Genomic DNA, 71835 nt, shown 5'->3' with positions numbered 1-71835 from the left:
TAAAGATGAACTGTTACATCTATTTATTTCAGCAAATACAGAGGCTTCTACTGCAAGTCATGGTGAGTTCAAAAGAAAATAATTAAGGGCAGACACACAGAACATAACAGAACCCTGACCCTTGCCATCTGCAAACTGCAGTGAAATGTATGCTGCTAAAAATAAAAATAAATAAATAAATAGCCATTTTCTGAAGCACTGGGAGAAACTTAACTTCTTTCATAGAAGCAGAAGCGACAAAGATTTGCTTCCTCTAGACTTGTGCCTTCTCCCAAACTCCACTCACCTGCCCTCACAATAGCGCTGTCAGCAAGAGGGAGGATACACTTGGGCTTGCCTGCACCTCCCTGCACTCTAATTAGCCATGCAGGATATCTGCATGGGGTGGCCAGGTAGTTACCAACCAGAATATGTAGCAGCTGAGTTCCCATCTTTTCCAGGTTTCTTTCATGAAATTTGTCAGAGCTTTTGAGACTTCTGCTGCTCTTCCAGGTCTAGAAGCAGCTGTACAGAGACCCTAAAAGTTTCTGTGAAGGGACAGGCAGACATGTGCTTTGGATATGACACACATGTTTTGTTGTGCATTGAAGAAATGCGTTGACATCTATTTTATGGCCTGATCACAGTCAAATAAAATGCTAAAGAAAAGAGATGTTACACATTGGACTTCAAATCAGAAGCTATGTTTGAACCTTCCCAGAAAGCTGAGTCTCATCACCTTCATGCTCTTCAGCTGTATGTATCCACAGAAAGTGACCTAAGATTCATCTCTTCTTGGTTTCCTTTGTACCAAAGGAAGAATTTGGTCTAATGAGGGGCCAGGGCAGCAATACATCCGCTTCTTCTGCCCTACAGCTCAGAATACTCTGAGCTACAGGGGCAGCTACCACCCTCTCAGTATTGAGAAATGAAAAAAAAAAAAAAAAGCCCAAATAGTATATCAAGGATTAGCACATGGTCAATGGACCACCCCTATGGGTGCATGAAATTTTGCTAGCTAGCCAGCTTTAGAGCCGACCCATTTCTTTCTGTATAGGGTATCTGGAGCCCTTTCTGGTTTTAAAGTAGTCATCTTAGGGCAGCTGGAGATAGTACTAATGCCTCAAGTAAGTGATAGTTTGAGTAAGCTTCCTCTTAGAAGTTCCTGGCCCTGTGTCCTACTCCTTTACAACTGTCTATATAGGATAGAATCAAATTCACTGTTCATTACAAGGTCTCTCTTCAAACCTTTCATGAGTGACAGAGAGAAATTAACGTCCACTGTACAGGCCACCACCTCTCTCGGCTGCAATGAAGTGAGTCATTTATCCTATTCTCCTAATCAACAACTAACTAAGGTACAAGCACATGTGACAGAGCTTTCTATGTGCAGTGCTGACCAGATTAAATATACAACCACACCTTTAATACTCAGGTGTTTTTCTCTTCTCCTCAATCCCTAACTGACCACAGCCTAAAATGCAAGTAAAATTTCATTAAGTTTGCAAATGGTCTAATTCAGTGTATGAAACTACCTGCACTTTTGATTCCTACCTTATTTCTCCCCTCTCCCTTTTTAGTATTGGCCATACATTGCAAAACTAAAGTGTGGTATCCTCCTAAGAATTACTGGACAAAAATCTCCTTTGCAAAAAAGCTGCCAGACCACGGGATAGGGTTAAAATCGCATCCCTCCAGGTTTGTTGCAACTGAGTCTGTGAGCTTACAGCAAACAGCCAGGACGCTGCTGGGCATCCCTTGAATGAAGCACACGCTTTGCATTCATCTTGGCTCGGGAGCTCCACTTTAGGCATCCAGCATCGGTGGCAGGGTATGTCCCCAGTGCCTGCGCACATGGCAGCCAGTGCAGGAGGGTGGCTGACCTGCCAGCACCCCGCCCAGGGTTTATTTACCAGATAATTTACTCACATAGTATCATTTAAGCATTTCAGGTGGAAAGGAAGATGGAGAAAGCGCTGCTATTTTAAATGACCTGGTGTTTGTGAAAGGCATTGGGTGAAATGACCCACAGAGAGAAAATTCCCATTTATTCACCTACAGACCAGGCAGCTTTTTGTTCACCAGCATCCCAAAAGCACCTCAACCCTGACCTCAAAGGCACTAGGAGGAAAGACTGCTGCAGTATCTCCTTCCCAAAGGCAGACCTGGCCAGCCCTGTGCAGCAGTTACAGCAACATATCCTCACCGCGATCCCTGACTTACCAGGCCCACGTATCAGCCGCATAGGACACAGCATGGCTGTGGCTTCATTCCCCTGCTGGGACCTGTGGTGGGTTGACCTTGACTGATTACCAGGCACCCACCCAGCCGCTCCCTCACTCGGCCTCCTCAACAGAAGGGGTGGAAATAATAAGATGGAAAAGCTTCTGAGTCAAGGAGCTCACGTAAGGGCAAAAGGAGACTTGATTTGGGGAAAATTAATGTAATTTATTACCAATTAAAATAGAGTTGGATGGTGAGGTAAAAATTAAAAAGCCACCTTCCTCCCATGCCCTCCTTTTTCTCAGGCTCACCTTCACTCCTTCAGTCCCGACTCCTCCAACCCCAAACCGTGAGGGGTGCTGGGGGATGGGGAATGGAGGACTTCGGTCAATCCCTTATGGTTCCTCTCAGCCGTCCCTGCCCTCTCAGGCTGTTCCACTGCTGCGGCGGGGGCTCTCCACAGGCCGCAGCTCCCTCAGCAGATACCCACCTGCTGCAGCTGGGGGGTCTCCGGGAAACCTCTGCGTGGCTGGACCGCCTCCTGCCCCTGCTCCCGCTCTCCCCTTGGGGCTGTTCCTCACACTTTTCTCCTCACCCCTCACCGCCGGGCAGCGTTCTGCCCTCGCTGAGCGGCGCTTTCCCCGAGGCACCCGACCGTGGCTGAGGGACTCAGCCCTGCCCGGCGCTGGGGCCTCTGGAGCTGCTGTGTCCGGCTTGGGGCGGCCCGGCCTCCCCTCGCCTCACAGATGCCCCTGCGGCCCCCGACAGCTCCTGGGCCCAACCCAGGGCCAGGCTGAAGAGCAACACGATGGCTACCACTTCTTCAGGGATCGTGGTATCACCGGGCCATTAGCAACAAATCCTGGGGAGCGGAGGGTTCCCCGGTGGCCTGGGGCCAGGGCAGGCCACCCCTGCCAGCGGCAGCCAGTGGCTTGCCAGCGCCCGGGCTGTTTTTGGGAAGATGTGGTTGGCGTGCTGACAGAAAGCAGCGCAGAGACAGAAATTATGTTTCTTAGAATCAGTGTATGTTTCCCTCCTTTCCTACCCAAAAAGGAAGTACAAACAGAGCTTTCCTTACCATACAAACAAATTCTGTTTTTCTTTTTTTCTTTGGGGGGTTGGGAGGGAGAACCATGCGGCAGCTTTCCCCAGTGTGATTCAACTCATTGGGGAAATTTCTGGGAAAGCAGCCTTGCGACAATTTTGGCCTTGAGAATTGAAGTAACAGGCAGTAATCAGAAATGAATTAAAATGACTACCAAGCTAAAAGGAGATGCTCCAAACCATGACAACACCAGCAGCCCTCTCTGCTGGGACTGCATGGCTGCCCCGGTACGGGCACCAAAATCAGCTCGTCTCCATCACCGTGACTGCCACATTGCCTCCCTTCCAAGCAAAGGCAACCCGCCGAATTCCTGCCGTGCAAACGGGAGATGTGCACAAGGACTGCTTAAAAGCGAAGTCAGGTCTGGAAGTCTCTCCTCCAGCCCCAAGAGCAGCCGCTTGAGCGCAAGCGAGGCCACATGGAAGGTGGAAATAGTCTTTTCTAGGTGCTTTTTCCTGGGCTCCAGGGGAAATCAAGTTCTGCTGTTAGGGGAGAAAGAGAAACAAGCTGCTAGCAGAGGTCATTGCTGTGGGACCAGCTGGCACAGATGTCATACACAGCTCTGCCCTGTACCAGCCACCTCCTCAGATGCCAGCAGTCAGCATGGAGCTCAGCTGCGAACTGCAGCATCTGCTGGAGGTGTCACCCTGCCTTCCCACCCCACCTTTGTTAACAACTTGCAAGCCAGGTGCCAAAGCAAAGGCAACTCCCCCAGGGAAATCTCCCTCTAAAGAAGGCACAGGAGGTCTCAGGTGTGCAAGGGGCACAGCCCTCTCTGCAGGCTGTTCTGCAGCTTTGCGCAGCCCCCACCCCCCTCCAGCTCCACAGCTTGTCTTTGAAACAGGCTGATGACTGATTATGGGAATCTTCCCCATGCAGTACCCCCACACCATGACATCTCAATCATACTTCCATTTCTTTTTTTTAAATAAAAAATGGTTTTCTTGGCCCAGTATGTTTATCAGGTGGAGTCTGAGCCAGTTATCAGCATTGGTTTACAGTATGCAGCCTAGAACCGTTAGATTTTTATCACATCTTATGAAAATCATACACAGCTTACTCTTGTAGCTATATATTACAAGGGAAATGTGTATAGAGAGACTGGTTCTCCTTAGATTACTATCTCTGAATTGATGCTGTATGAGGCACAACTGCTTAAAAGGTTATAACTGATGTAATTTTTGCCATTACAGGTAATTTATGGCTCCTGTGTGTCTGACTTGTCAAATCGTCTTAGAGAGATCAAACAGGGTCTGTTTGTCATACACATTTATCTAACACTTGTTCCTCTGCAAGCTTCAAAATGCAATAGTTATTCTTTTCTTAGGTGTCAATTTTCTCTTGTGCGTCTTGCCTCTTAGTCCTTGTAAATGTCCTCCTCATGCAAAATGCAGGGGTGCTTCAGCAGCAACTATGAGCAACGGCTACCTCTCTACGGGCATTTTTAAAACAGGGAATTTTTTTCCTAAGCGGGGCACCAGTCCTTCAGAGAGGTCTGAAGTTGTACACACAGATGTTTTAAAGCTCCAGCTGTGCCTCAAACCTTGCTGCATTATTTTCCCCTCCACTTTGCATAACTCTGAGCTGATCTCTGCCGCTGGGAAAGAAATCCTTCACGAAAAGTCCTGGAGAACAAAATACCCTTTCATTGGGTAAGGCAGGGGGATTCACCCATATCTGTGTACAACCTCGGCCCCTGCCTGCACATCAGCTGCCACTTCACCACAAGGCTGAGGAGTTATGCCCAGCCCTCACATCCTGCCAGGTCTCCATTCTGTTTCCTCATCTCACCTTGCTGGAAGTCATATTCTGCTTTACATGCTCACGGTTAAACCCCGATCACTCACAAGATGACAACAGTTGTGATCATTTATTGTTTACTCTGCACAGGATTCACAGCAAACGTAAAGGCAGGTGGGGAAGCACAGGAGGGCTGGATGGCAATACCCACAGGACAGCCGAGAGGAACACAAAGTTCTTGTCTTCTGCCCACACCCTGCTTTCTGCTGTGCAGACTCTTTCGGGTCACAATAGCTCAGAGGGCATGGGCAACAGAGGCAAAATGTTAGCCAGATAAGGGGAGGGAGCAATGAGAGGCACACTTTCTGAGAGGTCTGGGGATTTTGACAAGTGATAGTCTGTATGAACGTCTCCAGCAGAGCTCTGTAAAGGACTCGCTTCATCCTGTTTCCTCAAGCATGAGTCACCTGGAAATTAAAGGATGTGCCTCTGCATCAGGCACAGGAATCTCCGGGCTTAAAGAGGAAGGGGCCCAGGAGAGTTCAGCTGTAATGTGGACTCAGTGCCATGCTGCCCCACTACATGGGTACACAGGGAGCTGGTGGGGAAATAAGCCACCAAGGGGCTGAGTAAAAGGAGGGTCCCCACTCCCCGCTTCCCTTGCAGCACTGCAACACACCCTACCCATGGGGGACAGTTCATGCTCTGCATAGGGAAGAGTGTGGCCAGTAGGTCGAAGGAGGTCATTCTCCCCCTCTACTTTGCACTGGTGAGGCCACAACTGGAATACTGTGTCCAGTTTTGGGCTCCCCACTTCAAGAGGGGCAGGGAACTGCTGGAACGAGTCCAGCGAAGGGCAACTAAGATGATTAAGGGATTGGAGCACCTCCCTTATGAGGAAAGGCTGAAAGAGCTGGGACTCTTTAGCCTGGAGAAGAGAAGGCTGACGGGAGACCTTATTAATGCTTACAAGTATCTAAAGGGTGGGTTGAAGGAGGATGTAGCCAGGCTCTTTTCAATGGTTCCCAGTGACAGGACGAGGGGCAATGGGCACAAGTCAGAACATAGGAAGTTCCATTCAAATACACGGAAACACTTCTTTACGGTGAGGGTGACAGAGCACTGGCACAGGCTGCCCAGGGAGGTTGTGGAGCCCCCTTCTCTGGAGGTTTTCAAGACCTGCCTGGATGCAGTCCTGAGTAATGTGCTCTGGGCAATCCTGCTTTAGCGGGAAAGTTGGACTAGATGATCTCTAGAGGTCCCTTCCAACTCTGAAACTCCATGATTCCGTGATTTGTGGACCCTGCTGCCCTGCTGTGCAGTCGTGTCCATATGCAATACACCACATGTGAGTAATGTAAAAAGGTAAGGAGCCCAGCAGCATTCAGACACACTCATGTTTCACATTTATGGACCTTTTACCCATTCGGCTGTCAAAAAGCTGCATTTCTCAATGGCTATGAAGTGTTAAGCGTCTGGAAACACACAGCACGCTCAGTGTCGAGGAAAGAACTTACAGAGGAGCTTTGCCAGTTTAACTCTACATGAGGTTTTACCTTCCCGTCAGGTATGAAATGGCAGGACATGCTTTAACAGGCAGTATGAAAGGAATCCTAGACAGAAAGAAATTAAACAAATACAATAAAACAGAAAATAGATAGATATTATTTATTTATTCAATAATAAATAAACAGAAAATAATAAATTATTATTTAAATAATAAATCAAATCAAAATAAATAGGATTGGAAGTACTATACTCTGCTGAAGGACAAGTCCTTTGAGTAAATTGATTGAATTGGGTATTTTCACTGACAGATCATTTTTAACAGGGTTTACGTTACAGAAGTTTTGTGCAGCAAATGGAAAATATTCTGAAAAAGTACAAGTAATCCTTCAAACCATATATGCAGAACAGAATTTCAGCTGCAAACACACCAAAAATCTAGGGTTCTTAAGAACCAAGGATTTGGCCCAATAACACAATATGAATTTGAGAAACACCAGTCTTTGCTAATGCCTACAAAAACTGTTCCTCATATCAGGGAAAACTTTGGTGTTTCCAATTGCTTGAAATGGCTTTAATGTAAGGTAGAAAGACAGACTGACAATCAAACATAGAAATAAACTGTAAATTTCATCCACTTGCTGTAAATTATTTACATATCTGACTACAGGAACCACAGAAGTATGTTGCAACATATCCCTAACAGCCTCAATTAATATAAGTGATACCTTGTTGGAAATAGTGCCCAGCTCTGTGAATATTTTGCATCCACAGTTTTGAATCTTTCTAGACTATTTGAAAAAAATTCAAGTATATTTATTCAAAACTCATTAAAAGCCTAATAAGTGTTATAATAAATAATTTGCTTCTTCACAGATTAATTTTAACACTCACTTATTTTACCACACTGATAAAATCTATCTCCAGCTCAAATATTATTCAAGCTGCCTCAGGATCTTCCACTTTTTTTTTTCCCTAAGTTTGTTTTTTCTTTCTTTCTTTCATTCTTTTCCTCCCAGTCTCTTAGATGAGGATCTCTCTTTATCTCTGCCCCAAGCTTTATGAGACGTCTTGAATGGCATATCAGAGTCTATTTCTGACTACTGGAACAATGTCTCTGACAATATGTATTAGCATTCTTACACTTTCCTCTAGATGAAATGTCTATGTGCTTCAAACAATAGACAATGTTAGGAGAGTTGGACAGACACTAAAGAAGAGCAGTGTTCACCTGGTCTTCTCAGAAACCATTTCAGTACTGCAAGCAGTACAGAAGGCAGAAATACCTGAAGTGTCAGCTACAAACTAGAAAGGAGCTGTAAGTTTGAGGATTTTATGAAACAGGAAGAACATCATACTTTCTCTGGACAGACTGATGCATTCAGCTAAACAAAAGGCAGAGGTAACAGAAAAGAACAGGCCCCAAAATCATGCGTTTGGTTTTGAGCCATATTAGTCAAGACATCAAAACGTGAAAAAAGTGTAAAATAATTTCACTGCCTACATCTGCATGATGCTAGCCTCTACAGTAAAACACCAAAAAAAATGAAAAAAAAATACACAACAAAACCAAGAGTGACTTGTTCATGTAGGAGCAAAACTACAGCCTTACTGATACTATCAGCACTTGCAGGAAGCAATCTCCCAAAGGGAAAATGAAAATATGTGGTTTATAAAAACATACTGAGGAAGGAGCTAGTGCTCTCATTCAAATAGAATTGATTAAAGAAAATCCACGTGTTCTGTCAGATGGACCTGACTACTGTGATAGTTGAGCACAACAGTCCTGGATAATGGACTTCACGCATATGATAGAAATGCCAAGTAGACACAATGCAGTTGATAACGCTGACTTCAACTGACAGCATTAAGTTTCAGAAAAATTTTACTGACCCATTTTCACTTCAGAGAACTAAAGATTGTGCAATCTTATGTCTGTGTGCTGCGCTGGTTTGTGTTCAGGATATAACCACTAGAAAGCCTCTCTTAGATGTTTTACAGCCATTAACCATACAAAATATTGATATAGGGCCTTAGTAGCATGTGGCATCCATACTGTATGTTGGTTTTGATAGCAACAACTTCAGAAGCAGAAAACATTCCCCCTTATTACAAATATTTTTTTTTGTTCACCACTGATACATGTAAAACTTCTTCACAGACTGGCAGGCCCAAACAATTTAGTCTCTAAGCCTCCTACAATTTTCAGAAATGCTTTGCACACTATTACTGCCATAACCCTTTGAGAAGCTGAATGTTAATTTAGGTCATGAGTACAGAGGAATTTCAGCTGCCTTATTCATTAGTAGTGGCAAGGGCTCATTTTCTCTAAAAACATCTTGACAATTAAATCTACTGGAAAAAATATACTTACCTTCCTGTAAAATAGTACCTTTTTAAAAAAAAATATTTCCATGAATTAATGCACTCTGCAAGGGTTAGAGGCCTTACTCTGAAGGCACTTTTGTTTTAAATCAGGGGCTTTCAGTCTGTGCTTCATGGACTTAAACTCTACAAGGTCTGAGACAGGTGACTAAAAGAAGTTATTTCATATGTGCTACTCAGTAATCTATGTATGCAAAAGTTGATAATAGGAAACGTGTGAATCTGATAAGCAAGAGTAAAACCTACTGATTGAGGCCATCAACTGGAAGTGTTAGTACAACTTACAAATCAATGCAATCACATCAGTCCCTGCGACATCAGCAATATTGGTAAAACAGACAGTGCAGCCTCCATCAAGTCATTCCAGAATCACTATCTTGTGTGTTAATACTATATGAGAACAGGATAAAAGGCAATGGGGAAGACAGACAAAACGGCAATGAAAGGCAGTGTCCCAGAGAGGATGTCCGCTCTGACCAGATCACAGCTGCTGTCAGAACTGGGGAGGAAGGTGGCAAGCGAAAAAAAGCAGTAGGAACTACAGCACATGTGCTTCCAGGAAGACGCATTCCCATTTCATTCATTAAGTAAATTGTGATCTGTCAAGTTTGTTATCTTACTAAACTGCAGCTATTTCGTTACCTTGATCTCCTGCTCCGTTCCCTAACCCCAGGCTTTTGCTGGCTTTGCCCCACATGTCACAGCGATTACACCAGGAGTGCTCCTGGCACAGTGACTCTCCTTTTTACCCGCTGAGCATCTACACTGTAGAGCACCACAGACCTGCCTGTCTCAAGGGGGATCTACAGGAACAACCCTGAGTTGCAATAAATAATACCTTCCTTACTAAAAAGACTTTTTTTCAAATATATCCAAATAACTGTCTGAAGTATTAGCACAACCTTGGAGAGTTTCTACTAAGAGGAAGAGAAAGAACACCTCTTGTTAGCAGTCTTGCTTGTTATTCAGAGTCACACCAGAGGGATAAAGTGCAGGCCCCTGCACAAGGTGGTCTGCACTCACAGCTTCTTCCAAAAGTGCACGGCCACATTAACCCAAGAGCTGACACGGACTCTTACACTTATCTGAACTCAGTAATTATGGTAGGTCTTCCTGCGCCCTCCTGGTACTGCAGTACATTATACAGTGCAAGTACACCTACGGCATCCCCCACCTCACAGGGCAAATTCTGCTCCTGGACCTGGACGGGTACAGCTCAGCATGCTCGGAAGAACTTTGTTATACCTATTTTTTCCAAATCTTAGTTTGAGAACAATTCCCTGTTTTCACTTCAGAGTTTTACATGTTCCACACAAAACCTGTTGCCTCCTTGCATCTATGAAAGCTGGAAGAAGCATTATTTACACCAAACAGACAAGCCTTGGGCATTTTACATCCCCTCCATTTCAGTGTGAAGTTCCTGGTAAATGGTGCAGTTCCCATTCGGGGCTGGACAAGTTTCTCCCCGCAACTAGCTACTAAACAATGACACTTCTCCCGCTGCAACTCAAAAATCAAAGCTGGTGCAAGGATCACCCAGAAACACACCTGAATTTCACAAAGTCTTTCCCTGACACCTACCAGATACAGGACCCAGAGGCTCACAAAGTAAATATCAACTACCCCGTCCCAGATTTTTATGCATGTATTTGCATCTCGTTTTAACAATATCCAAAAGAAATTCCTAATCATTCTGAGGATTGTATTTCTTAAACAAAAAATGGAGAAAAATATAGAATATAAAATGTGAAGCAATTTTTACCCTACAGATAAGTACCCCAGGGAGAGCGGTTATCCCACCAACAGAATTTAAAATTTAAAATACCAGTGTTTCTATGCATTTGTTGTCTGGATGCTTGGAGCGGAAAGCTTAATAGAAAACTGACTGAAGTTTGCCCCTTTTGCCTCTCAGTGAACAAAAAATATCACTGCCTGTCATCTTCCCTGTCTGGCTAATCACAGGCATCCAAGCATCAGGAAATAAATTACAATAAATCATGAAATTAGCTTAAAATCCACCTGATTTCCTGAATTCCAAGCACAATAAAGGTAAGCGGGATTGTCTGGATATTTCTATTTTCAGTTCTTGTTCTTTTGACCTCTAGAGTTCTTCACTTTTCAAGTTGTTCTCTGCAAGGCTGAGGACTAGCCGTTTATTTAGTAGATCAGGAGATCTAAAAGGCTGGCTTCCTATGGGTTCAAGAGCTGTATTAGTGCTCAGTTAAGGTGCATACAACTATTTCTATTTCCAGGGTTGCACATTTTTGCATTACAGAGACCTGTGATCCTGCAAAGATTTATTATAACTCCCCTATTCACTTCAGGCACTCTGAATGGTTTGACTGAATTTCTCGTGGGGGATTCCTCGCAGAGCATAAATTCAGTCTCTGTGGAAGCAGTGTCAGGGAGCAGCGTGAGCAGTGTCAGGGAGTGCCATGAGCGGAGACCAGCCAGGAGCCACAGGTGACCCAGCACAGGCTGTGCCGTCACTGACAGGGTGCAGTCCTGCAGAATCTGAACATGGGGCAGAGCAATGAATCTCATCAACAGCCTCAGACAAGGCAAAGTAATCAGCAGGTTCCAAGGTCCATCCAGCAGACAAGAGTGAGAGGTAGGACTGGAGACGGGACTACAACATGTGTCCATCCAGAAGGCAAGGTCAGAGATAGATAGACATGCCCACAGTATAGCTCAGGCAAGGACTGAGTGCAAAGGCCTGAGCTGAAACAGGGCTCCAGGGCACAGGGTAGAGGCTGGTCAGGGCCAGTAAGGCTCACTAGTGCCCAAGGGACCCTGACAGCCACAGGCTTCAGGGGGAAAGCTCAGGCAGAGTCTGACCCCATGAAAATTAAAGAAAATGCTGCCGTTGACTCTCATGAGACCAGAATCCACCTAATGTCTTTCTTTTCCAGGTCCTGTGACAAGCACCTCAGATGCCCTTGGGTCACAGACCAAATAGATAAGAGTGATAAAAGTTAACTGAAGCCATGCAACGCTCAAAGCACCACATGCTCACAGCTGTTAAGAATATAAGCACCGTATCAACCACTAGCAAAGTAACAATTCCTATTGTGTTTCTGGCCAGCACTGGCAGGTTTTGAAGCTTTTTTCTAAGGCTAGCTGCCAACAGTGCCATGGGAGCGCTAACACACTGCCATTTCATTTCAAGGCTAATATTGAAATATAGTAAAAATCTGCATTTATACAGAGCTATAAAGGCCAAAGAAAAGATTGCTCTTGCTTTCGGCAAGTTTTGGGTCAAGGATCGTATGCATCATTTTCATGCGCGAGAGTGATGTTGCCCTCTGGTGGGTAACCCACAACCAGAGCAAAGCCCTCGCAAAGTCTCAGCAGATTCAAGCAGAAGCAGCCCACGTTTTTTGATACTAAAAATCTTTGCAAATACCAGGTGATTTGCCACACCCTGAGGAGGCAGGAGCACACTGTTAGCCTCTTTTTACAAGCAAAGAGACAGGATGTACAAGAAGGATGCCGTTTCAGTCCTCACCTCTTTGTAGAATATGACCCATCGACTTCCAGAACAGAATCAGCCCCATCCAACTTTTCCAAGGTCACATAGAAAATCTGTAGGAATTTTAAATAAAAATTAAAAAAAAAAAAGCAAGACTCCGTGTTTCATGACACTCTAGTTTTAACCACAAGACTGAAAGAAAAAACAATCCCTCAAATACTTACATTTAGTCCTTAAAACCTCTAGACACCAATTACATTCTGCAGGCTGTGTCTACATTAATTCTCACCTATGTTCATTTATTTGTTTTTCCTCCTTTCATGGAATCAGATTTAATTTTTCTTAAGTAACAGATAAATTACTAGTGTCTATATTATCAGCACCCTATTAAGAGCAGGAATTCAGCTCGATGCCACTGGGACATTGTAACATTCCTATCTCATCAGCGATCAGACTAAGGTCTAGGGAGTGAAATTTATCAAATCCCATTGTACAGTGTATCTGGAAGGATGATAAACATGATTAAAATTCATTTCACCACACAGTTGCTCATATGTATTTGATGTCCTTTTCCTTGGAATGGTTAGACAAATTACACAGTTCCCTAAAATGAAATTCAGTCTCGAATTTTATACAACGTGCCCTGATAATACAAATCAATATTTTGACAAAACACATTTTTCCCTGAAGATGAAGTATAATATGTAATGAAATACATTTAAGTACTTTATAATTTGTCCTGAGAGCACAATGCATTTGACCAAATGTCATACATCATTCCATAGAAGACTAGATGGAATATATAATCTATACTCCTTCAAGAAGAAACTACATTAAGAGAGTGCACAATTAAACACTTAATATTCAGAAAACATTTCAAATTAAGGATCTGTGTGCAACCTCTTAACGACAGGCATTGTTCTACTCAATTTAACTGCAAGATCACAGTTTTTTCTCAAATGCAACACCTTGTTCTCTAATTACTTTCACTTTTAAGATAGAGTACATTATCTTCTGTGTATCAACTTGCTTTTGCCTTGGACCTCACACAGCTTGTTTACACATATAGCAGAAGGGGAGCCAAAAAACCCCCAAAAGTTTCTGTGGACATTTCACACACTGTGTGACTCTTGCCCAACGTCTGTAACGAATGAGATGGCTTCCTCTGGAATTTCCATGTCCTAGACCCATTTGCCCGTTCACCCTCCAAGAGCTCTCTCCCTATGGAGCACATGGCAAAAATTTCACAGACAGCAGCGGCACAGACATAATTTTAAAAGTTGATAACTTAACATGCACCAGTTCCTAAAGCCGAGGCTGCCCAAAGGCACTAAGAACATTTAGGAGCCTGATTCTCCTTCATTTCGGAGGGAGATATGACAACCTACGTATCTTAATGGGTCTTGGCACCAGGTACTATCTGCACGGTCGGGTAAATATATGAGCAGGGATTTAGCCTTTGATTGAATTATCACAGAATCACAGAATCACAGAATTATCAGAGTTGGAAGGGACCTCTAGAGATCATCTAGTCCAACTCTCCTGCTAAAGCAGGATTGCCTAGAGCACATTACTCAGGACTGCATCCAGGCGGGTCTTGAAAATCTCCAGGGAAGGGGACTCCACAACCTCCCTGGGCAGCCTGTGCCAGTGCTCTGTCACCCTCACCGTAAAGAACTGTTTCCGTGTATTTGAACGGAACTTCCTGTGTTCTAACTTGTGCCCATTGCCCCTCGTCCTGTCACTTGGAACCAATGAAAAGAGCCTGGCTCCATCCTTCTTCAACCCACCCTTTAGATACTTATATGCCATAATAAGGTCTCCCCTCAGCCTTCTCTTCTCCAGGCTAAAGAGTCCCAGCTCTCTCAGCCTTTCCTCATAAGGGAGGTGCTCCAAGCCCTCAACCATCTTAGTTGCCCTTATATGCCTAATTATGAGCCAGATGAGGTGGTGTTTAACAGGAAGACTCAGTAACTCGCCAGAAAAGACCCACCATGAAATAAAACAATCCATGTATTTTGCTTATTAAGGTTTGCTCCATGTAATAACATGTCTTATTGCAGTCTCATTTACTGCTCTCTTGGCCAAAACAGCCTGGCCTTTAGTCTTTATGAGGAGTTTATCAGAATTCATGACCTAAGTGCCCAGACCGTGACCATTACACACGAATTCTTTTCACTGAGGCCAAGACACGAGCATGTTCAGGCAGTACGCGAAGATCTGTTGCTAAAACATTTCCCACTTGAAATGTAATTGTTCTCCAGTTAGGAAGTAATCACTGAAAAGCAAAATCCTACAGATGACACACTGAGTTTTACATTCACAGAAGTTTAATATATTTTCCATCCACAGCGGAACTGTTTGCAATTTACAGGCAAAAATTCAGCCCTGGTGTAAGCAAGTGCAATTCTTATTGATCTCAATAGGAGATGCACTCCTTTATAGCGGGGCTGGTTTTGGCGTCATGTCTGTTTAGCACTAGAATGAATAATATTACAAGACAGGGCATAGGTTCAGTACATGCTGAAAGCTTTTGCATGTGAATATTAAAATAGCCTGGCTCCACAATAGCAACTATTTTGGGCTGGAGAACACAACACGTGCCAATCTGAGTTGCATAATGCTTTGCATATCTCGGGGTTCGCTACTCTGAATAGTTCCATACTGAATGGCTGCTTAATCTCTCCGGTACAGTTACTGTATAGATCCGCTATCAGCGCTTCGCTCAATAGATGAGTCCTGTATTCACTCTCAAAAGCACAAGGCAGCCTGTAGGAGAGACTGAGGCAGAGCTCCGCTCGAAGAGCCTTGTGGCTTATGCTATTTTGGTATGAGTTTAAAGAAAAACACTCACATTTTTTACACATTTGGTTTTCATTTGTTTGAAACAGTTTTGTAGCCTAATAAAAAGACCTACAGTTTCATAAAAGGAAGTTAACTGGTTGTCTTTGGGCAGTAGGAGACTTTTTCATTTATTACTGGGTTATTTTAAGGGCATTAACTGCAGTCAGCCCATGAGCTGTTATAGAACTGATTTGATTTAGGATCTTTTTTAATTACACTGTGTTTTATTAAAAAAAAAAAAAAAACAAACAACAAAACAAATGTCAGTGTGAAAATACTGTATCTGTAGCCTTTCTTATTACACTGTGGTGGTCTGGAAGGCAGAGCACTGCTTGTGGACTGGCTTGTAACTCATCACATTGTCCACTGTCCATCTGCCTCCTGGCTGGCAGCAAGCGTACCCAACAGGAACAGGGTGCTGGTGTTCCCATTCAAGCTCTCTTTCCAGCAGCCAGAAGGTATCTAATTTACCAATACACTTTCACCTTCCAACAGAAAGAAATCTGACAGCCTTATCTCACCTTCCAGTGCTCAGACCCAAGGGGAAGGCAATTTGCCAGTCCAACCTTGTGTTTTGGCAGGGGGACAAGAAGGGAAGTAACTTGTCCACTACTGCCTTCCCACTGATAACATGCGGACCTCGGGATGGCCACAACTCACCCAATTAGCTGCAGTGCCTGCCATCCTCAAAATATACTCTGAAGACTTTTCTGAAACGGATGATCACACACAGCTCAGGAGTAAAACACATGCATTTTTCTAAAGCTCAAGGAAACGAACATACACTGTGCTCTAAATATGTTTACATTAATGTCTTCTTCAACACAGCATGAACAAGCCACTGTGTCTAAGCATAAAACACTGGAAGCTACCATTCACCTCATAGGTGTAATAGAGAATAACAAATATATTGAAAGCTTAATTTCTAAGAATCCAGCCTATTCCTTCCTTTTTTAATTAGACTTTTCCATGTAATGTATACTATCTCAATAAATTCACTTTAGAGGTATGACTAGAGTGGCTATTCAAAGTTGAGGTGTATTAATTCAAACATACATCAAGGGACAAATTAAGATGAGGACATAGTCCAGATAACTAGAGTAACAGCCCTAGGAAGGTATATGAAAAGCTGAATGCTTTGCTCAAACCCATAAAGAAGAGAAAGAAACGAGAGAAAAAGGAAAGAAAAGAAGAAAAGGAGAAGAGAGAAAAGAAAAGGGGGTGGTGGGGGGAAAAAGGGCAAAGCCGCCCAGGGTCTATTTAACAGGGAGTTTAGACACTGAATCCACAGTCATGGATGGTTTTGCTCCTGCCTAATACAATGCAACTTCTGGTGCTGCTTTCTCAAATCCTGTCACTGGCAGTGTCACTGTCACATCTTCTCTCAGTAGCATTCAAGGAAAGTAAAGGGATTTAGTTCCTAAGCAAAACTCATGCCTTTGAGTCACACTGGAGTTGAGTCTGGAGGAGCACTGTAGTAATGTGGGAGAATTACACAAACCCTGGAGCTATTCTCAGCTATACCTAGATGTTTACAAAATAAAGGGATTTTGAAGCTAGACTTTATCCTGGACTATGGGAGGTAGTGGAGAGGGTCGGAAAGGACAGAAGACAGACATTTTATATGAGAATTTAAAGACCTGTTTGCCCTAGTTTTGACTGACTTTTTAAATGAGTAGTTACTTGAGCTAAGTAAAGGGGCAGAAGGCATATGAAACTCATACCTAAAATTTGACAGTCCCATTGAGTGAACAAGCAACAATAAGGCAGATTATCCTTGACATTTGGGGGGGAGGGGAGGGGGAGGAGGAAGTAAAAACATGTGAAAGAGGACTCTTAGTTGATTACCAAAGGGATGGACCCCAAACCTACCTTAACTTGTCCAGTACACCCAGGGTGATAGGACAAGCAGTAAACTCTAGAGATCTGCAAACGAATATCAGCCGAGCACCTAAATCTCAGCTGCTAGAAACTGATGCAACTAGGGCAATCAGCACTTCTGGACATTTGGGGCTGTTATGGGTAGGTTAAAAAGTGAGCACAGCAGACATTACAAATAGCAAGCACAGTATCAGAAAAGGTCATTTGGCTTCAATATATTACAGATTGGTGTTGCTCAGAGCTAATTACTCATCACGTGGATCTGAGGGAGATTCCTGTATAAACATAGGCTGTTTATACTAAAGGGCCTGCTCCTCGTCCCATCAAAGACAACAGCAAACTTCACTGACTTCAGCCGAGCAAGAACAAGGTTGACAGCTGCAGGCTTCCTCAAAGCATAGGAAGGCTTTGCTGCAAGTGAAAATCAGGACATGCTGTATGGTATGAGCATGAGACAAAAAGATGTTTTGCTTTGCAGGGTAATGGAAGCCCTTCTTTTATAGGGAGCGAGTTCTATATCTGATAAGTCCAGCCAGTTTTAAAAAAATCTCACACATGCATGTCAGCTATTGAATGATATTGTTTAAAGCTAGAAACTGTGAGCTGTTAGTCTTTAAAGAATAGGCAGACAGGCAAGAAATTCCACCAAGTGATTTATAAGCAGGTGGAAGAGAAAGTGGAAACTTCTGTGAATCTTGGTCAGGGTCCAGTTCAGAGCCTTATTTTAATGGAGGGCTCCCTCTTCTGGATTTTGATTGAAGCGTATTTCCCAAAATCCAAAACGGTTTATTTTTTCCAATGCAATTGAAAGGTGTTTTCAACTAGAAAACCAATCGGGGAGAGAGTCTCTATGTGCTCTCACAGTCCGACAGTCCCTCTGCCACATACGCTGTGGGGACCTGGGCTTTGGGCAGCACGTCCGACTGCATCTGCCCCACAGACCTGCTAGAGATAACAACAGCTGCCACTGAGTTTTTAGGTTTTAATTTGCATATTTAAGTTAATAGATGTCCCAGGCACAAGGGTGAGAGCTCTCTCAAGCTCTTTGTTTTTCTTGCTTTCTAAATACAAGGTTTGGAGAATTACATCATTAAGAAATAGCCTTAGTTGTGACAATTCCTGGGAACTCTACTTCTGGACAAGAACACCTTCAAGTTAAGCAGCTCAAAAGAAAAATATCTATTTGGCTGGAAGTTCTCCAGTGACATGAAAAATAGCCTTTTAGTCCCTTATACAAATCAAAATAGTCTTACATGAAAAATCCTCCCTAATCTGCGGGGAATTTCCTCCCCCGTAGGAATTCCTTCTGAAAACAGACACTTCCTGAATAGCAGGTGGGACTGCTAGAAACTGAAACTGCATCTTTGAGTAATTTACATTTTTTAAGAAGAACAACGTTTTCAGGCGGAAACCTGCTTCAATGAACATTTTCCTTTAATACAGCCAGAGTTTACTACCCCAGTGCAAACACATCTATAAGACTATAGCTACGGATTGTTATTGTGGCCAGAAGGGAATTCATTATTTCAGAATAGGAGGGGAATGCAAGCAAAATTCTGAGTTTTGCTGAAAATGAAAGAAAAGTAATAATAATCCATGTTGCTCTGTGGCCTGAAAAGGAGTCACATCTCTCTGATTTCAGAGAATGAACATAAATCCATTGTGTTTAAATGGAACAACAATCCAATTTGAAGTAAATAGTTTAAATTTAGCTACTACGGACACTGTAATGAAGGATATGAGAAAAGCTACACATCCCTTAAAAGAGAATCATACACGCTTCTTCCAGATACATTATGGCAAGCCTTTGGCTTCTAATGTTGTTACTGCCCACAAGACAGCATTCACCTAAACCAACTATTCCCAGGGTTTTTTTTCCTGCAGATTAGCAAATAGCCATCAGCCCTTTGGGCTCATGAGATCTGCAGGCCATTTACAGTGCGCTCCCAGACCCACTTGCAGGCCCTCAGACCTCAGTTTGGGAACCACTGACCTGAAAAGCCCCAGATGCCTCCCTGCCCTAGGTGCTCTGCAGCCACATCAAAAGAAAGAGTGCCAGTCCCAACAGGTTTGACATTCAAAGGGATGGGATGCATAAAGGATATGAGGAAAACCAGAAGGAAAGGGAGCTGCTTAATGCCAAGCAGAGGACTGGATGGAAAGCCAGGAACAGAGCATGGGCTTCTTGGGAACAAGCTCAGTGCCCTCTGCTCAGAGCCACAGCCCTTAAATTGAGGCCCCAGTCACAGAAGGGGTCATAAAAAGGCATCCACTGGAACACAGCTACTTCTAGCTTACGCAGAAATTAATGTTTGGGTTAAGAGGTCGCCACAATTTCTAGCACTACAAAAAAATACAGCCGAGGTGGCTCATTTTTTCCCCTTCTGCTGAACTGGACAGCTCTAGTTCTGGAAGGAATTGCCCTGTAGGGTGGGAATAGGGGTGGGGGGTGGGGAGGGGGTGGGCAGAGGGAGGAGGATGTTTGCGTTTTTATTGCTATTGTCATAGTAATGTGTAAGAAGGAGAAAAGTCATGCTGTATAAATTCCTCTTACTCAGTTTTGACATAAGAAAGATCACAGCAAATTTGACCAGTGTTATAAGCATGTGGCTCTGGATTCTAAGAGAATAATTAAACAGACAAATAAAAAGCCCTTATCTTTTCTTACTACAGTGCTGCAAACTTTGTAATATATCAAAGAAATAAGTTCATTTTCAGACTCATACACCTTGATGGTGTTATGATCGACTATTTTTGAGAAACAAAAAAAAAAAGAGCTTTTAGTCCCTTTCAGTGCACCTGAATTTATCCTTAGTAAGGCTTTGTGTTCATCTTTCCTTGGAGCAGAGTTGCACAACACTACAAACCTTCGCTAGGGCTTTGGGTTGCAATCCTCCCATGCTTAAGAGCATCTGCCTGGGATACGCGGACCCTGCAGTAGCTCCCTCCAGAGCAATGACAACTTTAACCATTTGACAAGCTCTGTGACACTATTTAAAAAAAAAAATCCCATTAAAAACAATATAACTAACTAAACGGGCATCAGTCATGTGTTTAACTCTCCCACAGAAAAAATTTGAGAGGAGTACCTGCATTTGCTTTCTCTCAGGACATCTGCATCCATCTGTATTTCAGGTCACCCTGTTTGCTGGCATTGCCTGGTAATTCACACCTCACAACAGGAATCAAGGCAATTCCTAATATTCAGTAGTCCTCTCTTCTGGTAACTCCTACTTCTGACCAAACTGAATTTGTGACAAGAAACAAGGTTTTCAAACCTCTCTGGGAAGTTACTGTGCTGCTTTCCTCCTGCCCTTCCCCACAAATGGCCAAGGCACTGACATGGGAAAATCCCATCCCATATTCATTAAATTGTTACCACTCCAGGTTTTTATCATCATGATTCCTGAGAGAAACACAGGAGTTCCATTCTGTCACACCCATAAAAAAACCATTCAAGAATATATTGTGGGGGTTTGGCTGGCAAAAAGCTTCAGGCTGGCAAAAAGGCCCTTATTAGCTGCAAGAAGAGCTGTTGAGATGTCCCTTATTCCTTGCAAGTTTCCCATTAGTTGTGAGAACACATGCGAGGAGATAGGTTGATATTCCTTCCTAATCTCTTCACATAGCCTCTTACTTCCTTACAGCTATTAGTGGTGATGTTCATTCCCACACCTGCTCCAAGGTGAACTATCACTTATTCCCCTACTGTCCTTGTAACACTTTATTTATTTCTTCTGTTGTACCCTCCTACGACAACCCTTAACAACAGTTTTTAACTTCCCATGCCTCTCTCCTTCATTCCCACCATCACCCCCACCTCCTGGTCCCCGCTGGTCTGTGGATACGTCCTCTGTGTTGCTCTTTCCTTATTTACTTCAGCAAGGTAGAGCATGGCACTGGGACAACAGAAAGCCAGAGATCTGGGAAGACTTTGCTGTCTTTTATGCTCTATATATCCATCATCATCAAAAGACATAGGTGAAGCCATCAAGTAGCTTCTACCATCGTTGGCGTCCACAGCACAAGGGCTGTCATGGCCCTAGAGCATCATAGCAATATCATTGCTTCAACTTTGTAACAAAGGCGGTGACTTGGAAATTTTTTTCTAATCTATTTTATGAAATGTGACAAAATGATGTCAACTTGTAGGGTTTTTTCCTTACTCAAAATGGATGCCCATGCCACAGGAGCTGAACAGTTGCTTCAAATTAGTCACAAGAGGAAAAAAAACTTGGTCTCACTTACTGCAATACTACAGCCAGCAACATGACTGCCATTTTATAGTCCAGGAGCAAACTTAGGATATAGACGGGACACAGGAACTGATGGGAACAACCCTGACCCTGCAAAATGGTAGAGTGCAGGGGTATCAAGGGGTATCCTCCAGGGAACAGGAGACCAATTTAATGAGGATATGGGAATCAAATGGGGTGGGAGGTGGAAAAAGTAAGCAGCCAGCACAACAGCTGCATGTTAGAAAGTGTATATGAGGCTTGAGTGTAACCCTGAGAACATCCACCCCTTAAAAAAACCCAAAATTAAAAACAAGGCAAAACATGTGTTTTACTACATCTTGGGATTTTTGAAGGTCTGAGTTACGATCTCTGGACACAAAAAATTATCAGTCCTACAGTCAGGTACTACACATACCATCCTCACTATATCAGGTATCCATATGTTACAAGGTATCAGGAAAATAGGATTGGTTTTAGTTAACAGATTCCTTTGTGATTGAAGTCAGCATCAACCTGACTTTCCCCACCATCTTTCGTTGGGCCTCAGCCAACACAGAACTCACTTAGCAATTTGCCTTCAACACAGCAAAGAAAACTGAAAGACAAAAAGCCACGGACTCTTGCGTGATCTCCATGGTGGGGGGGAGGTGGATAAAGGCACACAGAAACACAATGAGATTTGTTAAGATTCCTAAGAGAGATTCTTCAGCTCATGGTTTTAGAAACTTAAAACAAAGAATACTTGTTCAGTCCATGGACAAAACCCAGGCACAGGAGAAATATCCAGAATGACGAAACATAACATTTTGGAGACAAACGCATTTTCAATTTCAGACATCAGCATTAGAAAATACTGGGCAGAAATCTCAATAGCAAGGTGAAACATAGAAATGTGCTTTCATTTCCCTCAGATGAGTACCTCCAGTTCTGGAGATAAGGGCTAGCTGTTTCATCCCTGCTGTGATCTTGGCTTTGCAAAACCTCTCTGTTCCTTGCAGCAACTGAACTAGTTTCCCCAAAAAACGCATGCTCTCTCTTTCTTACAGTTGATGTATTGGTACAGTTGACTAATGGATGAATCCAGCATTCAACACCAAACCTGATCCCAGAAGAGGTACCTAGGCTGTCTCATTGGGTAAGAAAAGTTTCCCCCACTGAACTGCCCTTTGCTCATATTTGTATAAAACAATAACAAGTTCAGCCAGGGGCCTCAGCGTGCTCTGTAGTAGCTAGTAAGACTGGATTTACTGTTTTCAACCCTTGTCTGGTGGCAAGGCTGGTGGTTCTACACTTTAATCCCCATTATAACAGAGAGAAAGCAAAATTTCCTAGGCAAGGTGTGAAATGGAGAATGTTCACCAGAACATTAATCGCCTGGAGACACCCTTAATTCCCTTAAGGTGGCCTGCATCAATTTCACTAACCACGCAAAATCTTGAGACTCAGTCCCTGAAACTGTTTGTAGCCACCCTGCTGCTTTCTGCCACCCTGCTGAAAGCCCTTTGGGACACCCAGGCCACTGGTCACCTCATGGAGCCAGGCTTTGAGGTGGGAGTATGACTTAGCACTTAGAACAGAGATATTGACTCTTTACCATCTCTTTTATGTCCCTGGTAGGCAGTTATCTACTCATTTCGATAGAAAGCTTTTTTCTTAATGGGTGAAATGAGGAAGTACTATACAGTACATGGTATAGTAAATAATGAAGCAGAAAACCTCTCCAACTTCCATTTTTTTTTCCATCATCTCTGTGTTTTACGCCTTTTAGCTTTAAAACCAGCTTGCAGGAATGCTTGTGGATATCTGTCGTACATCTGGACATCTATCATTACGTCTATCATACATACAAAATTACATTCAAATATTACTGTGGACATGCATAGTCAACTACTCCGCCTTTAGGAACTGGCAGATCCATGATTTCCCCGTGTGGTGCTTATACAGGTCCTCTGAGCCACACAACTATATAACACAAGTCTGCATTATCCAGAGCCCATGACGGACTGCTGAACTACAGAATGGTTGTTTGGTTTTACCATTATTATCCAGTTTGTGGTACTAAACGTAAACCTTTTCCCCTGCTGATTTAAGCACAGAATTGTGAATCCTACAGTACTCATCACTCCTTTGTGGGAGTCCTCTAGCACATCATGAACTTACCTAAAATACTTGCAACATGCCTGTTCATCTCTCAGTTCCACATCTGAGAAATAGGGAGGTGTTGAAAACGTACAAGTGATCACAAAGATCCAGAGTTGTGAGTACTGGATACAAAGCACAGACCCTTTTCAATTCAAGCGCTTCTTTAAATGCACTTTCTGTGCATTCGCAGGCTTTCTGCGGATCAGCCCTCAAAGGTACCTTTGGCAGAGGCAAGGAAAGAACCTTAGTTTTTGAGACATTCAGCTGCGTAGCCGTGACACCAAATCTTTGTCTTCCTCACATTTCTGCCAACTGCAGCAACAAATTAAACAAATTTCATGCAGGCTGCAAACAACAAAATTATTATTCACCCCCCTACCCTTCACATCATGCAACAAATGAGGTCAATATCCCACAGTAAAAATAACATGTATCATGTATTTAAATGATAGCAAAGTAAAATTCTGACATCTAATAACTTTTGGCTTTGCAAACATATTAATGTTCTGTGAACATAGTTTTCTGTTTATAAGTTTCCTACAAAATTAACAAGTCAAAAATGCCAAAGCTTCCCTATGCAGCATCATAGCAGATGCCCCACAAGCCACTCTCACTTGAGCTACCCAAGGGACAGAGCAGCGGTAAGGAATCACATCCCGCTAGTGCTGCAGGAGGAGAATGTCAATTGCTCAGCCATTTCCAAAAGTCAAAGGTAGGATTTCTGGCTTCTGCCCTGGGTGCTAATCCAAGAGTTCACAGACCTCCTACCTGAGGTCTCCCATCACACAGTTCGGCTTTTCCACAGGGTTACCTCCAACTTGTCCCTGCCTCAGTTCTTTCTGAGATGGGGACACAGATTATTTTTCTGGGGGTGGAGGTCTTTTCTTTGCCAATCCATATCCTTTTCTTTGACATTTTTCCCAATTCAAATTCAAATTTCTCCTACAAACCCTCAGCCAATTGCTCTCAGTTCGCTTCCCTGGACCTCCAGCAGGTGAAATCAAAAGATGGATACAAAAGACATATCATGATTCTCCCACTTGAGAACTGAGTAAAGTTCAACTGATTCACATTGTTTAGTTCTGCCCACATAATCATGAGATAGTCTTTCAAAAGGAGAGCGACAGCACAGGTAAAGCCTGGGATTTGGACACTTTCTAGTCATCCAAAGAGCTCCAAATTGGAGCCCAAAAAACCACAGTCAAAACAGTTTCTAATAAACCTGAAATGGGAAGGACATGAAGTCTCCACTGCTTTAGAAAAATCAGATACTTACAAATCAGATAAGAACTACAAGTGCCCCAGGATATCACCCAAACATCTATCTTTGTTTAGGCATTAGTTACAGAGCTTGTCTCCAGAAAGCCCCTAAAAACTGTGTTTCACATGTATAAGGCCTCTAATCCACATGGGTCTAGCACAGCTGTTTGTAAAGGGCAACTCTATACAAGCAGCATGTCTACAGTGTTGAATACAAATCAACAACAGTAAGAAAACAGTCTAATCCTTAAACCTACCACCCTTGCTCACATTTGCTTGATGGCGTGTGCAATTTGACAGTGCAGCTACAGCAACTTCATGGCTGGCTGCTGCCCCTTTTGGTGGATACAGTCTCTATGTCCTACCTGCATGCTCCCACCATCTCATTGGCACTGGCAGTCTTCTGTCTGTTTAGTTCCCTGAACGGTTTCAGCAGAGGATCAGACAGTCTTGCACTACAGCAAGGGTAGAAACATGCCTGTGATGATGGGAAACGGGGGAAGCAAGACTGTCCCTTTAGGGAGCACCTCCTTGTTGTATCTGCTTACAAACATGCTATCAGACCAAACCCTAAGTTCCATTACAATGCCTGAGTGCTTGGGACATATTTTGGGAAACCAATAATGCAGCAGTATTTCAAACTATATTTTATGGAGATTTAAAACGGGGCTTTCAGAGCTCTACTAGAATACAAACTGTTTAAACTGACTAACCCCCCCCAAGAAGTCCTACATGCCAACCTTCAGTTCCGCTTCCTAAATGGTTACCAAGCTTAGCCTTTCTAGAGGTCAGCACAGTATCAGAAACAAGAAAAAAAAAACCACCCTTGTTTGACTGTTCTGTGTATATGGTGGACTTCACTGAAAAATGCTGGAAAAACCTTGCTGTTGGTAAATTTCCACAGAAAAAAAATACATAGCTTTCTTTATGTAATATGAAAAAGATTGGAGGTGTGGTGTCATAATTCCCACTATATGATATTGTAGAGGAAGTGACATTTGTAAAGCATTTGTTCATAAGACACAAATTGATAGTGCCTATACTGTCCTGTTCGCCCAACTTAAGTGTCCTTTTCTGTTAAAATACTGGTGCCATCAGGACCTGTCAAGAAGTCAGATCCTGAAGCCCTTATTCCCCTTTGTTTTGTTTACATACATGGATATTTCCCAATGACTTTTTCAAATTCCAGGAATTTTGTTTGAGCATAATTGCAGCAAATTTGTAACAAATCCCCCTCTAGCCATGTTAGGAAAAGATTCAGTAAAACTAGAACAGTATCCATGTTTTGGCCCTAAAAGAACAGGTCCAAGTATAGACAAAAACGTCTTCCTGTAGAGCTGCAAGGAAAAAAAAATAATAAAAAAATAAGTCTAGGAGTTTAGCCAATTAAAAATTTGCGTGACATACCTGACTTCATGGGGGACTCCAGATCTCCCACCGATGACAGTGAAGAGGGCAAAGCTGCTAAGCTGGGACCCTCCAGAAGCCAGTGCAGTGCACAAGTTTTGCTTCAGCATTCATTTGTTCTGCAACTTTCTTGAAAATGTCTAGTGTTTTACATTTTCTCTGGTACTTCTGAGGAAGAAAAAAAGGAATTCATCATTTTCCAGCACAGACAGGATTCACGGGATTTTAAGCATATTAAGTAATTGATGCTCTCCAAACAATGGTAGAAGTCAGGGAAATACACAAACTACACTCCACCTCCAAGTGTGAGGTACAGCTAGCTATGGTACTTAGTCCTAATCAGGAGGTTGCTAACAAATCATAACAGATGTAGCCAGGACTGCCAAGTTTGAACCTCAGTGTCAGGGCTGAGCCATGACACATTGACTCATCGTGTTACCTAAAGCATCATCCTTATAAACAGCTTTAGACTGTCTTTTATGTACATGTGACCAAGTGTAACAGAGTGTCAGTAGAGCAAATGCAAACAGCACGGTCTTCCATTAAAGCAATCACATACCCAGATGCAAAATCCAGAACTCTAAGACCTCATGCGAATCTGAGGGTCCCTGGGGAATTTGGGTTTGATGAGAAATACGTATAAATATTATAACCTGTGACAGATATAATCTTGCTCCAATATTTTCCACTTTATTTAAAAGGAAAGCTACCTATTTTGTTCAGCCCCACAGTCTGGAAGTTACAAAGATAAAAGGGCCTCTCAGCATGAGCAAACTGCAAAATGTATTTGAAAATAAATTCGTAATGACAATTGGCATTAAAGAATTTATTTTCAAATACATTTTGCAGCCTGTTCATGCTGAGGGGTCCTTTTATCTTTTGAGCTGGATGCTGCTAGGCTGAGCAGAGATGAAGAGTTTCCTCTTAACCCTTTCAGTACCACACAAACAGCAGAATCCAGCAGGATTTTCTTATAAAGTACTTATACCTGCATTAGACATAGTTTCTAGTCCCAAGAAAAGCATCAGATAAACACAGCTCTCCCAGGTGGTCATCTGACACCTACTTTTAAGACAATGAATATTTCTTCCTTCATATAGTGCCTTAATCCTTTTCCTCAACAGAAATCCCAGTTGCTGTGCCAACAGTGCCTTTCAGGTTAGCCACAAATCACAACATCTTTACATACTAAGTCACAGGCACACTGCATAGGGACAGAATTTCCCATCTTCCTTGTGGAAGTCAGCATCTTGCATTACAAACAGCTCCTTTGTTGACAAAGGAAATGCAAGGTCTGCTTCCATTTCTGGCATCCCTTCTGCTTTGCATCCCTCGATCTTCATTGCAACTCAGGTGCTTTTAACTTCACAGGATAAAACCAGATTGCTGTTGAACCGTATAGTCCATTGTCCACACTTCTGCCTTCCTACAGTCACTACTATCCCTTCCCTTTGGGAATTCACACAGCTGCACAATGAGCCCAGATGGGAAACAAATCAAGCAGAAACAAACCTTTCTGTTTTGAGTCCCTTTTCAGCAAGATAGTTCCCTGACTTGTCCGACTGCATAGCCAGACAAACGTCACAGAGGCAAAAGTTAGAGGGTGGGAAGAAGTAGTCAGGCATCAGGACGTGCTGGAGAGCTATTTGCAGCGCAGTGAATTTATGTTGGATTTAAAAAGTAATTGCATAACTGCCGACTAAAACACAGGTATAATAGAAGCTTCAATATCAAATTCTAGGAGCTTAAAGAAAGTTAGGATGTGGAAGAATATACATTACCTAGGAGTATTAACCACCTAGAGGTTGTGCTGTGGTGCAAATCTGCCCATTATTTCCGTTCCTGGTCTCATACTGTTAAATAGGGAATCGGGACACAACCAAAGAAGGACAAGAAAGGCCTAGAGAGACACAGGCACTTCTCAGTGTCACTGGAGTTTGGATAAGGCTGTAAAATGTAATCTTGACTGTGAAAACTCCTCTGTGGGCAGAATGAGGAGAAAGGGAAATCACCTGAAGACAGGACTTAGGTAGCTAAAAGTACAGGAGGAAAAAATTCTGAAATATTTGGTCTGTGTCAGGGAGGGGTTGTGGGGGTGAGAAAGCCAGAAGAGGTATTTTGGATCACTGCATCCAGCCCCCAGTTATGCCCATCAAATCACATAATCCCTCTTATACACCTATCATGTGTCATCTTAAAAAACATTTGTTCTTTGGGTTCACTATTCCCCTCTGAAAGCTCTTGCAAAATTGTCTTCCTTTTCCCTTTTCCAGTCTAAATGTACATAAAGCTTTTTGTCCCTGTGCCAACACCTAAAACAGCTCTTCTTCCACTGCGGCATTTAACCTTCTGACATGTTCGTGAGTGGCAAAACAGGTCACCTCCTGCCCTGTATTGGGCCAACCTCTCCTGGTCCTTTCTCACAAGATGGACTCTTCAGCCCCATGGACCAGGACAACCAGGAACTGAGGGAGCTGGTTTAGGGAGGTTGTAAGCCAGCAGCAGGTTATCCAAGTGCTTAGGCAGAAAGGCTCTTCCAGAGAGCCAAGAGGGTGCAGGCTGGCAGGAAACTACATGGGCTGCCCAGCCTCTCTCCCTGGCTTCTATCAAACATTTTGACACAGTAACACAGCAACGTTGAATGTTTCAGTGCTGGCAAATTAATGTTTTCCAGCAGGAAAGTATTCCACCCAAAAAACTCAACTGGCTCCACAAAAATTTAATAACATCTTTATGCCAAAGGCAAATCGGATAAGAGGGGGTGAAATTCGTGATCTCTACAACCCACTTCTCTACTGATGGTAGGCAAATAGTAACAGAAGCATTTAAAGAACCAGGACTGACACAACCAATACCTACATTTAAGGCAGGAACAAGCAACAGCAATCCCACTGAAAACCTTATGAAAACTCTGAAACCTCCAGACCAAAGCCAGAGTGAAACAGATAGACCTCAATACTGTACAGAACCTATTATTGCCTAAGCATGGCCTTTTCGGTAAACATCCCAAAAGAGACAATCATTGACGTCTTTATTGAAACATCCCTCTTCTCCCCAAATAAAAAATTCTTCCTTGAAAGAATCAAATCAGTACAGTAGTACAAATCAGTACAAAAAAGTACAAATCAGGGCAGTGATTTGAAGATGGATAACCTGCATCTTACAAGGACACCCTGATGAGAAGGTCTTTTACTCATGTGCCGACAGTGGCAAAGGTTCAAAGTAACCCTTTTCTTCCAACTGGCTCACTATGGATTAACAAGTTTTCACAAAACACATCCCTTTGACTGGTTAAACATCCTTCATACCCATCCAACCCTACATTCACAAAGTTAAACAGCACATGCCATAACTGCAAACTGAGCAGGATCCATGGATATCCAACCCCACATCTAAGAGAATAATAAATAATAAAGACGTGTACCAAAAAGGTGTTCACAGAGAACCAAAAATGTTGGATGAACCCAACTTACTGGTGTGATATTTACCCCAAGACGAGCGTTCTAGAAGGGGAAGAAGATGACTTCTTTGCTCACATAAGATTAAAAAAGGCAGGAAACATGAGCTCTGGCACTCCTTACAGCTGCTTTTATTAAAGTTGACAATGCAGTTTCCACTAGCTTTAGTAATACTGATCCCCCCAAAAAAAGGGAAAACAATTCATAATAGAGCATGCTCCCCTGGTACAAGAAAGATTCTCCTGTACATGAAATCTATGGCTATTATGCTACTGACAAACCATTTTAAAAGCATACAGTGTATTTCTAAGCAACATTTCTGTTTGTTCCTGTCATGAGCAGAAGTGATATTCTTGCAGACAACATCGCTGTGCTGTATTAATATTGCCAGCACTAGGTTTGTCATACAAAAGCTTAAAATCACTAAGACAGCTACAGAAACTTGAAGCATTTTATAAAAGTGACAGAAGAAAATCATTTTGCATTTCTTATTCCACATTCGACTGAGATGGGTTCTCCATGGCTCCTGCAGAAGGGCTGAGGTACCTCTGCTAAGAACTCTCCCATTTTCTCAGAATCTGCTGAAATTAGGATACTACAGTGAACACCCCTTACAGAGCAGGCAAGCTCTGGTGTCTGTGCCACTATGGCATTTGTTTTTCCATAGATACCATCCCTACACTAAGCACTCCATTTCAGAAATGCTCCCAAAGGCAGCGGGAAGCCATGATGTTATGGGGTCAAATATGCTGCTTGGTAAGCCAAAGAACTCAGTGGTTGAGTAGGGTCACATTATCTAAGAGTAAGCATTTTTGCCCTTTGGCAGAAAGCTGAGGGGCTGAAGTTTTACAGATAAGAAAATACTTCTGTCCACTCCATCCTGGCAAAGTTCAGGTGAGCTCCTTCCCTCCTGACCTCTTTCAGATGCCTCTCCATGGAAGGGAGACCAAAGCTGTCTTACAAAACAGTGGCAAACATGCATTTAGAAAACAGTGACAGGAGAAACAGACGCAGAAAGGAAAGGCAGAAAGGACATGATGCCGTTGGGACATAAAAGGATGTGGAACAAGAATACAAAGTAAAGCATGGAAATTATCGCATTGAAAAATACCCAAGCCCGCATCTCCTACCAAACACGCTACCAAATCAACGCACCAGCTAATCCCATTTGTCTGTCTTTCCCCAGCAGAATACCACTGCAAACTGCACATCTGGCTCATACTTTCCTACCTGCTCTCAAATGTCAGTCCTTGGCACTGGTGGTAACTACGGACAAGGCGGGGGTGCCATGAGAGCTTCCACTAAACAATGAGGCTTATGGGGAAGCCCTGACTGCACTTCTGAGCTGTAACCCTGCTGTCTGGTGCTGCCAGGCCCCACTACTGCCAGAATCTGCACAGGGGCTCTTCTGAGACAGCATTGCTGCATCTAGCCTAAAACCACCACCATCAGCTCCGTTTGGACTAATTACTGCCAATTTGTTCTTCCACAGACTAATAGAGTTAAAAGAGTAACTACTACCTATCGTTTCCATTTATGTTTCTCCAGTGAGTTATGGAGCAGCCAGATGAGATCAGCTGAGGTGACCACGCAGCTCAGTGCCACTGACATGACTCTGTTCTTGGCCACTGCTTTCCCAGGTGTTTTAATTCTTCAGTCTAGCAGGAAAAGAACATTTTCTGCCGCATCAGGAAGTTGAATCAGCTCCCCAGGAGGCAGTTAAGCACCACTGGTAACAGAAAAGAAAGCACAGGGGCACAGAGCAGAAGGGAAAGGGGAATCAAGACTGTCGTTTTGGATAGCATCTGTTTTGTTAGTTAAGCTGGTTGAATGATCTTTTATTATTTTACTCAGGCTCAATCCATGGAAGTCACAACCCAATCCAATTTAAAAATGTATAAAATCACACCTCTCAAAGCCTGTGAAGGCTTTTATATCAGTTCAGATGTAAGAATTCAAATTTACGTAGCCAAAATTAGAATACCCTCGATACAGGACAGAAAAAGTAAAGAATCATGTGCTTGGTCTTTTACTTTTCTTCACTCCTTCAGTTGGTGCAATTAACAGGAAATCAAAGTGAAGTGCTCAAGCAATGTGGAAGCTTTCTACAGAGGAATAAAGGGCTACACAGCTTCATACTTCTCCCAGCTGACTGAGCGGAAAAGGCAAAGTATAAACCACTTTCTTCGTCCTTACAGTTTTAGAGGAGCTGCCTCTTATTTATCTACAGTATTTTAATCAAATTCAGCTAGTAACATTACATTAGATTACCTTACTTAATGATTAGGTGTTATAGTACCTGGTTGTTAAATAGATAGCACACAATTCTCTTTGGAAGTTGCATGACCTGCTCCTAGGAGATGACCATTTAAGTAAAACGTTCTCTTCTACACATTGAAGTGGCTTAAAGCTGCCTTACTTGAGCAGTTGGATATTCTCCTTACAGAGTGGACCTCTAGGTTGATTTAGCCAGTCAAGCCAGCTCAGAAATGTCTTTAGAAATGAAGACACCTAGACTAGGTGACTTCTGACAGCTTTTCTGCAAAGGTCATCTCTGCACTTTGCTACTGGCTGTGCATCATGGGTTAATTTCTCAACCATTTCATTCATTTTTCCATCATTCACTCATGGAAACCACTGTTACCAGATTTTATTAAGGCCAGAAATGTAACAGGATTCCAAAAGCACTTAATGCTATTGAAGACAGACAATGCAAACACCTACAACAATCAGAAACAAAAATGGGATTTGGGCCTTCCCAAACACCTCATTAATGACAGCTAGAAAGAAGGGCTCTCTGTGGGCAAATTGCCAAGCAAATTTCCAAGCTTACAACATGGCTTCTTGACCCTCCCTGTGATAAAAGTGGACGTCAACTTTGCACAGGGCTCAAGTGAGGACAGCAGGACGTGTTTCAACTTCACCATTCCTGAGTTATCCTACATTGAACTGCAGACATAGCCTACAAAGAACACACACTCAAACCACCAATTTCTTCTGATCTACTTCCCATAACACCTTTCTCTCTCATGACGTCCTTCACCTCCTCTTCATGGCTCCCTCCACACCATGTCTGGAAAAATTGAGATAAATACTTTATTTTGAGACATCCCTGAGAGGCAACAGGTTATCATTTATTCAGTCTTGCAGTCTTGTATGTGCCTCAGTATCCCCAGCTGTGATGATAAAAGTCATAAAAACTTATTCACCTTTACAAATTACATTGTACTTCTGGGAAAAAAAAGTGGTTAAGTCCCAAGTAGTGCTGAAAGTCTGGCCTGATCCACAAAATATTATTTCAAATACTTATATTTAGAGCCTCTGATATGTAACTCAGCCTATCCTTAGCTATACACAAAAGATCCTGACTTTATATTTTTTCCGAGATTCTCCAGAAAAGGCCAAGATTTGCTTTATTGACAAACCAAAACAAACAAACAAATTAAAAAAAATAGGTCCATGAAGCTTGCTGGAACATTAAGCACTAAGTACAGTCCACAAAACTCTTATTTTTCCTGTGGAATTTGACTCTGAAGAACCAAAATGTTTGACTTTCCTTTTCTTCCAAGCTAATCTCTATGAAAAATAAAAAAAAAACTCTTTGTAAAATACAAATTAAGTACCTGAAAGGACACTACCACAGATCCTTTTCCCAAAACATAAATAGTTATATCTGACACAAGATGCCCTGAGGCACTTACAACCCTCAGCTCACAAGAAAAGAATGAAATAGTCTTAGCGACCTTCACCTTTCCAGAAAATCTGGTCCTTGCTGCTAACAAAAAAAACCCCTTGTTTTTAAAAAGAGTAGTTTCTGTCTTGCGTTGTGCAATCTAATCTCATAGGTCTTTAGCACTGAGTCTACTTGTGTAAATTAAACAATTTTCCAAATGACTTCCTTTGGTAAAATGGCAAAACTAAAAATTATTCTGCAACACCTGAAAAAAAATAAACAAAACCACAATGGTATAAGAATTTGCCTGCTGTTCAAACAGCAATTAAAATAACCAGCTGCCTTTGGTTTCAAGTGTTCTGCAGCTGTTCCAGATACACAAATTCGGATCAACATCTTTTCCTCCTACACAGAGGAATACAGTCTACACACAGTCCAACAGAGGATACTACTCAATATGTTTAATATAAGCCAGTCCAACCAAGGATCCACCTTGCCTAGTGCCCTGTTTGCAAAGGTGGCCATAAACTGATGCCCAGAGAAAAGTAAAAATTTAGAAGACATCTTTATATTATATGCACATAAACACATGTAATATGTCAGCCTCCAACTAATACTCTCTCACTTTCCAGCTATTTATGAAGGTTATCAAAGGCCAGGCTTAACAGTGGTACCGGATGGGAGGACAAAAGACAACAGGCATAAGCTGAAACAAGGGAAGTTCAGACTGAATATAAGGAAATACTTTTTCACCATGAGGATGGCCAAGCACTGGAACAGCTTGCCCAGAGAGGTTGTGCAGGCTCTGTCCTTGGGGGCTTTCAAAACCAGACTGAAAAAAGCTCTGAGTAAACTGGTATGCCCAGAGAGGTTATGAAGTCTCTCACTCTGGAGACATTCAAAACCCACCTGGAAGCCATCCTGTGCAACTTGCTGTAGGTGACCCTGCTCTGGCAGGGGGGTTGGACTAGATGATCTCCAGAGGTCCCTTCCAACCCTGACCATTCTGTGATTCTGTATGAGCAAGGTGACACTGCTTGGAGAGCAGGACACTGGACCAGAGACCCCTCAAGATCCCTTCAAAGCTGAATTACCTTATGATTCTATTTTTTCCTCTGAGGATCTCCTCGGCTGGAAGCAGTTCCCATGTGTTACCCTCAATTTTACTTTTAGTTTTTAAAATTATTTTAGTATCGTTTATTCACAACATTTTAATAAATACCCCACATTACATTTCCCAATTGGAAGGTGAGGGGGAAGGGAGACTACATATCACAGCTTGATTCTGTTACCATTACTTGCTGTTGAAACCTCTCAGCACTGTGCCTGCCTGCACAGCACACCTTTGGAATACTTCTATTAGGTTGTTAAAACGCAAAATAAGTTTTCACCTCCGGCCACTGCACAGGCACAGAAGTGTAAGAAGGAAGAATTGCTTGTCTCATGCCTACTGGAGTTGCAGGTGCCAGTCTCAGTATCAATCAAGGCACCTGGACTAAATGGGTAGAGAGAATGAGCGAAGTTGTCCCCCCACAGAGATGGTATAAGACAGTACCACCACAACCTATCCTGCTCCAGGGGTTAGCCAACAGTTTCAGTCACTATCAGGTTTCTATCAGGTATCCTTCAAAACTTGAATTAAGTTAAAGCAGAGTTCACTTTTATTCTCCTGCCTACAGATGACCTGTGGATACTTGCACAGCTTTCCATCTGCTACACACGAGTGACCTGAACATCGTGTAAGAACAGTTTGTAGAAATGTGACTGGTATGCTGTAACCTTCTGCATTTTAACAGTGAGACCAAATGTCTTCCACCACCCCACAGAGGAAAGTGGTGATCCATCTCCATAGTATTAAAGCCACATTTGCTTCTCCCTAGGAGTCCAATATCAATACATAACCTGGACAATTGAGACTCAAGAGACCACAAGACTAAAAGGAACCACTGGATAATCATACCTAGTTGGTTTTTTTTTAATCCATCAGGTTTTCAAAAACCACTCAGTTCCCTCATAGTAAGTCCAGTTATTAGTACCTAAATTATTAATTTTGTTTTGCCATCAAGCCACAGTCTCTGGTTATGCCACTGTCGGTGCCAATAATGACTGCTTTAGGACCTAACATTGTTTTTTTCTCTATGAAACTACAAACCATAAATCAATCCTGTATTTATTTCTGATAAAATAAATAGATCAGGCATCTGAAAGGGTTTCTCCCTTCATAGGGTGGGATTTTTTCCAGCAATAAATACTTATGGTTTATTTCTTTACTGTCTCTAACTTGGTTATACTCTGTAATGTATGTTAATATTTTGACTGAGGGCCACGTTCTGGAATTTGGGGAAGGAAACAGTTGGAAAAAGACTTTTCAAGGATGCAGCCTCTATTGCTTAAGTACGGCTTTTATTCCTTTATCCTGTACACGTAATTTGCCTTGCTGGCTGGGGCCTATTGAAAAGGATATAGCTAAATGCAATAAACCTGCAACACACCTCTGTCCTCGCCATTACTTATTCTTCAGAAATCTCATCTCGTTTGTTCATTCTTTCAGCAATGTTAACTGTATTTACTTTCAGATCACTGAAGATGTTGAACAGTGCTGTACTAATCCTAAAAAAAGAATAATAAACAAACCAACCCAAAATCCCAAACAGTAAGGAGAACTACTCAAAAATTATCCCTAGATTACTACTTTTTGAGATTTCTCCTTAACAACTTGTAACGATATGACCAACAGCAGTGAAAAAACAGTGAATCTAACTTTGTCTCCAAACAACTAACCTGCAACTCTGCCTTAAAATGCTTCCAATTCACTGCTTCCAATTTGTTAGAGACTGTAACAATGAAACAAACAGACGAGATCTGGGAAGAGCAAGACGGGCAACTCTGCTCAGTGAGCCTTGTGAGAAAAAAAGATAAATACTTCAGAAACAAATTTGAGACCCACTGAGGGAGCAACATGGCAATTCCTCTTTCCTTGCACGGTGATAATTCAGTAGGACTAGCAGAATCTGTGGCATATTTGTTTGTTCTTCCCTCACAAATAGCAGGTCCACCACATCATGAAAACAACTGTGTGTTAGAAAAACATTTTCAAGAATGCAAAACAAGAGTTCTTAGTCTATACTGAGGAATCCTGCTCATTGCAGATAGTTATCTGCAGATTTTTGACCTGTGCGTCATGCTGTTACCTCTTACAGATAAATCGGCAACAAATTCTTCCATTCACCTTTGAAAAAAAGATGTTACACGTCAACCTTCAATTGAAACCAGTAACACAGGAGAAATTTACTGCATCAGCCATGTAGCTGTAGGTGTTCATGGGCATCAGCTTTTCTTTTTCACTTCAAGAAAAATATAAAATCCTTCTGTTGCACCATAAAAAGCTTGATTAGAAGAATAATGCCTCAGGCAAAGCCTAGAGGTAGAAGCAACTTGAAAGAAACACTGTGCTGAAACACTAAGTTGATGCAATATTAAACAAGTGAAATCAGGGAAACGGGGGGGTAGGGGAGGGAATCTTAGAAAGCCAGATTCTGAATTCCTTTACGTTGATTTGACATTAACCTAATTCTGCTAATTATGGCGGAACTGCTAGTTATAGAAATTAGACCACTCACTCATACGAATGTAATATCCAGAACCAGGCCCAAAGTTCTCCATCTGTATCACAGAGAGTTGAACATGCAGCCCAGAGGTCCACTGCTGCCCCGGGAGACCCTGAAACTAAATTAACCTAGTTACATTTGCCACAATCTCCGAATGTCTTGCCAGGACCCCTGTTAGTGGTAAGCGGTGATGGGGAAGGTCATGGGGAACTGTATCCATGCAAACAGAGCATCTTTTCTGCATCAGAAATGGCCCTTGGAACAACGATGGTGCTTTGCTGATGAAATCTCACAGAAGAGCTGCCTCCTCTTTAGAGATTTGTCTGGTTCTGTCCAAACCTTTCAAATGCATCACTTTGGGGGTGAGATACTGCCTGAGATATCTCAGGCTAGATACACACATGCACAAACACACAAGTTTTCAACAATGAAAGAGGAAAGCTTCCTGATGAAATGCTCATCCAGCCTTGACCAAAACATCACAGCTCTTTCACGCTGTTATTATTTCCTTACAACACAGAAGCCAGCTGCACATTTTTTAGTCACACCTCACCTTTCACCTGTTACTGTGAGGCATGTTCAATTTGTCAAATGTCATATCAAAGGATTTTTGAAGGTGCTCATTCAAAACCAACAGGATCAATTGCCTTGAGAAATCAGCACTGCCAGAGGCATGCCGTGACACCGCTACTGGTGCCACTGCAGTCTGGGGCCACCACTGCCCCACATCTCTGCCCCCAGTGTCCTTTACTGCTTGCAGTAAAGGTTATCTCACCCTGTAGCAAGGGGCAGGAACTGACTGATTACAGTCCCTGACAGGTCCTAAATTCATTTTCAGAATGTAATTTGGATGTTGTTTTTGCAACCTGTTATTTTCGGGAAGATGCCAATATACGCAGAGATATGAGCTTGCCTTTAAATACCCAGGGCTTTCTGTCAGCTACGTACTTCAAGTTTCACTGCAAACACTAGTGCTCAGTGTGGCTTTTAGGTAACCATGCTGAAAAAGATGACAATCCTTTCAGCACTGCTGGCTCTGATTCTGGTCGATCTGCTAAAGGCACAAGGTAAGTAAAAAATATATTGGCAAATCAATCTTTGTCCATTTGAAATAAGATTTACATTCCAGAGTGGACTTACTTATTCCTAGATTTACTTTTTTTTGCCCTCCTCAAACTCCTCCTTGTGCTTTCTGATCCATAAAAGCAACTATGTACATGCTTAGTTACCCCTAGCAGTAACTTGGCTTTTCAAACCATCCTCCTCATCCATGTAAACTCCTTTCATTTTATCTGTAGGTACCCCGGTTACCCCTGTGCTTGAGGCAACGAGTGTGGAGCAAAGCAGAGATCCCAGCATGCAACCGAGCACAGAGCTCCCCCTGGACTACAGCAGAGACCCATACAAGGAGGAAGGCATGTCGCAAGTTGGGAACACTGGAGTGCAAGAAGGCGAAGAGGCAATCTGGGAGCTGAGTGGAGAGCCAAGTACTGAATCTACCCCCAAGCCGAGTGTGGAGCCAAGCAAAGAACCAACCCAGGAGTCAACCACTTCAATATCTGGTAAGACCCATTTAGTCTTTGATTGTCCACATGTTATTGTTATCTCACTTAATTTTGTTACTCCAGTGCTCCTACCTTTCCTGCACTACTGGGGTAAAACATTAAAAAAATCCTGATTTTCCTTGTAGTCTGTTTCTGGCAGGCTATCTGGCATGCCAGAGATCTAGCCACCTTACGCTCCTCTCCTCCTTCCAAAAACATAAATAAATTGCTAGTAACGGAGGGGGAGGTGAGATTCCTTAAGATAAATTGCGTTATTATGGATGAGTGCATTTGACTGCTGTATAGAAGGTCACACCTCTGCTCTCTATGAAAGGGGCTTCTCTTGTGGGTTAAGTTAATTCTTGCTTATAATGTGCATTCTTAATGTGAAGAAGAACTTAAAAAAACAAAACAAAACAAAACAAAACAAAACCAACCAAATTTATATGGTGGAGTTTTGTTGTTATGAAGGCCTGTGGTCTGCCTGAGTGACATCTCACTCTGGTAAACCTCAGCTCCATAAAGATGGACCAAATTATCCCCTACAGAACAAAAACCTGAAGAGGAGTCAGAAATTCAGTGGCTACAAACCAGCAGAGGCTCTGTCATATCATCCATTCATATGGAGCTCTCACTTGCAAGGAGGCTGAGTGATACATCACCCAAATATCTCGTCTTGAACAGTATTACATTTGAAGGCTCTACCCTTTGTACTTAGACCTATCAGCAACTTCTCCACAGCTCACAGCAGGGCACAGAGCATGGAAGGGGATCCACGAAAGAACTATTTTTCACCTACTCTCACTAATTTCTGCTATGTTTTTAGTTTGGACAGCAAGACAATTTGACACTGACTTAACCCTCCATATTCCTTTACTCTCATTCACATCAGCTGCCTTATCTTTTGAGATTGTTTTCCCTTGAAAACATTGCGTTTGGAATGTTTTTGCTTTGTTTCTCCCACTTACTTCAACAGCATTTAGGACTATGACTGTGCTAGGAAAATTGGAAGTTATAGTATCACGTCCAGAGTGGTTTCAGAAAATGAAGCAATTCCTGAAATTAGTCAGCACTACTACCACTATGATAACAAGGAAGCACTTGGGTAGAATTTCCTGAGCTCACTGTAAACTACCACCGTCACTACCGTTACCACCAGTGCAGTGTTGAGAGCTCAAATACTTCAGTAAATGGGTGTGATGAACCTCAGGAAAAAAAAAAAAAATATATATATATACTGTCAAGCACTCATGCAACTCACTCCTCTAATCCCTGGATGTTGGTACGTACACTGCAGTGTAAACTGCTGTGCCCCATATCTCCATGTTTCTCATTACCACAGTGAGCTGCTTTATCATGCGCTTAGCCTCATTAATGAATAAAGGGACACAGCTTCATTATCAGATGTTGTTAATTCTTTTGGGTTTCTTTTGTTTGGTTGTGGGTTTTTTTGTTATTGTTGTTTTGGTTTTTTGCTATATTTTTTTTTTAAGAGAGGGATCTTTTAAATGGATAGAAGGATCTTCTGAACAATGAAGGCCTGAGGAGGTTTTTTTTGTTTGCTTGTTCTTTACAACAGTTTAGGTAGGAACAATCTTAATTTCCACAATGTTCATGGGAAACAATTTGCAAAGCCCCAATGGTGCAATTCCAAGCAGTTCTGTCACTCAGTGTAGAAGTTTTACATTCACTCACTTTGTTTTTACTCTAGAATAAATTGCCTCATTAAATCTTCATGGAAAAGCAACAGACATGGTTACCTGCAGAGTGGACGTCACAACAAAAGAACACACAAACGGTGCCTGCATCAAGCTGGACAGCGGAGCACTTCCTAAAACTACAGCTTGCAGGAAAACTGTAACCATAGTCTTCAGTCCAAGAATCACATCTAATTCTTGCTTACTTTACCAGGTTAATTAGGTAACAGGTGACCTGTGCTGTTTTGCTTGCATAATAATCTGAAATAAAGATAAAGAATGTCATTGCAACTACATGCTTTGTCATTATTGTAAATCCTTTCCTTGGTCCACTTGAACAAGAAAGACTTTAGGTTATTTTTTTTTCTAGGTCTCCTCTCAAAGTTATTTCAAACAACTGATGCTTGTATTTTCTTGCTTTTTTTTACTGTTGTGACCACGCCTACATTCAGTTTTCAGGAATTAGGGAACAAGGTTGTGAAAATCTTTTCAGACAGGCTCCAGAAGACTTCATCAGACTGCTTTAAGTCTGCTGAAGGCATCATCAGAGAAGGGGGACAGTTTGGAACACAAACCACTATTTAGCCCATTAATCTACCAAAGAATAACATTTTTACCCCGCTGTGGCTGCACCACACGAAACTACCTGAGTGTTTTCATGGTTTGCAGTTACAATGACAGTCATTTATCTGCAAATTTTGTCAGCCAGAACAACAGTAGGTAAAGAACATACATGGCTGAGTCCAAAGATAAGTTTGCGTTTGACAAAACTGTAGAAGGCAAATTAGAAACATGAATGTATTAACAATTTAACTTATCTATTTATTTCTCATGTAATATCCAAGTGCTTTCTACTGCCCAGCATCAATTGCAGCATTCCTTGTTTGCTATTCTTACTGTTGGAGGAAAGAGAACAGGCCAAGTGCTGCACAGAAAGAGATGCCAGCACTCCTAGGAGACTATGGAACTATACAGAGATAATGCAAAAAAAATTATAAGTGCCAGAAGATCAAGGTTCTCCAAAACAGTTTAGGAATTCATCTTTGCCACAGAACTTAATGCTGAAAAATTTTGTGAAAAGAAAACCCAAACAAAATCCATTGCAGCAAGCAAGATGTCTACATATCCTCAAGTGCCTGGTGCAGTGTAGACAAAGCAGTTGTGGGATACTGGAAGAAAGGATAAGCAGTCTTGTATTTCCATTTTTTTCCAAATTAATTTTAAACATAATTTGGTACTTCTAATTACTCATATGTAAAGCTATAAATAAGGAAAGTCCAACGTCTAATCCCCCATTTGTAAAATTAAATAGAAGTTATCTAAACGCATCAAACCAGAACACTGGTTTATATATGTAGATCACCGATATCGTGGGAGGCAATACAAGCCACTAAACATTACAATCAAAATACATTTTGGTTCCAAGCCAGCATTCAGTTTCAGGTTTCATCTTATAAAGCGATTCTTACAGTCTGTGAGCATTGCACTTCTGTTTGACCAATAAGCCAGAAAACCACTGAAGGTAAAAATAGGTTTTAAAAAAAAAAAGTGTAGAGCAACCACATTCTGAGCTTTTTATGGCACCATGCACCAGGGAGACACAAAATAACAATAAAAACCCCTCAAGTTGCACAGTGCCACACAGATAATTTTGAGAGTTCCATATTCCTGACTGGCAGAAATTGATAAGGGAAAGAAAATTAATTCAGTAGCAAATACTGTGTTGGGCAAAAATGACTGCTAACGAAGAAAATCGCCACCCGATGGCTCCAGATACAGAGGCTTTTTACACAGAGTTGCATTTATTTTTCATACGAAACCATCGCAACAAAACAAGTCAGCTAGCTCTGCAGCAGCACAAGTGAAGAAATACAGCAAACAGAGCTTGCCCACTTCTAGGTAATACATTACTTGCTTTTCGCTACTTTCTCTGGGTCACCTACCATGTAAGAATGCGGGTCACTGTCCTCTCATCTGTGGTATGGAGAAACCTCTTTAGAGGGTGCCCAAGAGGATATTCAAGAGTACTGAATGGGATACAGCAAAGAAAACGATGAAAACTCACTTCTTAAGAGTCACAGCAAGGAGTGGAACAAAGCATCGCTTTCTCATTTACTCATTCAAACCCCTCATCAGGGTAGAAAGGCTGCAAGCAAATTAAAAATAACTTAAACAATAAAGAGATTAGTTCTTAAAAGGCCATAATGAATTATCATGCATAAGTGTGCTGTTACCATGCACTGAGCTTTATGTATATACTGTAAGACTGTAAAACAGATTAATCAGTGATAAATAGCAAGTTGTCTGTTGGGACCTCAGCTTTTAAAACTCTGAGTTGCAACCAAAAAGAACCCCTCTCTCCCAGGTTGTTTGTTCATAAATTATTCACTAGGAGGGTTTCTTGTACCTTCTTTCAGAATTTCCGATACCAAACAGAAACACAGTTTTGAGACATGCAGTTCTTAATTCTCCACAGACGGCCTCTCCCACCTCTATTCCCACACCTGCAGAGGAAAGACATCACACAGGTGTCCAGAGTAAGGCTTCTCATGGCAGAAATGAAAGGCACCTTTCCTTCCAGTTGTTTATAGCAGTGTAACATTTCACGAACATCTGTGGTTGTGCTCTGGTAAATCCATCATTCCATGATAAAGCACTATCTCCCTAAGCCCCTGCATGATGAAGCTTGTGCTGTTAACTACAGAGGTAGATTTGCATTTCTGCAGCACAGCCAACATACTACTTATTTCATTGTGTTGGTCCTCCTTTCCCTTCAGAAGAACTTTCAGGAAAATTAATGGATAGAGTGGGGGGGTTGTATCCTGCCATGAGGTTTCGTTACACAGCATTAGACTGTAGGAACAAGGCAGATGTTTTGTTAGAACAACTCACCCAGGGAGACCTGAGAAACTGGAAGGTAGAAGACTAGATGTTGAAGCAGCAAAAAAACAAAATCCAGTTCCACCCATCTTAACTAAACCTCGTGAACTACCTCAGTTACCAGCAGAAACGAGGGGCAGATGAAGAACAGACTGCTCTCTGCATTGTTAAAAGTTACCAGTAAAGATACGCAGCATGGGGATACTGGTGACAACTCCTAACAAATTACTCCACATGCATGGTAAGAATACAGCACAGCAAGAGTCGTACCAACACAAAGTATTCTTTTGGTCCTTGGAGTTAAGCTTATTCAGCTGGAAGAGGCATGCAGAGTGGTTTTGCTGGCGTGCCAGTATCTTTACGCCACTGCTGGAGTATAGCAGAGTACTGGAGACAATAGTACTACTGAAGAAATAGGTAAAGACTATGGCTAAGGGCAGCACTGTGACTACCTTGTATATAGTGGAGTGGCAAGAGGCAAGGGAATGTTCTTTGCCTGAACTATAAGCTGCATAATAATGCTATCTTGTTGAACAACAGCCTATAAAATATTCAGTGGGTATCTCTTTCACTGACCTGATGAAATGTATTGCTCAGGGCCAAGAGGTTCACTCTGACATCTCAAAGTTTTCCACTAAGAACCTGATGCAAATTAATACCAAACAGCAAGTGCTGTCACTACAGCATTCAGAAAAACATTAGAAAGACTTCTAAAACAGCAACTCTCTCCTGGGGGAAAGAAAAAAAAAGAAAAAGAATAAATTGTTGTTTATTCTACACTTTGAGCAAAACCAGCAATTACACTACCAGTGAAAAAGCTTCTCTCCGCTATAGAGCAAACTAGCAATTAACAACATACCCCACAAGCCTCCTCCTCTGCCATGCCAACAGTAAAGGACCTCACTGCAGCTTTGTTTCAGGTAATCCACAAGCAACAAAGCCAAACTCATGTTCACCACGAGGCCTCAGAAGAGAGCTTACTAGTGTCAAAAACCACCTGGGTGCTGGCTCAGTTTAGGAGGATTCCGTTACCCAAAGCCTCAAGCTGGGTTTTGCACCCAGCAAGACTTTGCACTTGGGCAAAGGCTAAGAGAAAAGGCAAGCAGATTTACCTCCCTGGTCTGCTACTACTGGCTGTCCAGTTTGGACCAAGAGTCACGATACATTAGTGCCGATAAAATCTGATTTCAACTGATTTTCCTGGGAATTGTAAAGCTGTCTAACATGGTATACATGCAGAGGTTCCTTTCAGTAAAAGAACGAAGGCTTAAGTTGGTTTCTATTCATGGCTACTAGTCACGTCTTCAGGAAACAGCATACACACAGGCATAGGTCTCTACACCAAGCACCTCTGAATCAACAAAGAATTCAGTTGAAAAGGATAGGTGAAAGGAAGATTTAAGTTCCACAAAAGTCTGATATCCATCTAAGGTGCCGACTTCAACCTCTCTGAAGAGAACAAAAACGACAAGGGCACAAAGGCAACTGTGCTTTAACTGAACTTTTTAATAAAGGCAGATACAATTAATATACTGCAAGCCAGTTAACAATTTTCACTGAAATCTTATCACCTTAGTGAATAAATTAATGGTCAGCTGAACAAAAAAAGCAAGAATTGAGTAATGTTATTACAAATCCTTTGAGGAATGCTTCCACTGCTACAGTTACTGATTTCACTGATACACACCCAAAAATGTATTATGACAACTCTTTTTTCTCCAAATGCCTCCACTGCAGCACCTGCAATATTTCAATGACTAACTCATTTAATGACCTAGAGTCCACTATCAGGTGGGCAGCTCTTTGGTAAAGGTGTGGCAACAGATTCTTTGCTTTCTGTCAATGCTCGCGGCTGATGGACAAAAACACTGAACTTGACACCTTGGTTAGCTGCTGCCCTCACAAAACCACTATTTGCAGTCATGGTGATAGCTTTTAAAGTGTCTCCTGTCCCAAAAATGGCAAGAGAACGGCTATTGATTTTTGAACTAGCCACTAGTCCTAAGGCACGGTCGGATGGCTGATCTGGCACCACATTAATTCTTTTAACAAGCAACGCAGCTCGCTCCTTCTCTCCCGGTCCTCCCAGTGTTTCCAAGATGGACTGAAAATCTCTGACAGCAGATTCACAGGCAAAGAGCTCTTTCCCCTCCATGAACTCCTCCAGCTGAGGCAGGACTCTCTCCCTCCTTTCCTGAGCCGCTTGCTCTGTTAGCACTTTTTCTTTGAAGATGAAGTAGCAGCCACCATAGCTCAGAGCAGAGACGTAAGTTATTAAGGTAGTGATGTCCAAGTTAACTCTGTTGCACACGTTTACTTTGATCTGGGTAGGAAAAGCAATGCTGGCCACTAAATTCTCCCGGTCTACTCTGGTCACTTGCAGGAGTTCAGGGCCTTCTTCATCTGATTCGCTGGCACTAAGGTGCTGGTTTTCTGTAGATGGCTCCGCCAGTAAGTTCACAGCCACAATGTCTCCTCGCACAGATATTCCCATCTCCTTGAGCCTCTCTGCCATAGGACTGGACACGCTGTTGTAGAATGCAAAGATTATGTGGGGATTGCTGTATTCCACTGGCTGCTGACGGCTTGCTTGCAGGAAGTCCTCTGCCTGCTCAATAACACTTTTGTCACCATACTGTCCTCTCCCCAGCCAGATGTTATGCAGGGCCTCAGCCTTCCGACCGATGGCCTTCACCCATGTGTGACCCCCGTTTGCAACAACATCTACCACCAGTGTCTGTTTGTCGCCAAACCTGTCCTCATAGGCAAAGACATGGAGGACACTGACAACATCCTCCAGGTTCTCTGCTGACTGAATAATGGCTTGAAGATGAGTAAGGTTTGTACTCTGCAGATGGGATTCTTTAATGGCCACCTTCCCTGCCTCCACCTTGTGTAAGAAGTTTAGCTCAGCCTTCAGTTTGCCACATAGTTTTGCTCCCCCTTCTATTCTCCTCTTCTGGGACTTGGAAAGGGCTTCCGCTCTCTTGATCAATTCTTTGGCAACAGCAATTCTTTCACAAAGAAGCGACTGTACAGACATGTTGGAAACATTATTCCTATCAAGGGAAAGCAAAAGAGAAGACTGTTATTGCATGGCCAAGAATAAAGGCAGTCAAAAAACGTCTTTGCAACAGTATACACTGGAGTTTTGTAGTAGATTTAGTGCAACGGCTACCAATATTGTAAAGCACAAGCGTCAGGAACCTCAGCACAAGTCCCACTGAAGAGTTCAATTCTTTTCCTTCACCTCTGGGGGACCAACCTAGAGCCTCAGAAGATCTCAGTTCTCAGCAAGGGAGAACAGCCGCATTCAAGTCTCCACATACACCTTGCTAGTTAGCAGTTCTTCCCTCCACATGTGAGCCCTTCACTGAGCTAGTCACTTTGAGAGACCTCAACTCTCGCATCTCATTCACAGAAGTTGCCATCCAGAGCAAAATTAGAAATCCTGTTAATGCCATAAGCATATCTTGCTTACCCCTCTCACCACAGTTAACATCAAAATAGAAAAGCTACCCACCATGCTTACAAATGTACATAAAAACTGTGAAGTCTGGATCCTAGCAAGTATTTTAACACAGCATAGAGAAAGCCCATTATATTTAACAATTATGGGTAGCACAGCTCTGTTCTCTCCAGCTTCCAACTTAGACTGCACAACTCACTGAATGAGCCCCTAACAACCCCCTGGCAAAGTTCCAATATTACACAGTATCATGACAGACTACGATTCATAATTCTAGAGCCGGAAGAATCTGAAAATCTCTATGTTTTCTAGTTCTACTAGAGATTTACTGTGTTGCATCTGGTAAGACTATTCCTTCACATCCATATTACTTTAGTATGTCTCCCTGAGGAAAATATGATAGGAATTACTTAACTGAATGTGGGCTGGCTTTGAAAAATGTAGGATTCAATACCACAGCAAACAATGTCATTTTTTTATGGCATGCAGTAAATAGCTACTATTAATAGTAAAGTTTATCCATTTTGACTCCCAACTACAACTATAAACACATGGTCCTGTAATTCTTACCTAATCTACACGTTGAAGCAAGCTGGTATTAAAGGGCAAGGCAAACACAGCTTCGGCTGAAAATGAGCAACAGGACACACGGCCTGGGCCCTACAACAGGCTCTGACAGTGCAACCGTGGAGCCTGGCCTCAAAAGGCTGAAATCACCCTTGCATTACGCCCAAGTCCAAATACAGCCAGCATTAACTGCTACTGGCCCAGTCAATACCAAACATCATCATAATCGTCCCCTCCTCCTCAACCAAAAAACCTCATGTCTTCCAATGGACCCACTGACGCTCTGGAGGGTCAGAGGCGGTCAGGGAAATCAGCCCTTCCTCCTGGTAGTCCTCACCATTGCCACAAGTTCATTATTACACATAAAAGCAAGGCGTAAAACCCCACAGTTACTACTCGGGCACATCTCACCACAGCAGCTCCGACTTCTACAAACACGAAAAGGCTCCAGGAAGAAGCTTACTTCATGTTTTCTCAGGGAATGCAAACCCACAAACCCAACCACTTTTTCAGCACAACTGTGAGACGGCCTCACTGTCAACCACAGGGCCTCGGGGGAAGAGCCACTCCTTAAAATAAGGTGGGGAAAAATAAAAATAAAAATTAAAACCCTTCACAGAAACGCTCGCTGCCACAAGGAGCCCCAGCGCCGCCTCACCCCGCCTGCGCATGCGCAGGAGGCAGTGCTGGCGGGGACAGCCATCCCCGCGCCCGCCATTTGAGGGCGCCCCTCAGCCCGCTCCTCCGCCGCCCTTTCCCGCCTCCCCTCCCTGAGCAGCCCCCGCACAGCCGCCGCGTTACCCCGCTCCCTTCCCCTCAGGGCCTGCATCTCCCCTCGGCTGAAAGAGGCGGAAACGGCCACCCCACCACCACCTCCTCCGCGGCGCTCCGGCATCACGTGGAGCAGAGCCGGGGAGGTCGCGGCGCCATCTTGGGTGAGGGCAGGCTGCCCTCGCCACTTGCCCCTATCCCCTTTCGGCGGTTGCGGACCGCGGTGAGTCCCGGCGGTAGCCCCCGGCTGTGCCCCTTTGCCTCGCCCTCAGCAGACATACTTCCCCCGGCCCAGGGGGGTGGCGGGGCTGCGGGCTCCTGACCCCTCCCCAGTCACTATTGGGGTGCGCCAAGCCCGGGCCCGCCTCACCGCCCCCGGCCTCGCTTCTCCGGGCGCTACCGGGCCCCGCTCCCTCCCCGCCGCCACCTTCACCGGCGCCCCAGCCCATACTCACGCCCCGGCGGCAGCAGCCTTCGCCCCGGGCAGCGGCAGGAGGCGGCCCGGCCCGGCCCGGCCCAGCGCCTCCCCCGGGGCCGCCGGGCGGGGACAGGCGCCGCACCCGCCTCACTGCCGGCCACAGCGCTGCCGGCCCGGCTCTCCTTCGCGGCGGGCCTGCAGTCGGAGTGAGGGCGGTCCTCAAAATAAATACGTATTTTATCGCCCAAAGGCTTTACGTAAGGAGCAAAGACATTACATTAGGTCCGAAAGGCCAAAAACCAGTCAGCCTTGGGCTTGAACTTCACCGGGGAAGAAGATACCGTGGTTCAATGCATGTTGGGTCCATGAAGATCAGGTAACAAAAACGGGCGTTATTAAACCGTTTGGTGCTAAATGTGAGCTCCCTGCTTGACCGAGCTGCTGCCCACTTCCAAGCAGTAGACATCTCCGCAGCCTCTAGCCTCTCTCCATGCCGCAGCAATACTCCCCAAACGGCACGGGCTGGTTCCTGCAGTGAGTACTAATCTTCACTTGTCTAAGTGATTTCACAAGATTCTGCAAAGCAATAGTAGGCGAAATCAAGCTGTAAGGGGTTTACCACACCTGTATCTTTTATCACATTGGAACCTACTTAAAGTCATAACCTCATGAAATGGTTGATACTGTTCTCAGATTCTGATCCTGCTCATTAAATAAAGCCCAAGGAAATTCTCTGTTCTCATAGGTGTCACACTATCCTGAGTTCCTCAGAGCAGATCATCTTCCAGGAGATAAAAATAGATAACATTCTTGATTTGCAAGTGACCCGTGTCTCTTTTTCTTCTTGCGGATGACTACATTAGGAACAAGATAAATGAAGCAAAGTCATACTTCATGGTCAGTTTAAGTAATCTAGCTTGTAATTTGTCATTTCTCACAAATAAACAGTGTTTGTCCACTTTATTTCCCCATGACCCCACTTTATGCAGAGCTGGTTTACAAAACACAAACAAAGCTAAAATATAACTAAAAAAAAAAAGTAATTCCACTTTTTGAAAATGCACACAACCACCATTTAATTTGCTACTCTACTGCACTAGTATCTCTCACTCTTGAAGTGATTTTGAGAAATACATCTCAAAATTAAAATTACTATTTCTTAAATTCCAAGGATTTAGAATGGAAAAAGATGTAAATTAGTTCCCTACAGTTTAAAGGTTCCCTTTAAATATTAGATAAAATTTAGTTACTGTTCTAGATGTGCAGTCATCCAAGTATGACAATGATTTTCTTCACTGTAGGATCAAACAGTTTAAAAAAACACACTCCAAATCATACCGCTTTCCCCATTAGAACAGCGTAATAATATCGAGGTCTATCTGTCTACCACTAAGAAAATTATCTAATACTCTAAATAGAGCCTGAATTCAAAATATTATGCATATTCTTTCCAAATTACACCAAGTCCCATGACCTCTGATTCTCTGTAGGGTTTAAGTATTATCAGGGAGCTTTGAGACTCCGTTCTTAATGGTGTAAAAACAGCTCAGTGGCTCATCAAAATGAATACCACTGACAATAGACCACATAGACCTACCCTTCTCATTTCACACAAACAATTAAATATCACCACAAAAATTATGACCAGGGCCCTGAGATCATACCTCAGACAGGCAGCCTGAGGAAAGCACTCTCAAGGGAAAGTACTCTCAAAGGAAAGTTAGAACTGATCATTTTGAAGCTTTTTGTCGTAAGAGGAGACTATGTACTAATATATGGTGCTACAACAGCCTAGTGGTAGCATTCTCCTATTTTTCAAGACATGCTTCTACTTGTTCTCAAATTTGTTCTCAAATTTGCCACCATTTGCCACCACACATTATTTTACCAATTCAAACAGCTTACGTTCCTAAAAAGCACTGAGTGAGGCAACCTCATACAAGAGGACATTCAGAACATCTGACAAATGTACTCATGCTGCCACCCATTTACAATATTGGGCCATAACAACATGGAGTAAAACATTTCTGAAGTATATGCTTCAGTAAAACAACCCCGTGTGGTAATGGTTGTCTGTCCTTCTAATGGGGTGGGGGGCAAGCGGGCAACCGCCTCCTGCCCCCCATCAACATTTATACCAATTATCAGGTATCTGAAAGGTAGCACTTTCCTTACTCAGAACACAATAGTTTCCATAGAATACACAGAACAGTTACTACATTTAAATTATTAAACCACAGGAAAAGATGGAAGATACCATTTTTTCACTTCCCTTCACCACCTATAAAAAATAAGATTCTACAGAGATATGTTGTTCAATTATTTTAAAAACAACAAAACAACAACAACAACAAAAAAAAAACACAAAAAAAACCTAAAACCAAACCAAACCACACACCCCAAACCTTAAAACATTTTTTTGTTTGCCTCATTGTTACCATCTGGTGAGTGAGACAGCATGATTTATTTGAAAATGCTCTAGTTTCAACTACCTTCCATAGGGTGCTCTTTGCTAATCAACTGTTTCTAGTAGAGGAGGCAACTAGGCTACTACAGTTCATGCTAACCATTTTCTGATGTACCTAGCTGCACTTTTTCATACACAAAATTCCTTTAAAAACTTATATAGCAGTAAAAACTGACTGAATGTGTATAAATATTCAAGTAGCATTCTGTTTTTCCAAATTATTCTGAAAGCTTAGAGTAAAGCAACATAAAGTCTCCAGTTTCAGTTCCTAGTTGTTCATTTTCTCTACAAGAATCAGAGCATGAATTGGTTTTCAGAATAAAATACTCAAAAAGTGATTTGGACTAAGTCTGAATGAACTGTTTGGACACAGCTTTTATTTCTGACATTAGGAAATAAAACTTCATTTATGGCATGCTTCAGAAATTCTTATTTATCTAATGATAACATAAAACATCAGAAGACAGACATTGGAACAAACAAATCAATTAGCTTGCGCACTACTTTCTACAGACTAATTCTTATTTTATATTTTCTTCATTAGTTATGGCTGGCTAATATGTAACCTGTCAGACTGCTCCCATATGTTCTTAGCCTTACGTACAAGCAGAGTGATACAGCTATCACTCTCAGTTCATTATCAACATTTTAACAATCAGACTGCTTTGAAAAAAAAAAAATAAAAAATCTGCAAACAGTAACTTAAATGGCCACAGACCAGATTATTTCCGCTGAAAAAGTACATCTATTTATCCTGTTTCTTTTGAGGTAAGTTTTGTGTTTCTGTATAACCTGAACGGCTCTACACGTGTAACATATGTATCAATACATATGGCCCCACACAATAATATTCAAGCATCTAGTTCTGCACCTGTAGAAGTTGTGATGCATAAATTAAACGCTCTCTTCATTACTGCATCTTTAGAATTATCTTGCAAGTTGGAAAATACTTTAGCACAATTCAAGGGATAAAGTAATTACATTACATATTCTCATTTTGCTTTGTAACTTCTGTTGATTTTTATTGATGGTGACAAGTGCGTTTAGTTTTCAATAACAGTTATTGCTTCCATTATTTCTAACAATATTTCAGTTGTTGAAAAAATGCAATTTCTAGGGCCATGAAAATAACCCAAGTAATAGAAAACAAGTTCTTGAGACACAAAGATCAATAGGGTCAAGAGCAGAGACGCTCAAGTAGATCACAGTTCACACCTGAAATGGAAGACTGTTCTGCCTCTTTTAAAAAGTACATGATATTTTACACCAGATAAAACCATTTTTGGAAGCTACTTAACATTTAAAATATATTCCAAAGTGAAAAAATTATCCTGTCCACTCAAAATGTAAATTCTTTAAAAGAAGGTGTAACATGAGTTCATCATAGCTGTATGTAGAAAATTGTTTCCTCAACAATAAAGATACTGAAATCTAAGCTTTATGCAGATAAACAAGCTATGATTAAAAAGACACAGACACTTTCCCCCAAAACAGTGGCCTTCAAATTTTATTCCTTAGCCTTTTTTAAGCTGTCATTATAACTTTACATTTTGTACAGTATTTTGTGTACAAAGATTCCATGTATCAAGGGAAAGAATTACCTGTAGTAAGATCCCATGTATATTAGGACTGTTGCATTTGCACACATGATATTTAAAAAATCTCTCAGACAAACCATGTAGAAATAAGTATGCAAAAATTGCAAACAAAAACATTTAAGTAGCCAAAATTAAAAAGACCTTTGTGTGAATCACACAGTCTTGCTCAGTTTCTACTAGGCTATTGCAGCCAAGTAGTCCTTAACCTCAGTTGGAGTGAGCCTCCTAAAACCAGCTTCATTACAGATGCCAACTTCGATGTTGTCTTCTGTCATTTGCCCTTCAAAGCTCTCCTGTTAAAGAAAACACAGTTCAGTGAATCATATCAATGATGTCACAACAGTAAGAAACTTATTTCTTAAATGTTTTCCTAACCTTTAGTGTTAGGATAGCTGTATGAATGGCATCTTCAAGCTCCAAATCTTCATTGTATCTGTAAACAAAAGTTCATGTATTTCAGCATGGGACAAAGATCTGTCCAAATCCAAATAATCCTAGAGCCTCTAAAAACCCAAACACTACTAAAATATTCCTATTTCTCATACAAATATTATTTGTAAGCACTGTAATATTAATAGTCAAAGTTATTATTTGAAAAAAAAGAAAATTCACTTCTTTTCCTACTGACGCTGTATAGAACAATATTTCTGCAAATATATTGAATATAATGTTTATTGCACTGAAATAATTCTCAATAAACATAAAAGTTAATAATTTAAATAAAACAAATTTCCTGTGCATGTGCAAATAAGTAAACTGGAAGTATCCTAAGTATTTTAAAACTTTGTTCTGATAATCTGAAAGTGTGTATTTTTTATCTGGCTGAACAAAACAGATAGTATCCTTTTAGACAAGTATCAAATACATTACCTTTTCTCAAGGAATGTTTTTCCATTGACGTAATTTTTTCCCATCGCTGTTGCTTTCCATGCAAAGTAAGCTCCCTGTAAAAGCAACAATCTATTGAATTGTTTTGTGTAACTTAGTCAAAACATTATGTATTCAATTACTTGGTAAAAAGTACAGAAGCAATTGTGAAAATACTGAATGTTCTGAGAATATAGGAGACTATTCTGGCTCACATTCAGATTAACTTGATATGGAAACATATGGTGTGAAAATGTACAGTACATTTGTATAGGTGCCCACCTATTTTCATCCTCCCACTACTTTGAAGGATGAATTCAGTAAATTTTTAGCATGGTTTTGATTCGGGATTCTTTACACAGAAACAGAATGTTTGTCCTTGAGAATAAGAACAGCCAGACCTTTCCTGAGGTTCAGTCCATATAGTCTTCCTTTTTAAGATTAAGTAATGTAAACAACTTGTTTCAAATCAACCATCTAATTTACCTTATCTACTAACAGGATATTTAGCCATCACTTCTATTCTCTCCTCTGGCATGAAGACCATCAGGAGTTCTATGCCTCAATCAAGCTGCCTTTCACAAGGCATCTGCATTTTCCTTTTTACATTTGAGCGTGAGGCAGTAATTAAAATTTCTGAACCTTATCAAAATCACTACAGTGACCATGGGTTTTGTTTGATGTAAAGCATAACAAGTCACACATGCATCAAAGGATAGTTTTTCAGAAGTGCAGTCCAAACACAGCAAATAAACTGACTTAAGTTAACCACTGTCATTAAATACTAAAGCATACGCATCACATTTCACAGTGGAACACATTTTGGCCTAAAAATCCAGTTTAGAGAACAACTGATTGCACAGCATAAGCATAAACTTTTTTTTTTCCTGGTACCTGCTGCAGAATGCCACTCTTGCTAGCACTACCAACTAGATGGGAAGGCATGAAAAGGGATGGTGGCCCTGCCATCCCTCAAGCAGTACAGGGACATGTAGGCACAGAATGATCCAGGCTTGCTCCAAGCACTTACTGAAACCCATTCTGATTTCTGTAGTTATGTTAGGGGATCTTTTGTTCTAGCTCTGCATTATTCTTCTTCTCATCACGGAAGATATTTCATGAGCACATATAAGGTTTTAGATGTTTTGTAAAAGCAGTAGAATTTACAAACATAAGATACTTACAGATGGATCCGACTGAAATAAATACGGCCGCCCTTCATTCCAGCCACATATTAGCAGTGATACACCAAATGGACGAACACCACTATGGGCAAAAAAATAAATTAAAAAAAAAACACAAAACACCAAACTAAGTAAAAATACAGTTGATATGTGAAATTTATTCAGTGAAAACCAAAGATGACTAAATTATTTTGGATGCTTTAACCTTCCCCCAAAGAGTTCCCATGAGCCCAGAGCTGTGATCAGGAATGACTAGTCAACCAACGGTACAAAACCAGAAGTATGCTGCCTTGTCTGACATGTTTGTTTGCAAGATGTGAAGACCCTATCTCACCCGCTGCCAGTTCTATGGGCATTCTCCACTGAAAAATTAACTTACATTTTGACACACACAAAAAAAAAAGCAATCACCACATAAGTTGTTATTCCTTACATTTAAACAAGATAATATTTCTGAACAACTTCAAAATTCAGGAAACCACATACCCAGATTGCGTGTATTCCTGCATCACGGAAGCAATTCTCTGTACTAACTGAGCTGTTGGAATGGGCTCATGATAAACCAAGTAATATTGCTGGGCCAGCTTCCGAGCTCTGTGCACAAGTACTCTAAAAACAAAGACAAAATTAGTATATCAAAGATATTCCAACTAGTTGCTACAACTAGAACTGAAAACTACGCTAAGGAATTATACACCTGGCATAACACCAATATAAAGATAACCCGGCAGTCTATGTTTTCTTATCAACTGTGTAACCTCTGAAATACTTAAACTGAAACTCAGTTTGATTATACTGCTGTTTGTTCCCTATTCATTCTTCAGATAGATTATTTCATAAGGTACTGAATATACTAAGAAAAGCTTACAGTGAATTTCATACACAGTGTAATACAAAATAATATTATGCCATACACTTAGAAAGAAAAAGCTATTTGCTGTTTCTGTTTCTTACATTTCTTGTATGAAAATGCTTCTAAATGGTGACCAAACAAATTTTTTTTAATACCTGTAATCCGGACCCATACCGCTGTACACTAAACCTATATGTTTGGTAATTGGTTCTACTTTGTGGACACTCCTTTCATCATAAAGAATGGATTTCTGCTTCTTCTCAGTTGCCAACACCACTCCATTTGCAGCTGGAAAGGAACAAGTGGTTTTGGTAGTTTGTTTTTTTTTTTTATATTAAACTAAAATTATGGAAAACAGTCAAAACACAACAAGTTTATCAGACTGTAAAGAATTTTGGTCCTCCATTTTTTTAAAGACAAACACCTTCAAGTTTACAATCACATTAAACAGAGATACTTTGATGAGTCTACCCAACCCATTGTTTCTCATTTTAAATAATCACACAGCTCCCATAATCCCATTCTAAAGATTCTGAAGCACATTATTAATAATTGAGCAATAATTGTGTAATTTCTATATATATGGACACACAGCTGGAGTTACTTACTTAAGAGACAGGAACACTCAAAAAAATAAAAGGCGTCTACTTCTACCAGATGAGTGTCTCCAAAATCACCCAAGCAATTTTTTTCTAGCATGGAGCTCTATGCTCCCTTCCTTCTTTATAAAAAAAATTACTCAGTTGCAGAAAAAAAAAAAAAAAAGGAAATATTAAACCCACTAAAACATGTTGTCCTGGTTTCAGCTGGGATAGACTTAACTTTCTTCCTAGTAGCTGCTGTGTTTTGGATTTAGTATGAGAATAATGTTGATAACACATATTGGTTTAGTTGTTGCTAAGTAATGCATATATTGAGACAAGGTTTTTTTTAAGCTTCCCATAGAAGCTAAGAGGGAGCATAGACAGGACAATCTGGCCAAAGGAATATTCCATACCATAGACATCACACTCAGTATATAAATGGGGGTTGTCCAGGGGACAGGGATCCGTGATTGCTGCTTGGGACAGGCTAGGCAATCAATCATCAGGTAGTGAGCACTTGTATTGCATCACTTATTTTGACATTCTTTTACCATTATTATTTTCTCTTCTGTTACTGTTCTATTGAAGTGTCTATCTCAACCCACTAGGTTTTTTTCCTTTTCTCCCTCTTCTCCCTATCCTACTGGGGGTGGGCGCAGGGAAGTGAGTGAAGAGCTGCATGGTCCTAGTTGCTGGCTGGAGTTAAACCATGATACATGTGAAAATCCACAGAAAGGAAAATAAAATATGTAAAAAAAGGCAAGATGAAGAAAGACCCAGTACATAGTCCAAACTATTTTAGTTTTTCCAAATGATACTCAGAATCCTGATTACTTCACTAGAGTAGTTATTTTCTGAACATACCTTTAATCCCAACCGATGGAGCTCCTGCAGCCACTGCAGCCAAAGCATATTCAATCTGAACAAGTTTTCCAGAAGGACTGAAAAGGAAAATGTAAAAGTAAGCCTAACAGAATTCTGATATGCTCAAATCTTTCCTACAACAATCTGATGCTAACTTGCTTTTTTAACCCTCTTTATACTTAGCATTACCATGTTCTAATCAGAACTTTAAGAAACAAAAAATCCCACAAGTTTGAAGATTCATAACAGTTACTAAAAGAACTGGATTGGTTCAGCACAGAACTCCCTGCTGCACAGTGCTACTGGGATACTCATACAGCACCTGCCTACAACCCTGATGAAAGCTAATGTGTCTTGGATAGGGAACAGTGACTGGGGTGCAAGTTGAAGGGCGACAAGTCTGTTCTCCAACTTTATACCATTTTAAACAAGTTTTTCAGTCAGTGGGAAAAATCTTCAGAGGGTCTCATAACTTTCTACTCAAATGGCTTGCAAAAGTTTTTACTTGTGGCTTGAACATACAAGTGGCTTGCAAAGTTTTTAAGACACTGATGTTCAGTGCTGAATGGTATGAGCAAAACACTACTCTTTTAGGTTGGTAAGCACACATCAGGTCAATGGCACAAGATTGAAACAGCTCCCATTCCATCCCCAGCTATGCCTGCATTCTGTTTTCACGATCCATGTCTTTCTGGTAATAGATGCAGAATCATCAGAACAGAGCAGCAGGTGTCAGGCTGACAAAGTAACTGATCCAGAATGAGGGGTATTGAGGGGTCCATTCTCAATCCCCAGGCAAAAGGACGGCACAGTGCCAGGCACGCATCAGACAAGGGATTTTGCAAGTGGGATCTATTCTCTGGGCTCTACTTCACACGCTGCTGTTTCAATAGATGCAGAAGTAAAATAGAAAATTATAAAATTCAGTGCTTAGAGGAGTCAGAAAAAACAAAGCCAGCAATAAGCAATTAGCATAGTTATTTATACACTGAGTAAAAAGTATATAAAGGTGACAAAGTAATGATTCTAGCTTCTCCACTACTAAATACAAACAAACCAGAACAATAGTTTCCTATGCTAGCAATTAAAATACACAGAACAGTAGCAAAATATTTTAAAAGTAAGCACAAACTAAAATAAATAATTCCCAGTACAAGGAACAGGTGAATGATGTAAAGTGTAAGTAGTATTCTCTTCCGTGTGAGTATGAAATCAAATGGCTTCAAGTTTCAGAGCATATAGTGCTTCTGTACAGTACAAAAAGTTTGCAACTCCCTTAGGAAACCATTTCCAAGGGCTAATAAAGAATTCAACCCACTTGGGTAAAGCAGGCATGTTTGGCTGCATCCATCCATTAAGAAGATTCTTTTCCTAGTTTTATTTGTGAACTGCTTCATTCACTTAACGGCAGCCAACCTTTAGTAACCTCCTTTGCAATTACACAGCATTACTCTCATCTGAGATTAAGGAAGCACTTCACCAAAAGCAGCACAAAAGATTCTTGCACACAATTTTTATATGTATAATATAATTCTAGATGGCTTAATAGTTTCATTAAAAAAAAAGGACAGTAATTTCCTTTTCTCTGAATTAATCTTAAGTGTATATACTAGGGCAATACTTTAATAAATACCACTCCAATTGCGTATTCATTCTGTGCATGCAATCATCCCACATCTAGGCTGCACACAACACAAAGTACAAGGAGAGCGCCGCCTGCAAAGTGCGGTGGGAAGGGAAATAAACTATTTAAAACTCATCTGAGGGCTTCTTTCGTTCCTACATCTGCAAAGCGTGTTCTGAAGCAAGTCCTCAAGACACCATAGCTCAGCTATCATCACGCATTTCCAATTAGCTCAGAATTACTGCCCAGCCTAAAGTATGTGTGTGGGGACAGTAAGTTTGCTAAACCGTTTCACCAAGCACTCGCTATAAGGCACTACCAGTGACGAGACAAGAGCTCAGGCTAGCCACGCAGTGACTCCGACTTACAGCAAGGAGAGAGGATACAAGCAGCGACTGCACTTCGGCCGGAGGTCAGCGACACAGATCAGGTGGGACCCGGGACTCTCGCCTCAGCCCCCGCCTCAATCGCCGGCTGCGCCTGCAGCCGTTGAGCTCACGAAGACTCCCGGCAGCCGTCCGCCTCCCCTCAGGCGAAGGCGACTGATCCTCGTTCGCTTTCCCCACGCCCGCCCCTTCTGCCCGGGCCCAGCCACCGCCAACCCCCATCCCTCGCAGGCCCGGCTCCGCGGACCCGTGGGGACGCGATGACTCTGCAAACTCCCCACTCCGTTCTGCCCCGCCGCCGCAAAACCGCTCCACGTAGGCTTGTGCGTCGCCCTCCCTCTCGCCCGCCGAGAGCCCAGGCCTGCACCCTCTTCCTCCCCCCACCCCGCCGAGTACCTGAACGTAGTGAGGGAGAAGCTGTAGCCGCGCTCCGCCATTTTGGAACAAACCCCTCCAGTCCCCTCACCAGCTCCCTCTCCGCAGGCGCAGTCGCTCCGCCCGCTTCCCGCACGAGGACAGAACTAGCGCGCTGATTGGCGAGAAGGGGTGAGGTGGGGAGAACAGAGCATACCGGGAAGGAGCGCCGGGCCCGCGAGGGACACGATTGGCAAGGAGGCGTGCCGTGAGGCATGCTGGGATTTGAAGTCCTCGAGCACCCCTCGCCCTGTCCGGGCCCTGGTAACCAGAGGAATGCTGGGACTTGAAGTCCTGGCCTCCGTCCCTGATGTGCCATAGAGGGCTGGGAACACTCGGTTTCCCAGAAGGCTCAGCGACAGGCGCGCATGCCCAGTGGGCCCCGGGCGAGAGACCGCCTTCCCCTCCACTGAGGCCTTGGCGGCGTTGTGTGGGAATATGGCGGCTCTGGTGGTGGTCTTTTCTCCCCTGCCGCGGCTTCGCGGTCTCCTTCAGCGTTGCTGGGGACGGCTGGAGCGCGGTATCTTGCCGGGTTTCTCCGGGGGCCAGAGCCCACCCTGGGGTAGGTGCCGGCGTGTTCCCCTCCCGCCTTAAGGAGAGGGCGGCATCGGGGCTGCGGGAGCCGTTTTTACCGTTGAAGGGCGGAGGGAGGGGGCTGGAGCAGTAGAGCCCGCAGCCCTGGCGGTAGTGAGGGAACGGGGCGGGTTACGCCGCTGGCCGCTCTTCCTCGCCTTGGGGGTGTCAGTAGCATCTGTGTCGTGTTTCTTCGGCCGCACGCGAAAATTTGGCTTAAGTATAATGGATTACCTTTTTTTTTTTTTTTTCTCCTCCAGGAGCAGCACTGGCCGTCCAAGCTCCAGCTTTTCTTCCAGAGCCAGTAGGAGACACTACAGAAAGTAATGAGGCGCCCAGCTTCTTAGATAGCATCTTGTGGATGGCGGCGCCAAAGAAAAGGCGCACCATTGAAGTGAACCGCTGCAGGCGAAGAAATCCCAATAAGCTTATAAAACTAAAGGTAATCACTAAATTCCCACGGATTTGCCAGCTTATTGACTGCAGGTTATTTTGTTAATGGCAAACAGGCATTCTGGAGTAAGATTTACACCAGTAATTTTTCTTCTCACTTATTTTGGAGAATCATTAAAGTTGTCAATAATAGCTGGAAAAGCTTTCTGGAATTTATTTATAAATAAGCTTAAAAGACATTTTAATCTTCAGAATACCTTGTAACAGGTACGTTCATCTTGTGTAACAATAGTCTGTGGTTAAATAGTGACAGTTTAGGTGCAAGTCAATAAATGTGAATTTTGGCTAAACAGCTAATATAAATGGGAAAAGTCTATACTTTTTCTGCATCTAACTGAGTTGATAGGTCTTTAGTCTTCCAAACATCAATAGGCATAATGATCCAGGTATTGATTTCATAGGCTATTTTTAGTAGTAAGCATTTGAGATAGCAATACATTACAGAAAAATTACTTTACATAGTATTACATAAATATTACATAGTATTACATAAATATTTACATAACTTTTAAAAAATAAATTTTGAAAAGACAATTGGATTTCCCTGGTATTTCATTTAACATTTTTAGTAGTTTGTGATTGTTCTCTGTTTCTTTTGTTGCTGTTGTTCAAATTACAAAATTTCCTATTTTCCACTGTCTTTTTTTTAGAGGAACATAGATGTCTGTCCTGAGTGTGGAAACTTGAAACAGAAACATGTCCTTTGTGGCTATTGTTATGCAAAGGTAAAAGCAGAAACTCGACTGATACGGCTGGAAATACATAAAAAGGAAGGAGGACCATTTAATGCTCCAACTGTAGAGACAGTAATCCTCTATGATGGAGAAAAGCCCACAGAAAAAGATGAAGGCAAGCGGATCATTGAAAGAGCCAGGAAGCGTCCGTCTTGGTTTGTTCAAAATTGATGCTGTAGAACTAATGCTAACAAAAACAGTAGCTACATCAAGAAAGATCATGTTTTTCAAGAATGTTTTCCTCGTTCTCTCAATGTTGATACAGAAAACCTATGAACTTTGGGGAATCCTGCTTGAATTGCGTGTCATGCCATATGGTGTTGCAGATAGGTGGTGTTCTTCTAGGATGCGGTGGGAAATGCTTCACAGTGATATGTCATGGCAATCAACAATTAAAGAGGAAGCAGGATCTACCTTGGGTTTGGACATCTGCCGACAGTACACTGAATAATTTGCATGCTATGTTCTATGCTGGCTTTGTAAATAACATTTTTTTACAAAGGGAGAACATTCACAGATGTAAAATAAAGTGTGTCAAGTTTCCCGGGGAAATCTGCTTTCTGTTTTTGGCTGCTGCTCTTTTGGAGGGGGGAAAATACCAGTTCAAAACCAATGTTGATTAGATACAAAGGATATTTACAAGGAAAGATAGTTATATGTTTATTTCCATGGCTTTTAACAGAATCTGCCTGGATCTCTCCACAATGCTGTTGTTTGAGACACTTGGTGATATTCTTGCTTTTGAGCAAAATAGTGGTTGCCATGTAGTATTTGCACTTTGTACTGGACTGAAGGTTAAGTGTTTCTTGCTGTTGTCAGTATACAAAATTACATTCTGTCTTAAAGGGGTATGGAAAGCCTTCACACACGCATCCCCCCCCCCCCAAAGTGCACTTGGTTTCTTGAGTGAAATAACGAATTGAAATGTAATGACTGGAAATCTGTACGTTTGACAAGGGTCAAAGCTGATTCTTTGCAGCCATTACCATTAAGTAGTCTGGGTGGTCAATGTGCACTTGGAAAACCCTAAAGACCAGCGGAGCCTTCCTGTCTCGAGTCTTCTGCACAGGGAAGCAGTTCTGCCCTCTGCTGTCCATTGGTACTCTTCAGTGATGCAGTTACAGCACTTGGCTGTGGATTTTCACTTCAGTTTTAGCCACATTGTAGCACCGTTGCATTTAAGATTAAGACTGTTTTCAGTTGTAGGTTGGGATTTCAACACACAAACGATACTGTTTGATGTTATGGCACAGCCAGTATAATAGCTATTTGCTACAAAAAAATGCGAGTTTACCCCTAACCCTGGCTTGGTTGCCCCTGTGTTTCCTTGGCACTTGAACGTATCTGCTTCTGTACAGTCTTGGTTGAGGGAGCTATGCTGACAGTGAACTGTTCCCTGTCTTTCTACAGCTTGTTTTTTAGTGGGTACCTCTCTGTAGCTTAGCTTGTGTAAGCGTCAGAAAAGTGGCAACATGGGCAGTAGGAGTATGAAAGCCGTTGTTTGTACATAACTGAGGCAATTATGCCTGCTTAAGGAGTGGGCTTGTGTGTGCTCTAATGCTTCACTTTTGCTTTCCTTGCTCTGGATTCCATGTTTTGAAACGTAACTGGTAGGAACAGATGTTAGCAGAGAAGTTGCTTTTCCTCCACAGTCTAAGGGAATAATGAAAGATGATAAGTGTAAATTGATGCCATGTAGTTGACAGTATCCAAGCAAACAACATAAGTTCTTTTTGATTTGCCCAAACAGGATTTATTCCAGTCATACCTTTTTTTCACTTATTGAGAACTGAAGGCAATAAAAGGTGGCAAGCAGGATGCAGAGTGGAAGGCTTACTTTTCCAGAGCTGCATGTGATGAGACTGACATATTGGAGGTGAGATTAGCCAAGCAATAAGACACATATTTTGACCTGAGGGAAAGGTGTGTATGTATTTTAGGGAGAGGTGGGGTTTTTTGTTTCTTTGTCCACATAAGACCAATTACACCTTACTGCCTTAGTTGCTTTTTATATATTTATATTTTTGACAAAGATTCTGTAGAGAAATAAGCTAAATTAGCCTGGGGTGTCATGGGTTATTTTTTCAAAAATGCAGAGGTATTATTTATAAAAAAAAAAAACACAAAACTTTTTCTCTAAACAGTCTCCATTTGCTAATGGAGTCATAAATATAATTGGCAGTATATTGCATTAGTTTATTGAATTATAGTATCGATGAAGCAATGAAAATGCTTTACAAATAGAGTTCTTACGAAACACGAGTGAAGTTAGGTTGTGCCAATGCTAGACATTTTAAGATACTTGCCAGGTCATGGTTAGGTAATGATTCATTTCACAGCCATACTGCTTATGTTAGTTCTGCATTTGTGCAATCCAGACAAGAAGAGGTGCTTGATAATATTTCATAGTGGTTTCTGAGTAATGTGGAGAAAAAAGTCATTGAAATATCTGGTATTCATGGTATTTAAAAGAAAAATTGGAAACAACTGACAAATACTGAAGATTTGTAGATGCAATTGATATAGTACCAGTCAATTTTCCGAAAAAGAAATTATCTCCAGTGAGAGTCAGAACAGTTTAGCTTGATTGACTTTTCCCTCAAAAGAAGAGTAAGGAAAGCTCACTTTCATAGCTTCATTTTATGAACACTGACAATATGAAGCTCCATTACTTTAAAAAAAAAAAACAAACCCAAAAATTCCAGAATTCCTCTAAAATGTGGCATAGTCTGTTACTTAAACCCTGACTATATGTAATTTTCAAAGAAATATAAGTTGCAATAGTGCTAATATATAAATACACACTTTTCAAAACAATATAAATTAACAAAAAAACAAGCCGGTTGTTACAAATGCTGTAGTCCAGAATCCATTTAAAAAGAAAAACTATATGCCTCGGGGAAATTTCACTTTGATACATTGGGGACCTGCTAGTAGCTGGAAAAGACATTCTTTTTTGTCTGAAAATTTCATGTGATTAAATACATGTTATATTTGATTATCTTTTTCTTCTGTAAGGTTTGGTTGTTTGTTTTTTTTTAATTATTTTATTTTTCATTTTAGAAAGAACCGGAAAGGTGATGTAATGTTGCTAAATGATTTTGTATCATACTAAGATCTGTAGAGATAGAGGTGATTTCTGGCAGTGATCAATATCCATAGAGGTTGATAAACCAAGTTGCTCTTTAATCTGCCGTTTAGCAAGGAAATTTTATTAAAAGGTTTCTGCAGAGTCCTCATCTATTCTGTTTTACACGCTAGGTAAGCAAGAGCTGGCAGTTGATATAAAATATACTTCTCTAAAGCACTAGATGGCAGAGGAGTGTAGCTTTCTGGTAAGCACAGAACAAAAGCCCAAGATCACTAATGAGATAGGAAACAGTCAATGTCAGATTCAAGAAATTTGCACCTGTGTAAGCAAAAGATCTGCAGAAAGACTAAATCTGCTAAGCACGAAGAAAAATAAAGTAGTTTTTATGAGACATAAACTAATCTATTGTAATTTATTACTCTGACTAAATTTAATTGGATCTATACTGGGAACTAATGCACTGGCTTTTGTGTATATTTATGTACTTCTGCTCTTTGCTGGGTGAATTATTTGAAATTGCAGTTGTACCTATCATTTTTCCCTAACAAAATAGTGGAGCTCTTTTTATGCCTCTTAATTACAGATGGCTTTCTATGTTGCTTTGTATGCCTAGTATATTCAGTTAGTTGCTGTTTTATTTATGCAGCTAGAAAGTACTGCAAATAATAGGTCTGGCGGAATTCCAGTGAATTTCAAGTTATAACTGCCTTGAATTTGTAGGGTCAGAAGGATTAATTTGCAAACAGCAGACGCAAAGTGGAAAGAAAAGAAGACCAATATGGTGTCTAAATTAATTTTAGTTGCTCAGAAGGGAATAGAACATTGTCTGCTCCATCAAAGTTTTAAAATGTTTTGGAAGCATACGAGTGATAAAGGTGCCTGTATCCTTAGAACTTACTTGTTAATTAGTATTTAAATGAGATTTTAGCAAAAATCCTTCTTTTACCTCACATGACTGCATTGTGTAATTTATACAGTGAATGAGGATCAGTAAATACAAGTTGTTTCCAAATAACTTGCCTAATTCTTAACCTACAAAAGTCTTTAAGAATGGGGCCAAATGGGAGGAAAATCAATTAAAGTAACAAGAAGGAAGTAGGCAATGCAGCAGTGATGGATCTAGTTTTGCCTTCTCTATGTATATTCCTAGGAAGTTCTGTTGAATTCAGTGGAGTATAATTCGAGGCAGGATTTGGTCCGATGTACTGAAACCCTGGACGTGTGGATATATGCAAGTGTATATACTTTTAATGCAGAATATATACCTGTGAAACTACTGCTGGATACCAACAGGACTGGGTTTACAGCTAAAAACTAAGATTGCATTTGATGAATGTAGTAAAAGCAGTCTAATCAGTTGATACTTGAATTTCTTTCAAACATCCTGTATTTCAGTTTCCCCTGGTTGAGGAAAATATACGTATTTAGAAGAAAGGGTATAGGATTCATTTCATACTGAATGTGCTGGATAAATGTATGAAAAGCAAAACTGATTCTGCTCTGGAGCAGAAGACCCAAACCAAAAGCTTTTATGGAGTTGTCAATGTACAATATTTGGCAGGGATTTCTCTAAAGCTGTACTCCTGGATCATGTGAATTTTATTTTTTTTTTTAATAAAGCAGATTTCCTAGTTCTAAGATGGTGGGTCAAAGATGAAGAAGCAAAGGTTTGGAAAATCACTAGGCAGAAAACCAATCCTATATTATTATTTTCTTAAGTGTCATACCTTTTAAGCCAATCCTATGATTTTGAAAATTTGGGATATACTTAGTGTGTTCTGATCATCCAAATGCAGAAGCATCTGACCGTTTCCTGTGGTTTCTTGAAAGGGCACAGACTCTTCTCTATACAGAATCACAGAATCACAGAATTATCAGAGTTGGAAGGGACCTCTAGAGATCATCTAGTCCAACTCTCCTGCTAAAGCAGGATTGCCTAGAGCACATTACTCAGGACTGCATCCAGGCGGGTCTTGAAAATCTCCAGGGAAGGGGACTCCACAACCTCCCTGGGCAGCCTGTTCCAGTGCTCTGTCACCCGAACCGTAAAGAACTGTTTCCGTGTATTTGAACGGAACTTCCTGTGTTCTAACTTGTGCCCATTGCCCCTCGTCCTGTCTCTTGGAACCAATGAAAAGAGCCTGGCTCCATCCTTCTTCAACCCACCCTTTAGATACTTGTATGCCATAATAAGGTCTCCCCTCAGCCTTCTCTTCTCCAGGCTAAAGAGTCCCAGCTCTCTCAGCCTTTCCTCATAAGGGAGGTGCTCCAAGCCCTTAATCATCTTAGTTGCCCTTCGCTGGACTCGCTCCAGCAGTTCCCTGTCCCTCTTGAACTGGGGAGCCCAAAACTGGACACAGTATTCCAGTTGTGGCCTCACCAGTGCCGAGTAGAGGGGGAGAATGACCTCCCTCGACCTACTGGCCACACTCTTCCCTATGCAGCCCAGGATTCCATTGGCCTTTTTGGCGACAAGGGCACATTGCTGGGCCATGGATAATTTACTGTCTACCACAACCCCCAGATCCTTCTCCTCCAAGCTATCTCCCAGCAGGTCAGCCCCTAACCTGTACTGGTGCCTAGCATTCTTCCTCCCCAGGTGCAGGACCTTGCACTTGGTTTTGTTGAACCTCATTAGGTTCTTCTCTGCCCAGCTCTCCAGCCTGTCCAGGTCACGCTGGATGGCAGCACAGCCCTCTGGGGTGTCAGCCACCCCACCCAGTTTGGTATCATCAGCAAACTTGCTGAGGATACACTCTGTCCCCTCATCCAGGTCATTAATGAATATATTGAACAAAATTGGACCAAGTATTGACCCCTGGGGGACACCACTGGTTACAGGCCTCCAACTAGACTCTGTGCCGCTGATCACAACCCTCTGAGTTCTGTCCCGCAGCCAACTCTCAATCCACCTCACTGTCACCTCATCTAGCCCATACTTTCTCAGCTTCCTAATGAGGATGTCATGGGAGACAGTGTCAAAAGCCTTGCTAAAGTCAAGGTAGATGACATCCACGACTTTCCCCTCATCCAGCCAACCAGTTATAACATCATAGAAAGCTATCAGATTGGTCAAGCACGATTTACCCTTGGTAAATCCATGTTGACCACTTCCAATAACTTCCTGTTCCTCAACGTGATTGGAGATGACATCCAGAATGAGTCGCTCCAATACCTTCCCAGGGACAGAGGTGAGACTAACCGGTCTGTAGTTCCCTGGGTCCTCCTTCTTGCCTTTTTTGAAGATTGGAGTGATGTCGGCCTTCCTCCAGTCCTCAGGCACCTCTCCTGTTCTCCATGACCGTTCAAAGACGATGGAGAGTGGTCTAGCAATAACATCCGCCAGCTCTCTCAGCACTCGCGGATGCATGCCATCAGGGCCCATGGACTTGTGAATGTCCAGCTTGGCCAAGTGGTCTCTGACCCGGTCCTCCTCAACTGAGGGAAAATCTTCCACTCTCCAGACCTCCCCCTTTGCCTTCAGAGGGTGGGATTCATGAGGGACAGCTTTAGCAGTGAAGACCGAAGAAAAGAAGGCATTCAGTAACTCTGCCTTCTCTGCGTCCTCCACCACTAGGGCACCTGTCTCGTTCACCAGCGGGCCTACATTTTCCCTAGTCTTCCTTTTTCTATTGATATATTCAAAGAACCTTTTCTTATTGTCTTTGACTGCAGTGGCCAAGCTGAGTTCTGATTGAGCTTTGGCCCTTCTCATTTTCCCCCTACATAGCTTTGTTATATCTTGATAATCCTCATAAGTTGCCAACCCCCTTTTCCAGAGAATGTAAACTTTTCTTTTTTTCCTGAGGTCCAGCCAAAGTTCTCTATTTAGCCAGGCTGGTCGTCTTCCCCGTCTGCTCGTGGTGGTTCTGTTGGACTTGTTTCACTACACAAGCATATAGAAATGTTCTGTCTGACATGTCCTGGGTATAAGCTTGATTAATCCTTTGTGTGTCCTAAATTTGGGACCAGCTCACGAGGCTCAAGAGGAATAGGCACATTAAATGCAGTGTATGTCATGGTGTAGGAAGGACAATCAGTCCCTACTTACACAGCTGACATAGCTTTTACATCCATTCCCAAGGTATACTAATGCTGTTTCTATTCCCAGCCCCATCACACAGGCTCATCGGCTTGTCCAGAAATATGGTTTACAGCTCTATTTTCCATTATGGTGTAGCTCTAGAGCGTATTATATGAAATACTTCCAATGGAACTAAGGATTTTGAACAGGCTATTGGAAAGATGTATGTTTCATTTTATAATCTGGGATTAATATTAAATACAAAGAATAGTGGTTTTAAAAGAGCTGTGCTGATTAGCTTAAGGCTCAAAATTGACAGGCCAGTCCTGTAGGAAAGGTTTGTTCTAAATATATTGGGTTTGGAAGTTCTTACTCATTCTTCATTTGACTGTTCCTACTCAGTCATAATCAGATCAACCAAAGCCTCTAAGGTGTTTTGAAGAATAACGTCAGGATTCGGTCCAATTTAAGATATCTTATGTAATTCTGTCACTCTTAAACAGGATAAATGATACCTGGTCTTCAAGAAGCCATTGATTTCAGTAGGATTTCTTTTAAAGGAAATTGTAATTCCAACTGACTGAGAGGCAGGCATCAAGCAGTTGTGTTACAAAGTCGCTTCATGAAATCACGAAAGCATTTTTTATTGAAATCAAGGAAATAAAAAACAAGCCTTCAGTTGCCAACGCCCACCATGATACATCACTCGAGCCCATGAGTCCAGCTCTGCTGTAGTCCTTTGCATAAGGTGATTTATGAACAAAGAATGTAATCTTCTAGGAGTTCAGGAGAATGCTGAGACATTTGAATTTCTCTTGCTCCAAATGAATCCCTCTCAGATATTTTTGTCCAGCACAGAGTAGATTACCACAAAGTTACTATGAAAAAGGAATGAAGGAAGGGTTGAAGGCCAAGGAGAGGTACAGTCATTGGCAAGTATGTAGAAGTAAGAGGCATCCTGTTGCTGTGTATGTAATATGAGGAATACAATAGGAGATACTGCGAGAAACATACCTACATTGTGCAACTGAGAGAATACCTGCAAAGTACTCGTGTGTGTGGCACTGCAGAAACGGATAACATCACAAACACCACTCCATCATGCATCACTTTCATGTTAGCGATTTATATTGGAAGCTAAATGGCACGATTCCTACTTGACAGGTGGCAAACTGAGGTGCAGAAAGAGCAAGTGAATTCCTCAAAATTGTTCCCTCAGTCAGTGGCAGAGGAAGGAACTGAAGCTATTTGCAGATTATCAACCTGTTATATTCTCCACTATGTCAGGAGTTAGGGAATAATAATAATTATCACTTGCAGTGGCCCTTAATCTAGCTAGGTTTGTGTTTTGATCAAGTAAACTGCTGCAAAGATACTATATATCTAAATATTTATTAGGGCAGTGGCCCATTACGGCCTTTATCCAGAGATCTTCAGATAAGCTGGAAATCTGGTTTATTACTCAATGACGCCTTCTTTTTTTCTCCTTTCACTTGAGAACAGGAGGAAAAACAGTGTGATTTTTTGCAGGAAGCTTCCAAGGACTAGTCTCAATCACTTCTCATCTGCAGAAAAGTGTCTTACCCTAAAAGAAAAGCCATTCTCCGCAGTGGGGTTATTTATAAGAGTATGACTTAGCTGGACAACAATGGCAGAATCTGTCCCCAGGAATTTTTTAATGTATGAATCTAAAAATGAGTGTAGTCCTAAAAGTAAAAGATTTCTCCTCCACAGATTAGATTCCTTTGGTCCAGGCATAAGGTGCCTTTATTGGCTATATACAAGAAGTTCTGTCGAAGAAAAAAAACCCTAACCCAAATAATACAAGCAATTAAATTGTTTGAAAAAAAACCAAAACCATAAGATCCAGAGATCATTCACCAGCAAAACCAGCAGTACCTATGTGCAAAGAATTGGTTTAGATCACTTCTAAAAGAAAACATTTTTCCTCTGAGACACTTCATGCTGAAAAATATGAAGGAAGAGAATTTGCGATCATTTTTTCCCTCTTCTTTCTGATCAAAGAGATGTACTTCGCTTTCAAGCCACCAGAGTGTATCTTCCTCATCCTGCTGATTTGGCAGATGCTGGGATCCTTGAATCTGTTGCTTAGGTTATATGACTATCAGATTCAACAGGCAACCGATTGAGAACAGGTAGTCTTGATCAAAAGTAATTTAGTTCTTTTCCGTTTGTTGATGTTATAATGACCCTGATTGCAATGACTGTACCTTTCCAAGAGCATAGACATTGGCTTTGTTAATATGATTTGCAAGAATGCTATCTGTCTCAGGAACATAGCACTTGAAGGAGCAAAAAAAAAAAAAAAAAAAAAAATTATATCCTTCTTTGACAGATCTTATAGCCACATTTGGGTCTGAGAAATATGAAGGAGAATCTGAGACTTCAAGCAAGATTCCTTTCTTTCCAACGACAAAGCTGAAGTGAAAAAGCGATGACCAGTGATAAATATGTTTCACTCAGTTTTCCCAGCCTGTGGAGGTAAAAAATAAACAGATGAAAGTTCCTTGCTGAATTTAAAGCTGTAGGGTGTTGTCAGGCAGGCTACCTTTTGGGCATACTATATGCATGTCCCAACAGACATGCATGTCCCAACAGAATTCCTATTCCTGTAGTCCGTGTTAATCATGATGCCAAGTAGATCTCATTAACAGAGCAAGCAGCAGAAAAAGATGTAAGAAAAATGTGAGTTACAAGGTGCCTACTTCAACAGTGAAATTCATAGTTACTTTGATCAAGTAATAGACATTAACATTTTACCAATGAGCATCTTCCCCTAAGTGCTTACCATGAGTCCTTAGGGGGTATGTTGCCAATAATCAGAGAAAATTGTCCCCATCTCTCTGTCCCTCTCTTTTCTGTCTACAAAATGGGGATAATACCAATTTCATGACACTGCTATGGAGCTCAGTCAGGAATATTGTTTCCTAAGCCATCTACGTTCTGAAGATCACTAGAATGCAGACACAGGTGTATTCAACAGAAAAGCCAGCTGCATGCAGAAGTCTACCTTACTGGTGGCCTGGGTATTGCTTGCAAAGCAAAATGTTGGCCACTGGGCACTGGTGCCCACTTCAGCTTCTGAGAAAGGCTGGAGGGGTCCCCTATATAGAAATAACCATGCTTATAGCCCATTTCTCATGCTCTTCACACTCATGTCACTAGATGCAGAGTGCTCATTACAGAAAAGCATCTCTTCCCATTTTTTAGACTACACAACACAGCATCGCTGGCCTGTGCAGAAACACTAACAGCAGCTCTGCACGGACAGTCTCAGAGGAGCAGTTGTGGAAAAAAATCAGTCCCACCGACTGCTGGGGACCGACAAGCAAGTACAAAGCCTCATAGAGATGGCACAAACCACATCTTGGTTTGGTTGTATGCAGCCGTCTGCAGGAGACTTGTGCCTGTGTGTGGTCTGTGTGTTTTCCTGACTGTGCCGCACACTGTGGCCCCTAACTGGTAAGGAACAGATTCTGCCATGCCTGGTGGTCAAAGGAAGCATGGACTATCTGTCCTCTTCAGGTCCTGAGGAGGCAGGAGGGAGTCGAAGCAGTCCATAGCTGATGGCAGCTGAACCTTCCAGCACCTCTTTGCCACCCATCGACCACCACCATCCATAGCGGGCTTGGATTACACACAGCATAAAGATTCTTGGATCAGGACGGAGTGCAGCAGGAAGCAATCCTCCCTTCCCCACTCTTGCTGCCCATACTGGAGAAAATATGGAGCTGAGATTTTTAAATTTAAGCTATTTGAAATGTACCATAGTTCTTCCATCAACGAAATAGAAGTATGGGGAATGTTTGACAGGCCAGGCACCAACTTTTA

At 42.0% G+C, this 71835-nt stretch overlaps 3 protein-coding genes across 4 annotated transcripts; 1 reads left to right on the top strand and 2 right to left on the bottom strand.

Annotated features, from left to right (window-relative positions):
- Nucleotides 1-44528: 44528 nt before the first annotated feature.
- On the bottom strand, nucleotides 44529-48350 carry LOC309668653 (UPF0415 protein C7orf25 homolog). 2 transcript variants are annotated; one of them, XM_082479126.1, is made up of 2 exons: nucleotides 48305-48350; nucleotides 44529-46101 (listed from the first exon to the last, which is right to left on the bottom strand). In XM_082479126.1, exon 2 carries the CDS (start codon nucleotides 46083-46085, stop codon nucleotides 44817-44819), a length of 1269 nt encoding a protein of 422 aa, XP_082335252.1. In that variant the 5' UTR covers nucleotides 46086-46101; nucleotides 48305-48350; the 3' UTR covers nucleotides 44529-44816. The 2 variants fall into 2 exon arrangements, with proteins under 2 accessions (XP_082335252.1, XP_082335253.1); XM_082479127.1 differs by lacking the exon at nucleotides 48305-48350 and adding an exon at nucleotides 47082-47109.
- Nucleotides 48351-52225: 3875 nt separating this feature from the next.
- PSMA2 (proteasome 20S subunit alpha 2) lies at nucleotides 52226-59185 on the bottom strand. The gene is made up of 8 exons (XM_082479683.1): nucleotides 59091-59185; nucleotides 56685-56761; nucleotides 55392-55524; nucleotides 54870-54992; nucleotides 54384-54465; nucleotides 53203-53276; nucleotides 52708-52765; nucleotides 52226-52625 (listed from the first exon to the last, which is right to left on the bottom strand). The coding sequence occupies exons 1-8, from the start codon at nucleotides 59129-59131 to the stop codon at nucleotides 52509-52511; spliced, it is 705 nt and encodes a 234-aa protein (XP_082335809.1). The 5' UTR covers nucleotides 59132-59185; the 3' UTR covers nucleotides 52226-52508.
- Nucleotides 59186-59527: 342 nt separating this feature from the next.
- On the top strand, nucleotides 59528-61411 carry MRPL32 (mitochondrial ribosomal protein L32). Its single transcript, XM_082479700.1, has 3 exons — nucleotides 59528-59670; nucleotides 59942-60123; nucleotides 60785-61411. Exons 1-3 carry the CDS (start codon nucleotides 59547-59549, stop codon nucleotides 61037-61039), a joined length of 561 nt encoding a protein of 186 aa, XP_082335826.1. The 5' UTR covers nucleotides 59528-59546; the 3' UTR covers nucleotides 61040-61411.
- Nucleotides 61412-71835: the final 10424 nt, after the last annotated feature.

This window comes from Vanellus vanellus (assembly GCF_965231255.1).
Source record: "Vanellus vanellus genome assembly, chromosome: 2".
NCBI lineage: Eukaryota > Metazoa > Chordata > Aves > Charadriiformes > Charadriidae > Vanellus > Vanellus vanellus.
This window is presented reverse-complemented; position numbering and strand designations above follow the sequence as displayed.

What these genes read in the sequence shown, in the direction of transcription:
- LOC309668653 (XM_082479126.1), bottom strand. Translation starts at nt 46,085, where the DNA reads ATGTCTGTACAGTCGCTTCTTTGTGAAAGAATTGCTGTTGCCAAAGAA.
- MRPL32 (XM_082479700.1), top strand. Translation starts at nt 59,547, where the DNA reads ATGGCGGCTCTGGTGGTGGTCTTTTCTCCCCTGCCGCGGCTTCGCGGT. An exon ending in GGGCCAGAGCCCACCCTGGG is followed by an intron (nt 59,671 to 59,941) that starts GTAGGTGCCGGC and finishes TTTCTCCTCCAG; the next exon opens with GAGCAGCACTGGCCGTCCAA. An exon ending in ATAAGCTTATAAAACTAAAG is followed by an intron (nt 60,124 to 60,784) that starts GTAATCACTAAA and finishes TCTTTTTTTTAG; the next exon opens with AGGAACATAGATGTCTGTCC.
- PSMA2 (XM_082479683.1), bottom strand. Translation starts at nt 59,131, where the DNA reads ATGGCGGAGCGCGGCTACAGCTTCTCCCTCACTACGTTCAG. An exon ending in CAGGAATACACGCAATCTGG is followed by an intron (nt 54,466 to 54,869) that starts GTATGTGGTTTC and finishes TTTTGCCCATAG; the next exon opens with TGGTGTTCGTCCATTTGGTG. An exon ending in TATTTCAGTCGGATCCATCT is followed by an intron (nt 53,277 to 54,383) that starts GTAAGTATCTTA and finishes TTGCTTTTACAG; the next exon opens with GGAGCTTACTTTGCATGGAA.